This window comes from Nilaparvata lugens, chromosome 11 (assembly GCF_014356525.2).
Source record: "Nilaparvata lugens isolate BPH chromosome 11, ASM1435652v1, whole genome shotgun sequence".
NCBI classification, from domain to species: Eukaryota; Metazoa; Arthropoda; class Insecta; order Hemiptera; family Delphacidae; genus Nilaparvata; species Nilaparvata lugens.
Window position 1 is genome coordinate 45,552,489 of NC_052514.1, and position 50,698 is coordinate 45,603,186.

Genomic DNA, 50,698 nt, shown 5'->3' on the forward strand with positions numbered 1-50,698 from the left:
TGAAAGATGATGACAAGATATGAGTGAATCTACAGCCTTAGGTGGGACCCGAACCACTGTGAAGCAATTTTTAAACTCATAAATTATATTAAGAGGAGTCGGATCTACAAGATTAGTGATCACCCTTACTTTGGGATTAGCTGGTGCATGAATCCTAACATATCGATAGCTTATCAGTACGACCACGGAGCCAACCGCTTCCGTTTTTAAATCATTGCTAAAAGAATAAGAAATTGCAAATAGATTATCTGAAAACTTTTGCACACAGCAATAGCATCCATTCATATTTCCTACAGCTATTTCCTCTTGCCAATGTTTGCTGTGTGCAAAAGTCTTCAGAGAGTTTAATAGCATTTATTTGGAATTTCGTTCAATTAATAATAATTGTACTTTGATGCTGAATTTTATCTATTGAAAATGAAACACAAAAAGTAATTTATCATGATTTGAAATTCAATATTTTTCATAATGAAAACAAATTGTAAGATCTGTTTACAGTAGCTGCTTTGGCTAGATTTCGATGAAAGATTTATAAACAGGAAAAATAAGAGGGTAAAGAAAGGAAGTTTGGCACTTACGTGTTTCTCCAGCTAGGGGTTGAGTCGAGTATAGGACCGTGAAGGTGTAAAAGGCGGTAGAAATGAAAATAGTTAGAAGAGAGGAGTTCATTGTTGGAAGCTTGAACACAAACAATTATAAGTTTATGCTTGCGTAATGGAGAAGACTCGAGTCCTAATCATGCCTTATCTCCGCCTAATAATGAATTTGAATATCATCCATATGATATCCTTTTTTTCTATATAGGGCTATTACTATAATTATTGAAATATATACAAATAAAAGCTATTTGAATATGGCTCTCATGAGTAAATAAAATACAATCACGTAATACATCAAAGGGAACTGGATCATATTTTTATTTATTTCATTCATATGATGTATCTAACAAAGTGTATCATATGTATCTTCCTTCTTATCAATTAATGTATTTATTATGTCCTAATTGTGGTGTGGTGTTGATTTGTGCCAGGAATTGTACGAGGAATTCGACGCAGTGACTCTGTGCACAGGGGCGACGTGGCCACGTGACCTGCCGATCGCAGGGCGGGAGCTGCAGGGCATCCACTACGCCATGAGCTTCCTGGAGTCGTGGCAGAAGCGACAGATGGGTCCCACCAATGTGCCGCCCCTCCTCGCCAAGGACAAGAATGTTATCATTATTGGGGGCGGTGACACCGGATGCGACTGTATTGCCACTTCTCTCAGACAGGTAATCGCTTATAATAGTGACTTTGACGTTATAAAGTCAACTCCTGATTGGTGTTGCTATTTCTGGCTGTCATTTGACTAATCAGATAGGTCCATCCTTTTCCACCTCCGTAATATTGTCAAATTGTTTTTTTGACTGTGAAGAATGAATCACCATAATGATCAAAAATTAATCATTAAATCATGACAAATAATTTTTTGAGGCGAATAAAATTTATTTGAGATAGAGTTGATCATCATTTGAGTTGATAATCAGCAATTAATATTCCAATATCGGGGCACCGAGCTTCGCTCGTTACTTTTACTTATTTATAAACAGAACACAATTCTCTAAAATGATCGTATTTATATTTCACAGCTGGCTATACGTCATCTTATGAATTTCGGGGATGCGATATTTTTCACATACTCACTTTTTTTCTATCCACAGCTGTTTTAGCCAAGGATTATCCTTTTAATGTCGTTCAGCGAGTTTTCTCAAGGATGAGACCTAGAGCAATCGAATCATAAACCTACTATGTTCTAAATTTCGTGAAAATCATTAGAGCCGTTTTCAAGATCCGTTAAACATAAATAACCAGATATAAAAATAGCCAGATATATAAATACAGAAATTGCTCGCTTAATATAATAGGATGATATATTCCGGAATCAGCTATCTACTATAGAAGGCAGTGGTAACGCAGAGAATCGGCCACTCTGTAGTCCTATCTTTTCCACTCTCCACTGACTGTATAACATAAATTTCACTATTAATAGACTTCATTAGCAATACAGGGTTGTGCTGGGAGGTATGGTTGATTTACTTGATTTGGAATAATAGTTACATAGTATTTCCAAATGAAGCTCAAATTTTTCCAGAGTGAAGGCTATTGTTACTTTGAATGGCGTCATTTCTAAGAAAAATGAAAATAAAAAATCTAATAATGACATGTGAGAAATGGCGTTGAACTTTGTCCATAAAAACGTCCTAGAGACATTTTGAGAAATGAAAATGATTTGCAGGGCGCAAAGAGCATTACGACGTTCGAAATCCTGCCTGAGCCGCCTGAGAAGAGGAGCCGCGACAACCCTTGGCCGCAGTACCCGCGTGTCTTCAAGGTCGACTACGGCCACGAGGAAGTCAAGCTCAAGTTCGGAAACGACCCCAGGCAGTTCAACACTCTCAGCAAGGTAACTAAAATAATTTCCATTTTTATTTGTTTTGACTGATTACATTTCTTTTTACTGATGATAGTGTACAAAACGAGTTGTATGTCTGTGTAAGGAGGAGGTATGGTTATTGGAAAATGAATGAACTTCATTAGTACTTTGTCTACCCTGGGGTGTCTATCCCAACATGCCTCGACGCTACAAAATATCTCTATGCAGCAGAAACTGAAACATTTTTCAATAAATAATTTGTGATTTTTTGAAGTAGATTTTTTTGTTTTTAATGTAATTATTCATTTTGAAGGTTTACAGTTGGTTTCACATCGACTCTTGAAAATTAACTTGTTTCCATATATTTCTCAAAGTAAGACAAAGTTCCCCCAACCCCTGGTTGATATTGTCTCTTATTTTCAAAAAATATATCTTTGTTAAAGAAAAGAAAATGTCAACTTTTTATTATCTGCAACTCTTCGAACATTGCAGAATACAATAAAAATATTGCAAGAGATTTGTTTCAACGTAAGTATTGATTGCAAGCTGTTTGAAATCTCAACTCTCCAAAATTGGGACAAAGTCCCGGTTTACCGGTATTATCTCATAATATTGCACATTCAAATTTATAGTTACGACAAAACAACACAACTCTTTGTTCTAGATTACCTGTATGTGAAGTTCATAATATTGTCAGTTGATAGAACCAATCTGGCTTTTTAATTGATAAGATATTTTGTTGTCTACTTCAATTATTCTCATTTAATTTGTTCTCTGATTCGTTTTCAAACTTCTCCTTTTACCCTATATTTACAAGTTTCCAATTACACTTCCCTTAATCCATATATATTTCAATATTATTAAATATCCTAATTTCTTAATTCCACATTTTTTATATCTCAATTCCTTATTCAATATTATATATTTTTTAATAACATTACTGTATTACTGTAATGATTTATAATGAAAATTTTGCAGGAATTCCTGAGCGATGGTAATGGAAATGTTGCTGGAATCAGAACAGCTCTGGTGAAGTGGACAAAAGACGACACCGGAAGGTGGAAGATGGATGAGGTTCCTGACTCTGAAAAGGTTTGCATCCTTTTTTCCATCCGAAAAAATTACTAGAACAGACGTAGAATGAGGTAGGATACATTAACAGGGAATATACTATAACGTGGTGTACTTCATCGAGGTTCCACTATACTAGACAAAGAGATCTGTAATTTCTCTATTATAAGATGAAATTTATAAGATTCCACATATTTGACCGTGGAACTGACAGAATCTTATCAATTCCACTGTAAGTATTGGGAATAAATTTGATAACTTGACAAACATATGATGTGATAATGTGTTTTGTGATAAGGTACCATTATTCGTCCAAAAATCGATCTGTTTTAACTGGCTTTATTGTTTTGTATTTAATAGTATTGAAAATTCACTCCTAATAAATCTTTTCAATTACTGTTTGCTTTGTTAATCTAAGATGTTGTGTGATTGGTGTTGGCAGGTGTACAAATGTGACCTGGTGCTGCTGGCGATGGGCTTCCTCGGCCCGGAGAGAGACATTGCCTCCGAGTTGGACCTGAACTTGGACCCCAGATCCAACTACCAGACGCCCACTGGCAAATACGCCACGTCTGTGCCAAAAGTATTCGCTGCCGGAGGTGAGATTCAAAGAGATAACGTTTTCTTAAAATCACTCAATTTTATTGTCGTTAATCCAAAGAAATCTAATCCAACTCAAATCTCCATAAAAAATATTTCAACGTTATTACCTTATTTGATTATTATTGGCGGTTGAATTTTATCGACCTCTATCCAACTTATTTATTTATTTGTAGAGAATAGATAGAATCAAAGAGAAAACAAGTTCAAGGGCATTCGCCCTGAACTGTTTAATCTATCTAATTAATTTACTTCCAAACACGAAACCAAACTAGAAACATCTATCACAGTTCTAAAAATATTTGAAATTTCACTTCAAATCGAGATAAAAAAATCTTACATCTCCAAAGCGGGCCATTCACTATTCGTGACTGGTAATTCAACAATCTTAGACCAGTAGTAAGACCACTAGTCGGATCTTCCACCTCTCACGCTCCGACTGGTTGTCCAACTAGTCGAATCTACCATCATTCACTCTGTTGTTTAATGGCTGTGTGGTAGAGAGGACCTAGAGTCCTAACTCCGGCCTTAATAAAGGCAATTATTCCATTTTATTTTTGTATTCTGCTCCGATTGGTTGGTCTACCTAGTCGGATCTTTCACCACTCGACTCTGACTAGACGACTGACCTTGGGATGTAGGGTGTGTTTGGCCTCAAGTTGGACAAAAAATGGCCTGCTTAAACAAACCAAAGAATATTTTATAGAATTTTAAATTCCAACCCCCTTCTGTGCTCTTATAGTTCTGTACCACTATCATATAAATGAATAAATGTTATTCATTTATTCATTGGATAGACCAAACAATGCAATATTCAGAAAAGAAAGAACTGGCTATTGTCCAAAACTTCTATTTCTTAATTTTTTTATCAAATCGCCCAACTATTATGTAGGTTGTGTCCATATTACACAACCAAATCATTAATATTAAAATTACAAATCAAAACAACCAATTTCAAATTTAGATAGCTTGATAATAGAACTTAAACAGAAAACCAACTTCAAATTCACAGAATATTGAATAAAATCACATGAATTTTGAGCCCGAAAATATCACGTTCACCATAGCTACTAAAAATATAAATGAATAAATAATTGATTGTAGATAATTAATGAATAATACAGTTCACAGAACTCATTCCCCACACCCAGACTTGTTGTCTTTGTGGGGAATATTCACTATACATTTATTGTCTCTGCTGCTGTATTTTTTTGTGAATAAAGATTATTTGAATTTAATTGAATAAAAGATCCTTACAATGCTGTATTTTGGTTGTTGTAGATTGTCGCCGAGGCCAGAGCCTGGTGGTGTGGGCGATCTCGGAGGGCAGACAGGCGGCGCGGGAGGTGGATGCCTTCCTGATGGGGGAGACGACGCTGCCCGGGCCGGGAGGGGTCATCACCACGCTCACCCAGAAGGGCTGAAGGCTCAACGCAGGGACACGCTCTGTTATGGCTCTAGTCCTAGTCCAATAGGTCAGTCAAGTATTGTTACCCATCAAAAATACTTTCTTCTTTTAAAATCTGGAACTCATCAACATTACCTGTAAATCTAAAACGAAAATATCGATATCGCTGTTATCATTCAATATGGCGGATCCAAGATGGTGGACCAGATTTTTAAAGTCATAGTAAAGTAGTATTTTCAATTTGAGTAGGATCCCCGATCACACCCACCATCAAATTACCTTTGTGTATGAGATATGAATCCGTTCTCGGACTTTTTTCTCTCCTTTCTGCTTTGAATAGTATTGATTAATAATGTGAATATCCTCTAAACGGTTTGAGATATCGATATGCGGTTTTCGCCATTCTTTTTTTCTTAAAATTTCGTATCGAAATCATGTATCGCATGACAGCCTTACAATTTAAAAAATTAAGTTGCATTCAATATGACGGATCCAAGATGGCGGACCAGATTTTTGAAGTTATAGTAGAGTAGTATTTTCAATTTGAGTAGGATCCCCAATCACACCCACCGTCAAATAACCTTTGTGTATGAGATATTAAGCCGTTCTCGGACTTTTCACCCACTCTGTATACTAGCAGGTAACCCATGCTTGCACTGTGTTGCAATGCTCTCAAGTCCAGGAAACATAAAAAATACCATTATTTTTAATTATTTTGTCAAAATTACGTGCATAGTCTTCAGAGTTGAAAATTCCCAGCAAAAAAATGATTTTCACTGGTTTCGGAACCTGAGTCATGAGTTACGCGTGCTCTAACACATGGAGTAAGCTCTGTTTGGTTGGGCTATTATAGTTACGTAAACTTTGAATTACAAATTGAATATTTTTGTTTCAATTATTTAATTAGAATTAATTGATTAATAACAAAGAAAATGTAAATGAAATTGAAATCAATGAAAATCTGTATGGTAAAAATTGCAAGGTAATCAATTTATTAGTTCGTAAATGATGATGATGTGTCATTCGTGTATCTCCTATATCGCACATGTATGTATAAACCGATTCTTTCCTTAAATAGATTGCATCTGATATTATTTATATTTTTCAGGCATTTCTCACTTCGCAAGATGGTTGTTGTCTCGCTTCCTTTACTACTATAAGAATAGATATACATATTTTACTTATGAATAGCATAAAATAGCGCACAATAATATCGAAATTTGATTGCCTTCAAAACTAAAAGCTGTAAGCTTAATCATAAGAACTAGTACTGTGTTGCATATTCATACTTTTTCACTATTAATTTAAAACTTGAATTTGAAAACACTTATGGAGTGAAAATACAGTGACCATCGTTTCGACCTGGTCGTCCTACATTTTTCACTTCATAAGTGTTTTCAAATTCAAGTTTTAAAGGAACTATGTTGTGAAATCTAAATAGTATGATAAATACCAGTAAGATTGAGAGTATTGTTACTTTATCTAGGCTTCTACTGAAGCTAGATTTAAGAATTGCCATAATATGCGTACAATGTTCCATAGATTGGAAGTAAATAGCTTCGTTAATATTGTCCTCATTACTAATAAAAATCAAAATCTGTTGAAACATTTTTAGGTTTTCAATTTTATATTTTTTTAATATATCGACTTGCTTAACACTATTGTGTAGCGAAATATACAGTCATTGAATGTTTTGTTCTATGATCAATAAATAAACAAAATTAGAGAAGAGTTACAAACTACAGTATATCATAATACTTGATATTCTGATTCACGTCTTCCTATAAAAGCAAAATTTTATTAGACTTTGAAATGAAGAATGGTTATAATATTTTAATTGGTTTGCTATGGTTCAAATAGAATAGATCGGTTGTTTGTAAACATAATGGCACTTTTATGTGTAGATACTCATTGCATGTACGATTCATTGCTTTTATAGTCAGACTTATTTCAAGAATTATTATTGGAATTATTTCCAATTTATTAATTTTATCCATGCATTACACAGCCATGGAATAATGTCTTATTATTATATCATTATTGTGAGTAATGTTTGATATATTGTGATTGAAATTATTGTAAAATTATTCATGAATAAATGTTATTTGTTATAGCCAATTTTCTGAATTATTTTATTTCAAGAACATCTCGCCTGATTAGTTACAATTTTGTACATTATGATAATGAAGAATATTGCTAAAATTGGAAATATTGCTCATTCAAATCATCTAAGTTAGTCGCAGAAGATTAATAAAGACATAAGTAAGATAATTCAGATTGAAGTTCGAACCAATAAAAAAATATAATAATGAGAACATGGAAATCAAAAATGAAATAATTTCATTCAAATGTCCAGTGACCATACAAGGGATTTTTACAAACAGGCAAAATCACTTGTTCGTAACAAGCAAATCACTTGTAAACAAGTGGAAATTCATTGTAAGAACAATTCTCCAAAACCATGATTGGCAACAAGACTTGTAACCTACTTGTAGCTTTGTGAAACAGGCCCCTGATTGGGTTGGCGTTCGGGAATCAGCTGATAATCAGCCAATCCTGCCCTGCTGACTCGTCCGCCGTCAGTGCAAAAACTATGCAAAAACCGCTACGTATTGTCTGGCCCTATCTACCTTGGCATCCAAAAAGTTATGCTACTTCGAGATAACAGATTTAAATTCTCAGACATTATTCTTTGCACAAAGTTACGATAGGAACATATGATGATAATGCAAATGCACCGTTATAGAGCAAAAATCGCCAAAGTTGCGAAAAATAACTTTTTAATTTTTTCTGAATCTGAGTGTTTCAAGATTGAAACAAGTGTTTCAATCAGTCTTATAGGGCCAAGCCACAAGAGGCGTTATTCAGGCGAGTCGACAGATCAGGAAGCTCTCCGATTGGCTGATTATCAGCTGATTCCAGAACACCAACCAAATCAGCCAATCGGAAAGCTTCGTGCCCTGCCGAATCGTCCGAAAAATGCCTCGTGTGGCTTGGCCCTAATTCTGCTAGGTGGATTGATATGAAGAATAGTTTGTGACAGGTTACAATAGGTTGTAACTATAATACCGTAGTTTATCATACCATATGGTCAAAACCCAAAATAACGTTAATAAGGAAGCACAATTTTCCGCTAATTTCAACTTAGTACAGAAAAAAACTGCAGATATTTTATCATTCAAACCAGTCTTATTAGATTCCTCAGTCCATGTCCTAGATTTGATCATAACTTTTACATCATTAATCACTTTACTTGCTCTAGAAAGAATAAAATTCTGATAAAAATGTTTTCATCAGTTATGGAAAAATTATTTTTTAATTTTCCTTGACTCTGTAAGGGAAAGGAAGATCACACAGAAGGTTTTCATTACATGGGAAATTGGTCAAGGAATCGAATGGAGCTAGTTCTCAGAACAAATCTTTCAAAATCATTCAATATATTATTCTTCATTGAATTCTATGATAAACCCCTTACCCGGAAATAATTCGTTACTGACTTACAAGCTGCCAAAGCTGTAAAAAAACAATTATTATTTTATTTTTTGTGGGGTTGTTACTAGAACTTAAGCTAAAAACAATTCCACATACAATGTAGAATTGTGCGAAGAGTCGTTCAAAGCTTGTCTGAAAAACAGAATTGTGATACTTTCTAAGTAATCGCCAAAAACCTCAAATTACATTATTTTTGACACTCAATTGGTTTTTACTTGGAAGTAGGTGTTTGAAACATGTCTCATTCGATTTATCATATTGCTTTGAATAAGAATTGAATTTTACCCAAACTTAAAACGTGATGGAAAGTCGAGAAAAGTCTAAATTATGAAAGGAAACTGCCGGACGTTCGAAATTGCCTATAATGTAGTGTAAAGCATTTTTGATTCCATAGCTATGCCGTATCATGCTATCACCTTCATAGAGCTGATAAGAAGTTTCTATTCTTGCCATCTACGGTAGTCCATCCAAAATAATAAACAAATGATTTCATATTCTAATTGATGAATAAACAATATTTCACATTCCAACAGCAAACAGGACACACACTTTGCAGACCAATCTACAGATGGTTCTCTGAACATTTTTATCTAGAATAAGCTTCCAATAATTAGTTATTTAAATAGGAATAGACATCAACAATGTCAGACCTTCCTTCAAGGCTGCTTAAACGTGATAAGAGATGATTTTTGTATTTTATTTATGAGTTTTCTTCATTATAAGAAAATTATAAATTTTTAAACTCATACGTTTTTTAACTGACTAGCGGTACATCTAGGTAACAGGGAAGCTTTTGTGGATCACATTTCACATGTATGAACCATTAAATATCCCAAAAAAGTGTCCATAATATGGGAAATCTACAAAAATTCCATGGAACTGGTATTAATTATATGAATGAAATAATCGTTTTCAAACTTCCTTGAAAGTTCTTCTTGGATAGTACCTAAGAGTATTCACATGAATTTGTTCCAACTAAACACGAGTGAACGAAGAATTACTCTGAGATTTCGGCATGTAGTAACTTCCTAGCAGATGATTAATGAGAAAATCAAACCGGGAACATCTTCTTATTGCAGGCAGACGTCTGGAAAATGTATGACGGCCTGTTAGATTCTCATTAGAATCTTAACTTCGTGAGAACGCGGCTCTTGTTACGTTATTGCTAGCCAGACTACCTACTATCTACCATTCAGCGAACAATTTGCTTTCTAATGCATGTCTTGTTATTCCACTGTGATATGGGAAATTCAGCGCTTGTTATACACCGAGGTGAGAGGTAAAAATAGTTCCGATAAATCGACGTTGATCTCAGCTAAATTACCAATTTATGTTCACATATTTCAGTCTGGAATGTAATGAGGAAATAATAAAAATGGGCAATCGTGAACATAGGAAGAAAAGCTATCGACTAACAATAAATCTTGATAGCCGATCACTTGGGCTACTTACCTAATCAACAAGTAGTAGGGCTAAACCTGAATCGGGACGGACGGAGACTGATGGTGATGGTACAGACACAGAAGCGGCAACAACTATACCTAGCGAAAGCACATATTGGAGCTCCACATCCGGAATGACCTACTCAAAAGTTGGACTTGGTTGTTAACTTCATTCTTGAAACATAATAATGAATTTAATGCAATAGATACGGAAATGATATTATAGATTGCTGTTGTAGCACCAAACTAGCATTTAGCTTACTGTATTAATTTAAAATATTTAAGAAATGTTAAGTAAATCAGAAAGTAAACTATGATGTTTGTGATTAGTTAAAAAAGAGCAATTCTTGGGATTTGAGATGGCTATGACAATATTGTTTTTCAATAAGACATTTCATTTTTATTCTTAGCCACCGTAAAATCGCTGCACTTAATTGCTGTATGATGAGTATAAGTGAGAAATAAAGTTTAAAAACAATGAATCCATATCTTTTTCACATATTCGGAAAATACTTTCACGTTGTACATGTGATATCTGGTTATGTATTGTTATATATGATCACGGAGTGATCCGTGGTCTAGTGGATAGAATGCTTGCGTAGCAGCATAGAGATCCCGGGTTCAAACTCTATCATTACCAAAAGTTTTTTAACCAGATCACTCCCGTGTTATCGGATGGTCCCGGCTGAAGTATGACAGTCGTAAGGCCCATTGACGGTTTAAATTATATATTCAGGTGGTGGGACCTTCCCGCAAGGGATAAATTCCAAAAAATCCAAAATTATAACTATTTGAAACGAACGAAGAACAACGAAACAATTATATGCATATTCTCGTCTCTCTGTTAATTATCATTTTTGAATAGATTATTTTGAAACAGTAAATCTATTTTGCATGAATTTTAATATATCTTTATTGTTTATCTTTTCAAATTTTGAGAAACGCTGTGTTTCAATTTTGTGAGAGGTCCTTTCAACCCAGATTATTGAGACCAATTTGTGCAAGGATGCAACCTTCGACCAATATCTAAAAACGTGAATAAGAATGATTTCAAGAGTTTTATGTAAGTTATGCATAAGCAATAGAATTTAAATATTTCAAATTGTCTCTTATCAGATAAAAATACATCCTATATCAGTCAGCTCTCTTTGGACAATAGTGTTGAAAAGATGTAATAGTAGTTAGGCTGTAGCAGTTATGATGATTGTTTCATGAATGTAATAATCTATCTTCAGCTAAGAACAATAGATTATGATTTCTATAACATGTGGCTGGTACAGAAAATTATGGTAGGCCTGCTGCTGTACGAAGTTATATGGGAAATGAAATGGAAAGTATAGTCACCGCATGGAATGCATATGGTTGACCATGCACCATACGGAAAGTATAAAATAATAATCTAAAAGGTTGAATAATAGGGTATATAAGGTACGGTATATAGATTGAGCATAAGATTATAATTTTTTTCCAAAATCATGAAATTGTTCAATCTCCTATATAGGATCACAAGAATATTGCAAGTATGAAGGTGCGTACAGATATACGCGCCGCGAACATGAGCAATTCACTTTTAATCAGCTGATTATATCTGTATTTTTACAGAAACGGTAAGATACAGATATAAAAAAGCTTGGCATCAGCTGATTAAAAGTGAATTACTCATGTTCGCGGCGCGTAAATCTGTACGCACCTTTACAGTTTACAGACTTATCTTCGCGATCCATTGAATTTTTAAACACTCTACATACATACATACACCATACATATTTCAATACATAGTAATAAATTGCATACCGGAAATTTTAATGTAACAATGAACTCGACAGATACAACAAGAATAAAATTTTAAAATAATAAAAGAAAATGGAGAGATGGAGGGATGCAAGATGATTAATAGTATTGCTCTTTTATTCTACTAGTTAACTATTCCTCAAATTTTTGTGGCCAGGGTAGAATTCCGAAATAAAACTGTGATAAAAGCTATAAAAAAAGGAGATGGATTATCATAATATGGGTTCCAATCATCATATTATTTGGCTTTATCCATTATTATTACTCTATTATCAATAGTATAACTATATTTCTCTCTGTCTAATTCCACAGCACCAATAAGAAATACTCCTTTTTTATTAACATGGCAATGAAAAAACACAATAAAAAATAATTTTCAAGGAAAGATAGAAATCCAACAAGTAGGCCAAAGGGAAAAGGAAAATGGGTGTTCTATCTTTCTATCAGAATAATATATGAGTTCTTCATCAGTTTCTTATTCTTTTTCGATAGAATAGGTAATAATTGTTGAAAATTAGAGATGGTATTGAATAAGGAAAAATGAGATAGTTCTCTAGCACAATCAATTATTTTGAATATTTGCGGATAACGAGACAAGAAAGTTCTATATAGACAACACTCATGAGTTGTACGCAAGGCTGCAACTTTTAAGTAATATAATTTTGTGCTCGAAGAAGCATGAATGTACACAAACACACAGATCTCCCAACATCATAGGACAGACAAGAACAGAATGATTTAAAATGAAAGAGTATAATACGTATATCCAGGAGAAAAAGTCATGAGCAAGTTTAATCTTACCCAGTCGCAGTACCTATATGCAGATGGATTCATTGGTTTGTCTATATAGGTATCTTAACTATACAACTATACTGTATACTTTAATTCCAACATACAAGTAAATAATTACTTCTGGAGTTGTAGATTCTGTTGTTCATGAACAGTAGGCTACAACTTCTCATTCGGTTTTAATTGGTAATTTATTCATTCCAATTCCCATCATCCATTTCACTTTCTAGACATCACCAGCCGTCTAGTTAGTGCTTCTGTTAACAATGTCATTATTTACACTCTTGATGATCTGATCCAGTCGAGATAGCTTGTGTAACTGACGAACTAACAATGTGGAAATATAATTACTGAAGACTATCCTAATCCATCCAGTGCTAAGCTACCGCAGGATTTAAGGGGATTAATCTCCTCTACTCAGAATAATTAAGTGATTCTTGGATTTGGAAAAAAAGAAGTTTCCAAATTATCATTTGATCACTTTAGCTATCACATCACACTTTTAGTTGTGGTGCATGCTTGAGTTCTACCTTATTCAACTAAAATAATATTTATTTTTCTAGTTGGCTATTTCAACTTTCCCCAATACCAGTCAAGTTTGTAGACATTTTTTGCTGATGGTGATGCCCACATGAGCTCTAGGCTTTTGAATGGGTAATGAGACGGTTGATAATGAGAGATGAATGGACCTACAGCTTTAGGTGGGATCCGAACCACTGGGAAGCGATTTTACAATTCATGAATCATATTCAGAGGAGTTGGCTCAAGCAGTCACCCTTCCAAACTACTTCTTCCAAAGGGAGTAGCAGTCGCATGCTGTTGGGGAGGATTGGAGAATATCTCAATATATATATATATATATATATATATATATATATATATATATATATATATATATATATATATATCTTGGAATGAATGGACATAATACATAGTAGTATTCTGTCTGTTCACGCTTCACTCAATTACTATGATGATGTTTTCATGATATGTTATTAATTATGTTTACTAATAACTACTATTGTGTTTAACAATAACTACTACTGTTTAACAATTGTTGTTAAATATTATATTATATTAATATTAAATCATTATTATGTTTATCAATTAATGTTTAACAATTTTTTAATGTCTAACTACTATTATGTTCAACAATAACTACTATTGGTTCTGATGCAGCAAGGTAGCGGCCCCCCCACCACTCAACCTGCGCAGCGCTCGTGATGCGGCCAGGGGAAGAACAACCAACTTACTACTGACAAACCTCAAATAGCTCCGGAAAGGACCGGTAAAATGAAGATCGCGGACTTTCCAGGAAGAGACGCGTTGATTTTAGAGGCACACAGGTTCGGAAACAGGCAGTAATGCATTACCCGTGAAAGAAATAGTAATAAACTACAGCGCTCGAAATAATGGATAGTTTTGAATAATAATGAAAAAAATATTGTTAAGCTGGAGACTGTCTAAATAAGCTAATCCAATAAAAAATTCCCTAATTTGGATGTAAGTGATAAGTGTATCACGGGGAACAAAGAGAGTAGAATGATGGAGAATTTGTTGCATATGGTTCTATTTCTAATATATTTCAAATGATACACAAATTCGGTCGTCAAGCTGAAATTCGAGTGTTTTCCATATAAAAATGATAATTTAGTTCGCAAACATATCATTTGCCGTTTGAATACCGTAGCCCAAACCGGATACTTCAGAATCTATATAATTATGTTATACATCACAATGTATCCTCAGTAAAACTTGATCATTAAATGCAGATTCATAGATCCAATCCATATAATCAAGAACCAGTAGCAAAACCATAACAGACCAATTAAGCTACTTCCACGAACTAATAAATTATGGGAATTGTAACTACAAAGACTACCTTCTTATGATTATATCAGAAACATGAATTCTGTAAACTGGAACATATCCATACTCATTCGGATCGTGAATGAGAACAATCTCATCAAAGAGTTTTGTCATTTATGTAATAAGTGGACCACATTCGATAGCTTCACATAATATTCTGTAATACATGCATCTAATTAAGTCGTCTGATTTTATGTAATCCTACATAGCTTTATACGGAACTATAAACAGCATGAGATGTAGCCTAGGTATACATGAGAGATGTGGTCTGATGGAAATCTTATTAGTTAGTACTACAGAGGAATCCCTCAGATATGTTGCCTCTTGTAAGAAACGCTAATTGAAATGGGTCTACACATTACACTGCGAGTGATGCGATCGCTTTCACCGTCATTAACTTTACATATTCCACACGGCTCTGAACTTGAAGAATCGCTTCGTCGAGCATTTATAACTTTCTAAGTTATTGAGTTATAGTATGAATACACATAACATACGGTACCGTACTTGCAGCAGTTAACAAAGTGCCTGATTCCTGATGTATTGCATGGAGTTCGAAATATTCAAGATTAATTTCATGAGTGATAATGGCATTGGAACAATCCAACAGAAAAATTCTGAATTTTCAACTTCACGTAAAGCTTTTATTATTATGGGGAATATTAGATAATACATTTTCATATATTATAATATTTATTATTGAACGAAAATTAAAATTTAATGCTGTAAATGACCCTGCATTTTACAACATTTAATTTGGATTTTCGTTCAATAATAATAATCAATTCATTGGCATTTGAATATTGCAATATCTCAGTAAATTTCCATCTGTATTATAATATTCGCTGATAAGTGTCAAATAGTTATTTGTGCAACTAGTGCGCAAAGTGACAGTTTGCTGCACCGAAAGGAACGTTTACGCACAAGCTGTAGGCGAGGGAGGAATGGTTTCTTGAGTGCAACAGAGGAACTTTGCGCACGTATTTCACATAAAATTTTTCCTACAGTTACCATTGAATATGAAAAGTGGTTGATTATGTGTAAAATGATGGCTGAAATCCATCAAATGTTTGTAATGATAATTTAGTTCGCAAACATATCATTTGCCGTTTGAATACCGTAGCCCAAACCGGATACTTCAGAATCTATATAATTATGTTATACATCACAATGTATCCTCAGTAAAACTTGATCATTAAATGCAGATTCATAGATCCAATCCATATAATCAAGAACCAGTAGCAAAACCATAACAGACCAATTAAGCTACTTCCACGAACTAATAAATTATGGGAATTGTAACTACAAAGACTACCTTCTTATGATTATATCAGAAACATGAATTCTGTAAACTGGAACATATCCATACTCATTCGGATCGTGAATGAGAACAATCTCATCAAAGAGTTTTGTCATTTATGTAATAAGTGGACCACATTCGATAGCTTCACATAATATTCTGTAATACATGCATCTAATTAAGTCGTCTGATTTTATGTAATCCTACATAGCTTTATACGGAACTATAAACAGCATGAGATGTAGCCTAGGTATACATGAGAGATGTGGTCTGATGGAAATCTTATTAGTTAGTACTACAGAGGAATCCCTCAGATATGTTGCCTCTTGTAAGAAACGCTAATTGAAATGGGTCTACACATTACACTGCGAGTGATGCGATCGCTTTCACCGTCATTAACTTTACATATTCCACACGGCTCTGAACTTGAAGAATCGCTTCGTCGAGCATTTATAACTTTCTAAGTTATTGAGTTATAGTATGAATACACATAACATACGGTACCGTACTTGCAGCAGTTAACAAAGTGCCTGATTCCTGATGTATTGCATGGAGTTCGAAATATTCAAGATTAATTTCATGAGTGATAATGGCATTGGAACAATCCAACAGAAAAATTCTGAATTTTCAACTTCACGTAAAGCTTTTATTATTATGGGGAATATAAGATTATACGTTTTCATATATTATAATATTTATTATTGAACGAAAATTAAAATTTAATGCTGCATCTTACAGCATTTAATTTGGATTTTCGCTCAATAATAATAATAAATTCATTGGCATTTGAATATTGCAATATCTCAGTAAATTTCCATCTGTATTATAATAATATTCACTGATAGGTGTCAAATAGTTATTTGTGCAACTAGTGCGCAAAGTGACAGTTTGCTGCACCGAAAGAAACGTTTTCGCACGAGCTGTAGGCGAGGGCGGAATGGTTTCTTGAGTGCAACAGAGGAACTTTGCGCACGTATTTCACATAGAATTTTTCCTACAGTTACCATTAAATTAATATGAAAAGTGGTTGATTATGGGTAAAATGATGGCTGAAATCCATCAAATGTTTGTCTGTATAATTTTGTTATTAATAACAACTTTAATTTATTTTAAACTTGATAATACAATTGAAAATTAATAATCGATAATTTATTCAAATTAGAAATTAAATTAATTTGAAAATTGAATAATTTTGAGTAAATCTTAATTTCCAAATAGTTTTTCAACCAATCAATTTATGAATGAAAAAATATTATTTTAAATAATGAATAATTATTAATAACATTCAAAATGTATAATTTAATGAGTTCTCATTTTTATTTATTTAAAAATCAGAAAAAATATAGATAGAACAAATTCGCATTCAAAATACACACCAACAATGTCAACAGCTGATTGGGATGGCTGCAAGATAATACGAAGTATTAAGAGTACGCAAAGTAATACTTTGCGCACTAGGGCGGAAAAGCGATTTTTTGCGTTCTGTAATCAGTGCAGGAATGGTCACTTTAGATATTACATTTTAAAAGAATATTACAATATTATTTTGACCTATATATTTTAATTTTAGGATATAGAATAGACTGGGTGTGATTAACTTTTTTTGATGAGGATGAAAAGACTTCAGTAGATATAAATTGATTAATCTCTTCTAACAAGAAGATACCAATTAAAAATGCATAATACTGAATACAAAATTGGATGGTTGTTTAAATAAGCTGACCTACTGATAAGAAGTCCTCTGACAACCATCAGGTAGTGGTTTTTATACGAAGGAACCGAAAATCAACAGAATTGAAATGAATAGATTATAAATGACTATAAGGTAATTCATAACTTGAAACTTGTAATTTTATATTCTTATAACAAGGAGATTTGTTTATTGACCTCTTACAAACAACATTTGTTCATTCATTATAGTAAAGTTCTTAAAATGAGAAACTCGTAAGAAATCGCGTTGCTGTATCCTTCTCAAAAGAAAATAAGAAAGTTCAATTGATGATGTTCAATAAAAGTGTGGGAGCTTTTATTGAAAGCTCTTCATTAAACATACACAGCAGTACTGTATCAAAAGAAAAAACCTGTAGGATGAACAAATGTCATTTCCCTAACATGTAGTCTGCTTTAACAGTCTCAGTTGGATGAGCAGGGACGGCTCTATAAGATAAGTTTCAACTAAAATCGATCAAACAACTCAGTTGATTATACTTATTTCAGATTTAAGTCTAAAGCTGCGTTTACAACAAAGTTGTCAACAAAATGTTAATCAATCCTTATAGATTCTATTAGATTGAACGGAACTTGACAAACACATATTATGTTCATCATGTGCATGATAAGTTATGTTCAATCTAATAGAATCTACAAGGATTAAGGTTTTGTTAATAACTTTTGGTGTAAACGCAGCTTAATAAGCATATTTTTATTTATTTGTGAAAAAATGTTAATAGTCCGGGTAGACCCAGGCCCGGGTAGACCCTCTGGAGCCGCCTCTGAGGAAAAGATTACAAAATTCGAGGATAAGATGTAATTACCAAATTTGATAAAATAATAATGCTGACGGTCAATTGACAACAAAATGAGAGTGGAGATTAGCAACTATACATCAGTCACCAACACCACTTAGAAGTCAAAGAATTCCATAATTATTATGATACATCACAAGTACGGGAGCTAATAAACTTGAATATCGGTACCATATATAATTTTTACGTCTTCTTAGATAACACAGTGTAATAATAATGTTACAGAGTATATGAATACATATAGGGCAATTCTCCAATAAAACTAATATTAATTAAGATTCATCCAATTAAAGTGAAAATAAATTATTAGCTCATTCAATCATTAATCAGTGAACTAATTATTATTATGGAACACCATTTCTTTATAGTAGCCTACAGTATAGTAGCCCGATTTACTAATGTAGTAAAGTTATCATCCAATAACCGCTGAAGAGTTCAAAAATGAGTTTTCATCTAGGAGATTCACATGAAACTGTCAGAATTACTTACAAATAACAGTTCAAATTAAATCCCATTATAGAACTGCAATCAATCGCAGCACAGATTAGACTAAGCACATTACATTACAACATAATGATATTGCCGATAATTTAATGTCACAGATTATTGGAGCGAATTTATCAAAGAACCGCAATTATGAACCGTGATGAGGCACTTCACAAAATATGTTCCCCCTTTTCTACAACAGTATTCAATTTCCTTTTCTTCATTTATTGATCCAATTATATAATATAGGGCTACACAATTCACTTTGGAGCAATAGGTAAGTGATTAAGATCTATGTCATAGATTAAAATCAACACTTGCGATGAAAACTGACGACTAATCAATTACGCATCACATAATATACAGTATCAAAGTTTTGATACGATTTTCGAAGGTACCGATTGATAATCGGATTCCGACTGGACACCTAATAGAATTTGCGTATGTGAAAAATTAGAGTTTAGAGACGTGCTACAGAGCAATCACTTCCCTGTAATCTTTTGTGTCGGGCTGATCATTTCAATGAAGATCGCATTCACGTTCACCCGCCATCATTAAATCATATTTTTCACCTTAATCGCATCGAAAATTGAGTCGTAGTGTCGTAATGCGCGCGCATTGTGTGGGATGCTGATAATACGTGCGAAATAATAGTGCCAACATGCATTGTGATCGATGCCGTAGGCCTACAAACCTTTCTAACATCTTAATGGGAAAGCTTCTGTATAGCAGTGAGATTCACTTTGGATCAGCATTTCTTATAAATAACATCAATGCTTTCCATTCGATAAATGCTGCCATTTTAAGGTGGATCTCAATAATATAGTCTAGCGTTATGCAGGTGGCTCTGTGTGGTGGAATATGCAGCCACTCTTCACCATAGTGGGGAAGTGGAAGTCAGACACTTTTCACCTTCCGTTTCATGGAAGGGACGAACGTCTATATAAACTTGGTTAACACCTCACATCACCACCAATCAGTGATTACTCTTCTGTGAACAACCACCGCCATATATAATCTAACAGTTTTCGGAAAGTGAAGTGTTGTTTAATATAATCTAAATCTACCTCCTGGTAAAAAGTGTATTGTGTTTTGTTTGTTGATCAAGTTTTTCAGTCCAAGTTATCATGATTTATAAGGTGAGGCTGATTTTTAATTGGATATAAATAATCAATGATTTTCATATACCGGTAATTAATTTTATCAATTTCAAGTAAAACACTGCATAGTCTGAATTTAAGTTATGATTTTTTCAACGTTTAGCAAATGTGGAGCTTGCAAGTTGCTCCTGTATTTCAAGTTTTAGTTTGTGCATTAAAACAATAGCTTCAATAGAAACCAATAAATTTTTATTCAACAGCTTAAATTTTTCTTGATTTGACGGCATTTGTAAGTTTAACAGTTTTTTTAGAAATTGGAAATGTGTATTAAAGATTCTTCAAGAGAATTACTATATGAACATTATATTCATAATTGATATTTAATTTCAATTTTATTTAGATAGTTCATCCAAACATAGGATGAGACTATATTATATAATAATTCTACTACAGTCAAATTTAAAACCTTTAACGTTTTTAGTTATTGTTTTACAATGTACTTCACTTCAGATTCTCATTATTATCAATGTATCTTCAATAAATACATAACCGGTTCTATAACTGATAACACTAACTATAACTGATAAATATAAATGTTTGTGAAAGGAATGGATTTATGTTGAGGAATCTCTCACATTGTAATAGAAAATGATCGATCAATCTATTCGCTTCATCAATAAATTACTTCATAACAATAAATAGCAATATATGAAAGGCTAATTCTTATGGAAAACACATTGGAATACAGTTTGCTCATTCACCCTTGCCTTTATTCGAGTAACACAACTCAGTCTAGTCACCAGGTACTGGAAAAGGGCCCTTTGGGGAATTAATTCGGAACAAGCTTAATTTTTCGTGCAGTTATTCTGGAGTATTGGACAACTAAAGTGCAAAAGGTTGACCTCCTAGCTCTGAAGCATTCTACAGACGGGTGCTCCAAAAGTCTCGGATGTCTTGTTCCTTTTCCAGTTTTTTGCGATTTTGACAAAATCGAGCCATCAGACAGAAAAAATTACTCTTGCCTCTGTTTTAGCTAATAAAATTTCAAATAATATGAAATCATAATTGGAGCTCTCTATCTTGAATGAGTACTGAGTTAGAATTTTTCAAATACGAGCCTCATTTTTGTAAATATCTAAGGAATTTTAGTTTTTAATCGACTATATTACCTACCGATTGCCACTATTTGAATGTATAATACAAAATCGCCCAGAGCGTAATGTTGTGCTCTATAACCTGAGACCAGGTACCCTTTCTAACTCAGATAGATACATAGTTAGAAAGGTACACTTGATAAAAATGTTTCTTGTAGCCTATTTCGAAAAGAGAGATATAAAATAGAATATTCACTGACAAAAATTGAGCAATTCCAATCGCTCTTTCACTTGAAAACATGTAGCAAACCTTTTGTGGGCATTATCCTCACCCAAAAGAGACGCACCTCCAAATACAACAGCATTATAGCATACAGCTTCAAGAATAGGTAACGCAAAGCGTAGCAATGTAAATATGGTCTCCAAATCTAATTTACTTCATTATTCTGGATCACTTTAAATATTCATATTTTTCCTTGATCTAATTAGCCAAGCACAAATCCAAACCTCTTGTGGGAATCATCCTCGTACACAGAAGCGCACATACACAATTAACAAATTTCACATTCCACAAATTCATGACTCAGTAATGTAAATACTCAAAATCGGTAGTTTCTCCACCACGATTTTCTTCATTGTCAATAACTATTCCTTCACATTGCTCCATATGTTTTCCTAGGCTACCTCACTGGCTCTAGTCCTGCAGATATGTCTGGTGTACTGTGATCCGTTGACACAGTACACGCATGGCTTGGGGGGTGGCTCAGAGTCATCAGCTGAGACATCGCAGGAGGAGAGTGACGACTACGGCGGTGGAGCAGGGGCGGGGGGAGAGGAGAGCAGCTACAACTACAACGACGAGGCTCAGTCACACCACTACGCACACGCACCCACACCCGCCTACCACCAGCCTCAGCAGTATCACTACCAGTATCAGCCCAAGTACCACTACAAACAACAGGAGGAGTCCTCCTACGATGGAGACCTCTACCATCTTCAGCACAACAAGGGCTACTCCAAGCACAACGAGCATCATGAGACTGATTATCACGTGAGTAGTAGCCTATTACAGGACCAAGTACCAGTATTTTCACTTCAGGGATTAGGTTTATTAATCAATAATTCCGGTACCCATCTCTTTCTTGGCCTCCCTACATCTCTTTTTCCTGTAGGTCTATAGTTTTGGACTTCAAGGGGAATTCTTCCAGGTGGCATTCTATCCAAATGACTGCACCAGTTGCGTCATTTAGTTCATATTCGAGAAATGTAATACCAGTACGAACATGAGGAAACAACATCTAATGATAGTGACCTGTATCATGCTTAACACTAGGGCTACTCAAAGCATCTCAGAATTTTATACGGTACACATTGTACAATATTCAATACAAGAGAGAGAAATTCTATTTTCTATGATCAAGGACTATTCAAAGAATCAGTAATATTATGAGACTGATTTTCATGTAAGATTTTCAAATGCAGTAGGTCTACTGTGAATTATAGTACATAATATAAAAAAAAACTAAGAAACGAACTATTCAATAGCAAATATTAATCCTATACTGATGATAAGTAACATTCAGCACAAAAAGAGCTATACTGAAAGCATTATAGGACTCATTTTTAAGTACATATTATAATAGATGGAAATGATTACAAAAAATGGGAATTTTGAATCTTCATAGAGGATTTTCAAACGAACAATATCTTAGAAACAAAATAATAATAAGAGAAATACGATTAGTAAGAAAACTTGAGAAAATTAAAAAATAGTTTGTTTAAAAGTAATCTTTATTCGCCTGGAAACTATGAGAAAATATAAAATATGATTGATTTGAAAAGTATGAATATTTTCAACTATAGGCATAAATAGGAATTTATGGAAAAATTTCAATAAATTTTAATATTGATGATGTATTTATTAGAAAAGAGAGACAAAAACTTGAATGTATTTGAATTAATTGATAGAAAGCAGAAAAAGTGACTATAATTTATTGGAAAAGCAATGAAAGACGATATAAGGAAGATTAATAAAATATTTCGGAGTTCTTGAAACATAAATCAATCATGGCAAATTGTAACGATTTTCTCATTTGAAAGGAAATATGGTAGGAATCCAGCTTTCTTGAAAGCTTCAAATATATTGATAGTAACAGATAAAATACATAGCAATGCAATAAATACGATACAAGAATGGCGTTAAGCCAATAGTGTTCCGTAGGACCGTGGCCAATTTAGCAGTATAGAAACTTGCACAGATAATTTGTTCATTGAACTGCTAAATCGAAAGTTGAAAGTTGATATTCAGGAAGCAACAGAACAGTGCTGACTGCTGACTGCTGACTGCTGAGTGCTCTGCTCCGATCACTTTACGACCCCGCTTAGCTTAAATCACAAATTCCACACTCGATTCCATCCATGCTGCAGTTAAATGAGTTGCTTTTATTGCCCAAGTCCTTTTTGAAAGTTTCACTTCATCCCATACAAACAAATAATTTATAATCAAGCCTCATTTTATTGCCGACAAACTAAGTTGGGATGATGTCCATTAAAATGATATTTGTTTTTGATGAGTAGAATCATAGCTGGAACTGAAGTTTCATGACGCTACACAAATTGAAGGCCGAATCCAATACACTGAAGGCATAACATGCATCAGTGGAATGTTTTATTTAAAAAAAATCAAGTAGATTTTTCTAACAATTTAATAACGGATTCAAGAAACTTCTCAAAAAAACAATTCTATCCAAGAAACAATAAAAAAAGATAAGTAGCCTAATGACTAATCCAAAAACGTACTAATCAAATTATCGAACAGCGGAACAGTACTTCTTAAGGTAATTGAAATATAATATTCAAGGTACGGTAGGATATTCTAATATTAACTTGGGTCTTCTCAATTGAAATTTCACAACAATGGCCTTTTGCTACTAAAAATAATACCTAATAGGTAGGCTAAATTACAATATTGAAGAACCTATATATGTGGAACCTCTGTTGACATTTTTCAACTACACAATGAGAAAAGAACTGCTAAATATTGTCAATTATTCTACCTTTTACTTGGGTACTTTTTCTATAACCTTTTTTGTAATTTAACGGTCTTATAAAATTTGTGTAGTGTCATGAACACTTTATAAAGTCTATCAAATTCGTACTTTATAGTTTACTTTCTTGTGAAATACAAGTCATCCAGTTACTTTGCCTATACAGTTACTTTCTTGCCATTAGCAATTTGTAATAGAACGTTCCAATAAGGTTTGTAATTTGAGCAATTTAGCAATTTGACAGACATGTCAGGAGTCGTTCAGTAGCCTAAGTATTTTAACTGTTCCATCATTGTACATTTTCAAATCAATATTACATGTGAAGGATAGGTTGAATTCATTCCAAGTTAACTCAGATATTCATGGCTATAACACAAGAGGAAGGAATAACATTTCAGTTGAGAGACATAGGCTGAGTGTATTTGAGAAAACACCTACTTATAGGGTACAAAAGTTTTTTGCGAAACTTCCGGCTGATTTGAGAAGTATTGTTGAAGAAAAACAATTCAAAACAAAACTATATTCTTTTCTCAGTGAGAAGGCTTTCTATGAGGTTGACGAATTCTTGTTAGAGTGAAAAAAAATTATTATCTAAATTTTGCAAATTTAATGAAATGTTAAATGTTATTAGAGTTTTATTTTAAGATTGATATTTTATGTTATTATGTTATTTATCTGTGACGTTTTTCAACTGTATTACATTGTTTTTGTTATACTTTTGTTGAGAATAAAATATTATTATTATTATTGTTATTGACATGAGAACTTTACCAACCCATACCTTGGAGTTTACTTTCTAATGGAATACAGGTCATATAGTAGTGTTTTTTGTGCAAAATAAAAATCAAAGTACCCCTTTTCAACTCAGATATGTTTGAAATTAATAAAGTTGCCATTTAAAGTTAAAAAAAAGTGTACGGTACTTTGATTTTTCTATTTTTACATGTATACGAGTAGCCCTTACCAAAACAGTGATTACTTTCTTGTTACAGTTTGTAATAAAACGTTCAATAAATCTGATTTAGTAACGCATTTGTGGGTTTGTGATTGCAGACACACCCGAAATACTCGTTCAAGTACGGCGTGCACGACCAGCACACGGGAGACGTGAAGAGTGCACAGGAGACGAGGGACGGCGACGTGGTGAAGGGAGAGTACAGCCTGGTGGAGCCAGATGGCAGTGTGCGCACTGTGCGATACACGGCAGACAAGCACAACGGATTCAATGCTGTTGTGCACAAGTCGGGCCACAACAAGCACGACTACCATCATGCACCTTCGCACCCGCACCATCTGCATCACTATGCGGCCGCCACTGCTGAGCATGACTCCTACTGAGCTCATTATAAAATGAGTCCTACGAGAAACAGGTTGGTGTAGTACAAGCATAGTATCGCCAAGAAAAGAATACTTCAAATTCAAGCTCTAATATTAGGGTTGGGGAAAATCATAGAAACAGTTTAATATTCTGCAAAATTACTTGTTTAATATGTGAATATTTCCTATTTTAGAGATAATAATGTGAAATATTTCTTCTATTTTGGTTTTGGAGCATCTAAATTTAAAAATCTACTTTGCAAAAATAATTAAGGACTTAAACTTTTGTGAAGTGAACAACTACAAGACTACCTATTTCGGACTATGTGTAACCTTATCTAATTTTGAGAGAGGAATAGCACAAGGTTACCTTATTTTTCTCTCCCTGTCATTTTAATGATGTACTTATTTTATGAATCAATAAAGAATTTCATACACAAGGATAATTTTCAGTAGGTTTCACTGGGGATCCTATTTGAATTAAAAATATATACTTTTCTGTCGCTTCAAAATTTTGGTCCACTGTTTTGAATTCAACTTCATTTATTTAAATGTGAATGTGGTCATATGATAGAAATTTTGACATAAGATTTCAAGAGAAAATGAATGGCGCACCCCATACATTGATATATAAAACTGTTTCAAAGTTATTCACATTCAAAGATACCAATAAATCATATAGACATTTAATAAATTAGTAGCCAGACAGATAAAACTTTTCTGTTCAAAATATGAATTATGTGAGTGGATGATACTGTAAGTGTTCATTAACACTCAATAAAGTAAAATTTGATATTCTGGATGTTCTTAGATTTTCACTGCATAGTCTGTCTATTGCAGTGTACGTTTGCGTTATGTCTCCGCTTTCTTCTATCTTCTACTACAGAGATGAAATAGCATAAGAGAAAGATAGCTTTTACTATCCACCTTACCTTAGTCTCTCCAATATGTTCTGATATATTTGAATACATGCATTATCTTTCTACACTCTCAGCTACCTTCTCTGCTACCCTCTACCTTTGCCACGAGTTCAAGCTCGAGCTTCAATCCCCGTTTCAATTCGCTTTTTCATGTTTTCACCCATGAAAAATCGTAGAAGAATATCTCACTTCAAAGTGGGCTACCCAATGGATCGGAAATGCTCATTAATTACTGAAATAACTACATCTTTTTAAAATTCACTCTCGATTAAAAATTAGAAAACAATCGTTTCAAAGAATAAAATAGTACTAATTGTACTATAGTCAGCTTGAAAATGTGACGTGTGTGGTCACGAAACCATGGTCCTGTACCAAATAAAACGGTAGAATTTGACAAAATATGTGTGTTTTTATTTCAGTATAGTGAACCTTTCTAGTTTACTATACAGGTAAAATAATATTTGCTTCAATCTACCTTCGCCGCTTTACTATGTATCAAACTGCGCCATATTTAGTATGTGTTCAATTTCACAGGTGCAAAGCTCAATTTCAACTTGAAGAATAACAAAAATTCAATGTAGACCATGAAATTGAATGAATTTTATTCTTTTATCAATAATCATTATCAAGATGAAGTTGTCAACAAGACCAATGAAAGCATCAACTTCCAGTTCTAGACTTCTCAGTTCATCAACAATAAACACCTCACAATTTACTATTTTATAATAATTTATTCATTTGATTTTTCAGGGAACATCAAAGCGAATGCTGCTACAGTGTGACGTGTGATAGAGATAGATGATTGTATGTGTGTGTGTACACAAGAAGGATATCATACCATGAAGTCATCACTTCTACAGCGTCTAACTTTGTAATATGAGTTTCAGTTACAGAAAAATATTTTCATGTTTTTTTTATTGCTTTAAAATTTGTTGTTGCAATAATCATTACTCACAAAGATAGTATCGGCTCAATAATATGTTGAGCAAGTTTCACATATATTATATTGAATCCAAAACAACTCATTCACATGAGTAAACTCGTTGTTGGATTAATGTAATATATATTATATATACTGTGAAGCCGATTTAGCATGCTGTTTGTCAGCATGCGAGCAAAATCTTTGACTATTTCAAGTCTCAATGAGTATAATCGTATCCCTAAATATTATGTAGCATTTTTCTCAGCCATAAAACGTTTTCTGAGCCTGTTTTCCTTCTTAGAATAAGTTACTTTAGCCATGATCTAGATTGTTAGCAATGAAACCAAAGTTTGAAGTATACCAACTAAGTTCGAAATGTCTAGACCGATCATTAAAATATAAAATATAGGTTTAAACAATAACCAATCAGCATATACAATTTTCGATGAGATTTTAGCAGAGAATATTTTGAACTTTGAAATTGCACCAATAATTCAAAGCTACCAATTAAATCCAATAGATTTTTTTATTGTTGAAGAAACTCTTTTCAGGATTGTTCGAATTATTTTTCACTGCCTAAATTGAAGATGAGTTGACAAAATCCTGACTGATTGAACAGACAAACGTCACTTTTTGTCACATAACTGAGAAATTTTATGTTACACCTAGCCATTTTTGAGCATGCTTCAAGAGTTACAACTATGCTGTTGATAGTTTTGTTATACAAAACGGGTTTTATTATATTTACAATTTAATTATATTAGTTATAAGGATTTTTATAAGGTGGAAATACGAAAATCAGAAATTATTTATAACGAAATAAACGTTTTTCAAAACAAGATAGCTTGCTCAATCATTTATCATACATTCTGATGTATTCAATGAACCCATGCACGTATGAAATATGTGATAATATAGTAGCTATAATAATACATACGATTGTAATATTACTGGCAGGAAACCCGTGCTTTGCACTGAGGAAAATTTTGTGTTGTAAATACAATCTCCTTATGTCCAAGAAACATAAAAAACATAAGAAACATAGGATAAATATTTATTGCAAATCACGTGGATAATTTTCATCATAGTTGAAAATTCTCAGCAAAAGAAAAAATCTGGTGTGGCGCACTCACACAACTTTCCTTGCCGCTATGAAAATTGATCACCTGACGCTAGTGTTCACGCGTATCTAAAGTCTACTTAAAAAAAAGATCTGAGCCAGCTGGTGACAGGACAATAACGCTGGAGACATACGAGGTCTGCTATCTCTTCATAGTGAATCATTTAATAGAATCAACAGTTGCCAACAGTTTGCAATTGGATAATCACATTTTCTCGAATTTCGAGCTTATTTTCAATTTTAGGTGAAAATGTTACTGAACATTAATTGTAGAGATTTTCATGCTGAATCTTCCACTCAAAAGTTTTTGTTTAAATTGTATCTGAAGCCTGATAATTGGGAATCTAATATCAAACTTCGCATAGATGGGGCGGAGCTCCTGAAATTTTTACAGATATAGGACTTGTGGCAGTTGATAGAGCTTATCAATGACTATTTTAGGTATGAATTTAATCAAAATCGTTGGAGCCGTATTCGAGAAAATCGCGTAAAACCCTGCTTTTCACAATATTTTCTCCATTTTAGCCACCATCTTGAATTGTATTTGATGGAAATTGTTCGTGTCGGATCCTTATATTGTAAGGACCTTGAATTCCGAATTTCAAGTCATTCCGTTAATTGGGAGATGAGATATCGTGTACACATACACTCATACACAAACACACACACACATACAGACCAATACCCAAAAACCACTTTTTTGGACTCATGGGACCTTGAAAAGTATAGAAATTTAGAAATTGGGATACCTTAATTTTTTCGGAAAGCAATACTTTCCTTACCTATGGTAATAGGGCAAGGAAAGTAAAAAGAGTTTGATTGGTCTCGAACCCGAAGCCTTTCATTTATGAATCGCGCGGGCTACCAATTACGCTACGGATCCACTTGAAGAGAGCTCTGTTCGGTTGGGATTTTATCTTTGCGCGAACTTCGAATCACAATATGAGTAAATTTGTTTTAATTATTAAAATTAATTGAAATGAAAATGGACCAACATCCATCCTCGATAAATTAATATTTTTTATGCAAAATTTTAAGTTGACCAGTTCAGTAGTTCAGACGTGACGGTGCGTCAAACATGTTTCGTATCCCGTAAATGCGTAAGCCAGTTCCTTCCTTTACTACATTATGTAGTATAGATTATCATCAAGTAACGAATAACTCAAATTGGTTATACCCAATAATTGGGTATACAGAAATTAACAATTATTGTTAACCAAGTTTTGATATTCGATATTACTCATTCAATATTACAATAATTGAATGGTTTTTATTTTTTCAATATTCTTGTTCTAAAAGGAAGTATTTATTCCGCATTTAAGTATTCATCCCAAGTATTCTATTCTGAATACTTGAAGATGTCAAAACCAAAATAAGTGGTTATGACAACATCGTCAGTATTTTTTTAGCAATACGGGCAACAACGACAATATCACCTTCAAAAATACACAAGTACTTTACTAATTCATAACGGTTGTTCAATAACAACTAATAGAGTTAACAAATACTAATTTTATTTGCTAAATACATACAATTGAACAACAAATGCAAGCCACTGAGACAATACCAACTAATTAAAAACATACTCCAAACAATCATCACACCTTTCCTTCAGTTGGATATCCAGTTTTTGGTAATTGGGCAGGCAAATATTAAAATATTCAATTTATCTTGTTGAAACAACGAACTAAGAACCTATTTCAAATAATCATCGAACCTCTCCTCCAATTGAGTGTTAGTTTTAGGTGAATAGATGTCGCAGCCGGTCTGCCTGGCTTTGATGCGCGCCTCCTCAGCGGTGAGCCTCTCCTCGGCACTGGGCTCAACTGGACTGCCGTCTGCGTTCAGCTTGCCTGTGTTGAAGTCGTTCTCGATTTTCGACCTGTAGACGGCATTGAACAGGTCTCGCGGCGTCCACTCCGGCTGCTCAATGGCCGACACCCGGTAGGACACGTACGGCTTCAACTGCAACAAGAGGCTCTCCTGTTTACGAGGCTTGTTCCGAAAGTGAGGTGCAATGCGGCAAGGAAAACTGGAGTTAGGGAGGCGATGGCGAAATAATAGTACCTTGAATGTGTGTTTTTAAAAGCTTCCCAGAGAATTTAGTCAGAGTATAGGAATTGCAAAAATTGGCATTCGATTATTTGTTAAGTGATGTCATTGAATAAAACTTAATTTGATTTTGATCTGGATACTCAACTTCCTATTTTATTCATAAATTCACATACTATACTTTCTTATACGTTTTCTTATTCACTTACTATATTATATCAAACCGCTAATTACCCGTTTTAACTAAATGCAATAATGAGTGACTAATTAATTTGGAAACTAATTAACTGTAGATTAATTTGGAATTTGAAAATCAAAACTCGAGTTGCGAAGGAGATTGTGAAAGAATCGAAACTTAAATATCCACCGTAATTACCCTTCATTATATTACTATTTACAAAAGTAAAGAAACGATTAAAACTTAGCTATAAGTTCCAGCTATTGTAAAATTGTGACATCTTGTGCAATTCTATGTGACTGAATACAACATTTGATGAATTAACTAATGCAAGCTGTGATATTTCAGTCACATGGACTTGCACAAGAAGTCGCATTAAACATAATCTGGCAATGCCGATATATATTTTCTTTATTCCGGACTAGCAGGTAACCCGTGCACCGAGAGGGTCTAATTAAAAACTTGACAAACTGAACAATTTAACCATCCTTGGAAATAAAGAATCTATATGCAAAATTTCAAGCTCATCAGTTGAGTAGTTCAGACGTGATGATGCGTCATTCGTTTCCGTCATTCCTATCCTGTACGTGTATAAGCGAATTCTTTCCTTATAGATGAATTGTTTCCTTATTATTCTTGTATTATATATGATGGCTACATGAGTATTTTGCTTATGCGTGGGTGATGGAAAGTGCGATAGACGAGTGAGATTTGATGAGATGATCAAACGTCCATGCCTACCGGCGGGATTCGAACCCACGACCAGGTAGCGCTGGCAGACCGCAGAATGCAACGCCTTAGTCGATTCAGCTCCTCGGGAGCTCTTTTCAGAGCTACTTTGGAGTTAGTTCCTCGCCCCGTCTCAGGAAGTACTGGATCCCCTAGCCGCAGATTGCTGGTTCTCATGCTAAAGGGAAAACTGCCAATCAGGGGTAACCAAGCACACGAGATTACCGTGTGACTCTGTCTCTGGAAGTAACCTGGCTTATGGTGTACGGCTGGGTGAAGGCCCCAGACTATGGGAGGTCTATGGTTCTACCGTTGTAACCTGGAATCTCCGTCACTGGGACGAGAGACTCTCGTCTCTCGCACAAGACTTCACTGTCTCCTGCACAGTGAAGTCTCTCTGGCGGAGTTTCGGGGTAATCCAGTGAGAGATTATGGTATTTAGGGTACCCCCGTCTCTGGAGGTAGCAAGCATGTGAAATTGCCGCTTGCTTTTCAGCACCGTGGAGTATCCAGACTGTGGGACTGTGGGTAGCGCCTCCGTCTCTGGAAGTAGCAAGCATGTGAAATTGCAGCTTGCTTTTCAGCACCGTGGTGTATCCAGACTGGGGACTGTGGGTAGCGCCTCCGTCTCTGGAAGTAGCAAGCATGTGAAATTGCCACGTGCTTTTCAGCACCGTGGTGTATCCAGACTGTGGGACTGTGGGTAGCACCTCCGTCTCTGGAAGTAGCAAGCTTGTGAAATTGCCACGTGCTTTTCAGCACCGTGGTGTATCCAGACTGTGGGACTGTGGGTAGCACCTCCGTCTCTGAAAGTAGCAAGCTTGTGAAATTGCCACGTGCTTTTCAGCACCGTGGTATCCAGACTGTGGACTGTGGTAGCGCCTCCGTCTCTGGAAGTAGCAAGCTTGTGAAATTGCCACGTGCTTTTCAGCACCGTGGTGTATCCAGACTGTGGGACTGTGGGTAGTGCCTCCGTCTCTGGAAGTAGCAAGCTTGTGAAATTGCCATGTGCTTTTCAGCACCGTGGAGTATCCAGACTGTGGGACTGAGGGTAGCGCCTCCGTCTCTGGAAGTAGCAAGCTTGTGAAATTGCCACGTGCTTTTCAGCACCGTGGTGTATCAGACTGTGGGACTGTGGGTAGCCCTCCGTCTCTGGAAGTAGCAAGCTTGTGAAATTGGCACGTGCTTTTCAGCACCGTGGTGTATCCAGACTGTGGGACTGAGGGTAGCGCCTCCGTCTCTGAAGTAGCAAGCTTGTGAATTGCCACGTGCTTTTCAGCACCGTGGTGTATCCAGACTGTGGGACTGTGGGTAGTGCCTCCGTCTCTGGAAGTAGCAAGCTTGTGAAATTGCCACGTGCTTTTCAGCACCGTGGTGTATCCAGACTGTGGGACTGTGGTAGCACCTCCGTCTCTGAAGTAGCAAGCTTGTGAAATTGCCACGTGCTTTTCAGCACCGTGGTGTATCCAGACTGTGGGACTGTGGGTAGCACCTCCGTCTCTGAAGTAGCAAGCTTGTGAAATTGCCACGTGCTTTTCAGCACCGTGGTGTATCCAGACTGTGGGACTGTGGGTAGCGCCTCCGTCTCTGGAAGTAGCAAGCTTGTGAAATTGCCACGTGCTTTTCAGCACCGTGGTGTATCCAGACTGTGGGACTGAGGGTAGCGCCTCCGTCACTGAAATGCAGGCTAAACTACTCTGTGATTCCGGCTTGGTAGTGCTGATGGGTGGTGGCATCACGTGTCACACCTCATGGGATATGCATACAGCAGGTGCCCACTTGCAAGTGTGACGTTAACGTGTGGTGTCGTGGCCGAAACCCTGATATCAAGAATCATATTATTTATTCCTATTCAGACTAATGATTGTAATGATAGGGGATTAAAAAAAAAAAAAACATCTGAATAGTAGTGGAGATTTTGTCGAAGAAATCCCTGCTGAATAATTTACTTGGAATTGTCACTACTATTTATGCATTTTGATTAAAAGATTGATTAAAAACTAGTTTCTGTTGTTGAACCAGCATGGATAGTAAATGTTGCACCATCATTGATGATGGCTGTTACATCATCATTTTGTTTAACAAAGAAATAATACAACACCAGCACTGTACAATATCGATAGGCCACTTAAAATTTTCGTTTACACGTGTTGTAACGGTCCCGGCTGAAGTATTTATAATAGAAGTGTATTAACGGCTTAATATATAACAGATGTGACCGAGGTGGAAATTTCTACAGGGACTCCCCACCAATAAAAGCCATACGAATATAGTGTTATTATTCAGGAATAATTCTGTCTGTGCTACGCTTAATTGAGAAGATTGTACCTCTCTAGATTGTTATTGACAACCATTCAATTTGAATACTATTAACGTACCATAGAGAAACCATACGCTATTGTTTCTCTATGCTATTACTTGAAATTTCAAACATGAAAAATTGGTTTTGTTTAGTAACTTACTTCGCAATCAGTCAGATCTGGCACAATTATGTCAGGAATCATCTCAGGGACTTCAACGAATTTATCTCCTTCCATGTAGCCTGGCTTCTTAACGCCATAATCTGTGAAAAAAGCCAACATATCAATATCATAGACAAACAATCATAGTTGATAATTACTATCTTGTTCATTTACTATTTTATATCTCTTATAGGCCTATTATGTTATTAACTCCGATTTTGCGTTCGCATAGCAACTACCTCATTCAAGTCCTGCCACAGAATGTCCGCAACCTCCAGTTGAGTCATTTGAAAAAAATTTACATGAAAAATTTATTAGTGTGCCCTTGTATAGTATTTGTCATAGTATTTAGTTTATAGTTTCATAAATACTATGGTGGTATTTTACTATTCGTGATGGTAAGATGACCAATTTTTTTGAGTTGTTTTGATCATCAAATCTTCTAGTGCCATATTGATGAACTTTGTTTTCATGTGTCTATTATTGTAATTTTACTATTGACGAAATCCATCCGGCATAAGGCTGGTCAACGATTGATTGAATTCCTTATTGACACATTTGAATTGAAATAACCATTTATATCTGAAGTTATGATCAGTTTTAGTTCTTGAAATTTGATATTAAATGATAATATTTTACATATTCATACGAATCATTCTTGATAACTCATAATGAATTATTGGAAGAGGAAAAACAGGCTAGAACTGTTTGTTTTCCAAATTTTGATAGAAATATAGTCAAAATGGGTTAGGTTTAGCACTTAATAATTTCTAACGCTATGCTATCATATCCGTTTGCTATGGTTTTATGATGTCATTCAGTCCTCCTTCTTATAGAAATTAAACTCAAAAATCTGATGTGGTACACTCACACAACTTTCCTTGCTCATTGAACTGTAGAAAGGGACACATCACAAACACAGCCATAGCCTATCTGTTAAAAGCTGTTGATGATACATGGGAGGAAGGCAATATAGCTGCAGGAGTATTCCTGGACTTGCAGAAAGCTTTTGATAACCTTGACCAGCATATACTGATAAAAACTGAAACAGCTGCAAATTCAAGGCAAAGCTCTAAAATGGATTGAAAACTACTTCACTGACAGATATCAATATGTGGAAATAGGCTACCAACAGCGAACAGTGATAACTATTGCAAAATCAACCTTACAAGAAATTAAGAAAGGTGTGCCTAAAGGGTCAATCCTGGGTCCATTGTTTTTCCTCGTTTACATAAACAACTTTCCAGACTATCTAGAAAAAAGTAACAAACCTGTCCTATTTGCAGATGACACAACTATAATTTTGTACCTATAGATAAGAAAAAAGGTGACTTTAGCAGCATCAACTCAACTCTTCAAACAGCGTCTACAATTTGTAAAAAACTTGAAACTAACAATAAATGAAGGCAAAATAGTCAAGATTTCATTCACACCTGGAAATCGAGGATCGTATTTATGCAATGAAATTGTCAGCCAATTAGACACAGTTGATAACACCAAATTCCTAGGCATAATCATTGACAAGAACCTGAACTGGATTGAACACACTAGGCAATTATGTAAAAGATTAGCCTCAGCATTATATGTCATCCGAAGAATCAGGAATACAACAAACTAAAAAACTGCTTTCACAACTTACCATTCGCTGTTTGCCTCACTCCTGCGCTATGGTATTGTTGCATGGGGCGCAGCACCAATCAACTGCATGAATGGGATACTCAGATACAAGAAGAAGGCCATGAGAATAATACTTAGGCGTGACAACATGGAACACTGGAAGCCGCTATTCCGGGAGTATAAGGTCCTCACTGTGATTTCAATCTACCTGCTGGAAGCTATATTACTAGCCACAGGTCAAAACCCTTCTTTGAGGTGCAGTCATCATGAGGAATCGTCATAATTTAGATCTCCCACAGCACAAGCTAAACAAATTCAAGTCCACACCAAAGTACGCGGTGTCATATTTTTCAACATGTTGCCGGAGCAAATAAAAATACTCAAGCACACTGAGCCGACACAATTTGTGAAAGAATTGAAAAGGTACTTTATAGAACGACCCTTCTGCTCAGTGGAAGAATACACTAATGAGAACTGATACCGCCACCTAAGGACTCGATAACTAAAGTGCGAGAGGAATTTCTTTTAACACGGCTCTTTCTCGAAGACAGAGAGGTCCGATGCTCTATCCTCCACTAATAACTCCCACTACCTAGCAGCATTCTCCTCCTTTTGTGTCTGTGGTCAGCAGGTATATTGGTTTGTGTATGTTACGGAGATGTGCTCATCACAAGAACATGAAGCAAAATGACACGGCGCATCCAATTGTGCGCAGGATGTCTGTCTGTGTCTATGCTACAAACTGTGGAGGGAGAAATGGGTTTCTCCTCTTCATGTTAAAAGTAATATATCTCAGACTTTACATTGCAGGACGCCTAGATGCCTGCTAGACAACCCTGAGGGGATAAACCGATAACAACTCTCCGTTCCTAGGATCGTGATAAGGATACCAGAAGTAAGAAGTAAATAAGTAAGCCTCATACTTAAACGAGAATAATTAAGTGGAATAACATAATGACGATTGGCGGCAACATGTTGAAACTACGATCAGACTACTGTATATGTGTATATATAATTGTTTTGTGTATATATAATTCGATGATTTTTTAAATAAAGTCGTCAAAACAGCTGTTCTACAGATGAAATATCTCGACTATGTGTTCTTTTTATAGACTGCTCTACCTACCTACCTCATGCACGAGAAGAGGTTACAAAGTCCATTTCTCAGGATGGCGTGGATCACCCATCAGTTTCCCAGGAAAAAGACTCATGTCTTAATATGAGTAATAAATAACTATACATGGGAGGAAGGCAATATAGCTGCAGGAGTATTCCTGGACTTGCAGAAAGCTTTTGATAACCTTGACCAACATATACTGATAAAAAACTGAAACAGCTGCAAATTCAAGGCAAAGCTCTAAAATGGATTGAAAACTACTTCACTGACAGATATCAATATGTGGAAATAGGCTACCACAGCGAACAGTGATAACTATTGCAAAATCAACCTTACAAGAAATTAAGAAAGGTGTGCCTAAAGGGTCAATCCTGGGTCCATTGTTTTTCCTTGTTTACATAAACAACTTTCCAGACTATCTAGAAAAAAGTAACAAACCTGTCCTATTTGCAGATGACACAACTATAATATTGTAAGCAATGCGGTGTTTCACTTGATCTGCCAGACCAGTAGCAAATTCTAATATCTAACTGATAGCTTAACCTTTTGGTCACCAATTATAATTGCTCTTTGGCGTACCAATGGTGGCTGAATATATAATGAGCCTTACAGCATCCGGCAAAAAGCAAAACTCTACTTCACTCTAAATAATTACTACTTCAATTAATTATTAAAATACAATAAAATCCAAGAAGATACTCACGATAAGGTAACATATCAGGAAGAGGATTTGTTTTTGTCTTTCTTTATGACTTTGAGGTCCTCTATTATGAAGAAGAAATTTCCTAAAGTTTCTCTTTCCATAATCTACAGAACACGTGCTAAACTTCCTGAATGAAGCGATCTTTGTTGAAAACATTATTTATGATGAGTGTAACAATCTTTTGACCTATTTACTGTTTTTAAATTCAAATATTGTTTGAAACAACTAAATTCTACATAACCTCTAAAGTATGCGACATTAGATTTTAAAACAATAATCGAGGAATGACTATCGATATTTCCACTATCGAGTGAAAAGATTCAAGTCGATACCGAAGATATCGATGTCTTAATCCCGCGCAATTTAATTTAAAAAATAATCAGATGATATAATTAACTTATTACTTTTAAATTTCTTTATCTTCTCCCAACAAAAATCAAAGGTTCCCATTCTGTATTTGAGAGGCTGTTCGGAATGGTTTGATTATGTATTTTTGTACAGACCGCAAAATTACCAGGTTTTATTAATTTTTTTAAGAGAGGAAAAGCGATCAGTTCGGAGTAGAAAAAATTATTAGTTTCTAAAAATGGGTGAGTCTTTAGCTATTTTTTATTACATTTCCTCTCTATATCAGGTAGGCTATCTTGCATTTTTGGTTTATGAATAGACTGGAATATTCTTATTTATGTGTCACTATCAAAATACAGTACATCAGTAGACACATATAGGATTCATTTTAAAACCTTAAGGACCATGTAACAAGAGTAGACTATGAATGATAAAAAAACGTATTAGCCTACATAATTCCTATTCATAATTCATATCCAGTTTTTTATTTACTAGTAAAATGAGTATAATAATAATTATTTTATTAGTTGGTCATATTGTAAACCACTTTCCAAAAATGAAAAATCTGACTACCTATTCCTGTTGGGGCATTTAAAGCATATGTGTGTCTTCTGTAATCCTATGTAAAGGAAAACTTGACAATTATTATTTCTCTGAATAATTTTGTTCATATCCTAGTCACTTTACAGGAAATGCTTCCAGCTCATTACTTTGGATTAATGCAAATATTCATTTTACCATAAAGAACAGTTAATACTCTTTTATTTTTTAGAGATCACACCATTATTTTGACACTTAATATTGGTTTATTAATACGTTTAATGTTTGATGTTTAATACGCTTGATGTTAAATGATACACATACGCCATTATTAAGAGTCAAAATGTTTACACTCTATAATGGCGTGATTAGCCAAATCCGGTCGCTGAAACAGAGAGAAGGATACTAATCAGTAATCCTTCATAACGAAATTATCAAGTAGCCTTGTAAAAAAACAGATAACAAGATTATTTATAAACGTTTAATGGATTTATTGAGTAGGCCCTACATGCCATCAGGCTCTAAAATAATTTACCACATAACTTTAAATACTGATATACCTGTATCTATAAGTTCCCGTATTTTGACTTTTTTATGATTGTATTTTGTAAATTAATGCAACAATAAAAATGAATTTGAAGTAAATTTATGCCAAGCAGGCAAGCTACTGCATTAAACATTTATGTAGAGGCACTGTCAGAAACTCTTATTGATTTTTTATACTATCAATGTTTTATTACTATAAGCTGATTAGGAACAGTTCTAATGGAACAAAGAGGAATGATAAAAATCAATGGTAGAGAGTCGTACGGTATTATAATTACTTTGATATCTGTAAAATGAGAAATATTCAGACTGGAATAGTAATACAGTTCATAAGACAGTTTTTTTAGAGACTGTATCATTATCCATTGCAAATAGAATAATAGATGAAAACATGAATTAGCATCATAATTATTTATTGTGTGTTATAAAGTTAAATACATTATTGCAGTAGAAATAAAGATTATCAATGTTATTCAAAAGTAGCCTACCTAAATAATTTCTATTTTTAATTCCAGGTTCCAAAAACATAACAATGCTTCTCAATATGATTGGCTCCGGTTATAAATTTGGACGGTGCATACCTCCAACTCATTCTAGAAAATTGAAAAGATGTGTGAACGCAAACTACTATCACATTTCAGCCCAAAAGTTAAAAGAAATACAAAAGCAAATGAGCGAAGGGGACAAAAAGGAATCGCAGAAAAGGCTGTTCCCTAGTTCTTTGAATGACACCTCATTAGAGGGCGAGAAGAGTGTTTCCAAAGGAGTTGAGAGGCCTGATGATCTGAAAATCAGCGAAGTTGGAGATTTTATTGCAGACTCCTCCAATCAGAAAGATGTTGGGAAAAATGAGATGCCTTTAAAACTTGAAAAAGCATCGGAAAGCTCTGCTCAAGTTGATCTAAACACTGGAAAACTGAAAGCTGATCAAAAATATGAGGAGAAACAAACAAATAAGGTAAACGAGTTGGAAAAAGAAGCTAGTGTTAATATGATGGATTCAATTAAGAAAGAGATAAAGGGAAGCTATTCAAGCTTAAGACAAAAAAAGTTGGATAAAAACCCATCGGATTACATATTGTTTGGGTCTAGGAACCTGCATGGGGACAAAGAGAAATTGAACTCAACTAAGGAGATAAACTCCAAGCCGTTCAATAAATTTGATTCAACATTCAACATTAAAGTGGAATCAAATAAATCTAGTGAAAATTATGTGGAGCCGAAGGAAAATAACACGAAAGAATTAAAACTTGATGAAAAAGGTTCAATTAATGACGAGAAAATAAATGTAAGAACAGTGAATGAGACAAAAGATATCAATTCACAAGAGGGAAAACTAGCTTATAAGAAGCAAATTGACATTGCTGAACGAAGCATTTCAGAAAAGAAAGTAATTGCAATGAAAGGAATGGCGATGCTAGGAAAAGAATCGACCTCTGGTGAAAATTTAAATACTTTGGAGAAGAAACATTTGAGAACATCTCCAAGTATTCAGGAGAATCCAAAAACAGCAGATGATGTGGAGGCGAAAAACGTCGCATCTGCAAGTAATTCAACGAATTCTATTGATAAAATTAATATGGATATGATAAAAAAATCCAAAAATACAGGAAGTGATAGCAGTGTCAAAGAAGACAAGCCTAGAACACTTGAAGTGGATCGCCCTACTACTAAAAAATATATGTTGAATACATTACTGGATCCAATTGCCAAGTCATCGCAGAAAAAGGTCCAAATGAAAGAGAGTTCTCCTCAAGGTGGAAGAGGTGAATCAAAAGAGGCAGCCAGTAGCAAAAACCCAATAACTAATGAAAAAATGACCGATGGGAAACAAATAGTTGATAGATCGAATAAACCAAAAATGAGTGGCGATAGCAAAGCAGCATCAAACGATTTATTAGTAAAAGTAAATGCAGTGAGAACTTCAAATGAAAACACAGCTCAGAGTCCAGATATTGCACCCAATCAACAAGTTGATCAGAAAAGTCAAGATAAGTCAAACATTGAAAATAAATTGAATATTTCTAAAGCAGAAAAACATAAAATGGCAGAATCAAGTGATTTATTGAAAGAGAATATTGTTGACATTCCAATCAGTATCTCAATTGATACATCAACCAAAGAAGGTCTCAATCGACAAGTTGACAAGACAATTGGACATAAGTCAAAAATTGATAATAAATTGAAGGCTTTCAGATTGGAAAAGCATGAATCACCAATTGATTTATTGAATGAAAGTATAAAAGATTCAAACAAAACAATTTTTCAAGCATCTAATAAAAAAGATGATCATAAAATAACTGCGAAATCAAACGTTTCAAATAAATTGGACAATTCGAAGATGAGGCAGGTAAAATCAGCTTCAAAAGCAAAGTTGGTAAAAGGCAAAGCTAAACCGAAGCCTAAACCTACACTTAAAGTTAAATATCGATTGAAGGAAACTCTGAAAGACAAAATGGAAAAGCTAAATAAACAAGAAAAGATGAAGATACTGACAAGTGACAGTAAGAGTAGAACAGCTAATGAAAAAGTTGATCTCCAATCAAAACCTGAGAAAAAAGAAATTCAACTCCATACAGAATCAAATAGGCTCACAGCTTTGACAAAACAAGATGAATTTCCTAAAGTTGGTAGCCAAATTGCGGCAGTACAGCAGAATCCACAAAGAATTGACAAACAATTACAACAAAGTAATAATACAGCAATCAAGAAAGATTTGAACGAGCGGGGAATTATGCCTTTTGACAGCAGTTACATCATGAAACAATTAGCGAAGTCGAGGCAATCTGAATCAATCGAGGACATTCCTGGGCCAAAAATAATGAGAGCTTGCTCCAATATTGTCAATGCCCTTCCAGTAATCGGTACGCTGTCCATCTCAAGTCTCATGCGGTCCTACAACCGATTGTGCCTTAGTTACGGTAAACACAATTCAATTGAACGAGTTGTGTATTTAATTACTGTACATTAAGCATTAAATATTATTGAATAAAATTTCTTTTCAATCAGATGTATAGGAAATTAGAAATTATAGAGTCTATATAAGTTGAATAAGATCTTGCACTCAGTTAAAGGCCTCTCCACTAATTCATAGCTTCTCATATACTGTAGCTATAAATATCACTTTTCAACTTAGTTTAAATTTTATAAACATTCAGAAGCCCTTAGATATAGGAGAAATTGGACCATACAACTATACATCAAACGACTGGACGGTCATAAATACATGCTAAGTAATAATTTAGTGTTCAGTGTTTTTTGTAACAAAACTCATTAAATTTGATGGATCCAACGTCTTCACAGGCCCCAAGAATTTATGATCTATTAATAAGAGTAATAAACAAATTATTGATTCATCTTCTTTTGACTACATAATGTCAATCATAAAACTATATTATAGAAAAAGCATAATTAATGTATTTTTGCTACATTTGAAATTCATGGATGTTAAGAATGTTTAATCAGTTCTTCATCCTACAAAACATTTCTTCAATCACCAAGTTAATGAAGAGTTGTCAAATAACAAGTTTCCTTAAATTTGTGCTGGACTACTCACATTCATTCAAGTTATTCTACTTTATTGAAGTAAAGTTATCATATAATTATATCATGTAAACAAAAATATATAAATAAATCTTTTTTACAGGAGACAAAAAAATTGTAAGCAACAGAATGAAGCCTTTGGAGAGCCTATTTAATACCCATGGAGATATTGTTTGCCTGAACATACCGCTTTGTGGAAATGTTATACTAGTGGACAAACCTGAGCTTATCCATGAAGTATATCGCCAGAGGGACATGAGCCAAATTATGAATTCAACTTTCGATAGTTTAAACGAAGTTTACAATGTACTCGGCAAGAAGAGGATGAGAATGTACGTTTTTGAGAATCCTACGACTCGTATAACACTAAAAAATATAAAGAAAATAAAAATCTCAGTACCCTTTTTTTTAAATATTTTATCACAACATGTTTCGGTCATTTATGCCATTTTCAAGTGATCATAAATGACCGAAACATGTTGTGATAAAATATTTTAAAAAAAGGGTACTGAGATTTTTATTTTCTTTATATTTATATTACAAGTAGCCCTATACAGGAAAGAGATAAACACTAAAAAAGAATAATTTTGATTGCTTTGACATGGCATTATCATGTAGAGTAGAATGGTGATAATATTCTAGTTGGTAGAAATTGGAAAGCGGTACATTAAAAGGAGACTGAATGTTGTAGTATTGTTGTCACAGTCTCTTTTCTTTATGGATTCCTTGATTACATTGGTCTATATTACCAGAGAGAAAATACTTGAAATGCAATAATTAAAAATACATGCATTTTCTCTCTGTTATTACCAAAGAAAATAGAAATATTCGTATCCTCTTTGATATTACTATACACTATTCATTTTTTGCAATCTCTTTGCACTACTCTACATTGTTTTGGGAAATGATATTTATTCATTTATTCTTCAATTCCACTCCTACCCAATTAGTTAGCCTCTTTTGATTTATAACTCAGCCACTCGAATCAATATACAACTCTACATATTTACTATCTATCTTTCATGACTTATTATGCGCATTAAATCATAAAAAAATTAGGTCTATACGTACTTTTTATAAAACAATTTCATTCTTTTTCATAAATTAATAAAGTATTGTATAATTATTTTTACATTTTACTCATTTTGATGCTACTTCTTCTCAAAATAGGGATGCAATGAGTAGTGTGGACGACCAGATGACATGTGTTATTGAGCATTTCGACCTCAAAAATCTATTCTGGTCTGCGAGTAGATATCACAATTCTCTGGAAAAAATAAGTGATCAATTGGTTGAGAGGTAAGAGTGAAACTTGTTATATAATAATAATATTGATACAAAATTCATTCAAATCCAATTGATGCTATTCTCACATCAAAAGTTTCATTTGCATAAGCATAAATTCACTATAATTATGAACTGATTTAGTTTGGAAAAATTGAAAGTGGAGGTGAACGGTGAATAAACAAAATTATAATCATTAATATTAGTTCTCAGAAGTAGTATCTGAAGACTCAATAAACTAGATATTGAAATGTTTTATTATAGTATATCATATAATATAATCTTCGAATGAGAAGATAAAATTTTATCTTTTTGAAAACTGTATCATTTTTTATAATAGCGGTACAGAATAATTTCAAATTAATGATTTTTAGTCGTGGAGAAATTTGTAGTAATGTTGGTAAAGTTGGAGATCTGTAGTAGGATTAAGGAGGTTGGTAATAGGTGGATTATATTTCTGAAATCAAATTAGAACTCTAAATATTTTGAAACTAAATCAGGGAGAATATAACTGTACATTCAGTCAATTCTTAGAACTATGGAAATATTTTGTTTTAAACTCCAATCTACGATTTTAAGAGGTGGAAATTTGTAGAATTTATTCATAACGTAGGTAGTTGATAAATAATTATATGAGTCTGCAATTGAATGTAAAATCAATTTGTTTCATTACAGAATCACCTTCACTCGAGATATGCACAATGAGGTCCCTAAAGACTTCATTAAAGAACTGAACAAATGGTCTCTCGAATGTAAGTCTTGTGATTAAGTTCTATTGATCAACTCCAAATTCACTATAGCTCGAGAATAGTTTAGCCCAATATACTAACGAGAACTTATAGGTTATCAATGATAATGAAGCTAAGGTTGAGAGATGTCAATCAGCGTGCTTTGAAAATCTTTATTCAAATGACAATGATTCATTCCTAAATACATAATAATTTCATCTTTCAAAATGAAGGATGTTTGACTAAAATTCAAGCTTTAATTAACAAAGAAGTGCAGAACATAAAACATGCTAAAACCTTTCTGAGCATATCCTGATTTTATTTTCATGCATTGAAAAATAGTCACTTGAGTCTGGATTTATTAAAAGATTTATAAATAAAAAAATTCTATCCTCATGATGATAAAAAGCTGTATGTCTTTGAAAGTAATACTACCGTACGGTAGGATGGTATCGATGATATATCGAACATAATTTATTTTATATTATGCATATTACATTCATATACTACCAGTACCAACTATAACTCTGCCACAATAAAGATTACAATGAAAACATACCCAATTAATTTCCATAGTACAGACGAACAATATGCTCCACTTGGAACAGAGGATGAAGATCAGAGCATGTTGAATATTTGAAATTAAAATAATGAAATGAGCAGTTCAATACGGTACGACAAAGGTTTATGAATATCTATGTCATATTTTTATCGGTTCATCTTATTTTCCACGAAGGACTTTTTCTTTTCTCTATTATCTAGTATTGTTTGTATATTTTGTTGTTGAATATTTGAAATTAGAATACTGAGATGCGGTTCAATACGGTACGACAGAGGTTTATGAATATGTGTGTCATATTTTTATCTGTTCATCTTATTTTCCATGTAGGACTTTTCTCTTCCCTATTACCAAGTATTGTTTACACCTATTATCACACGACTTGACAATGACACCAGTAATTATGACCAAATTTGGCTTATTGCAGGCATGATGCAAGTATTGTTTGCCACTGAGATTGGCTCTCTGAAAAGTACCAGCTACTTGGGGCATCAAGAAACCGATATCATTTTGAAATCCTTAACCGATGCCACCGATGCTTTGAGAAACTGTGAGTCAGGAATACAGCTATGGAGAGTGTATGAAACATCCAGCTTCACAAAACTGACACAATCAATAAAACATCTTGAAAGGTGAGCAGTATTGTCCTTGTTCCCAATATAATCGGAATAAATCTATGCTCCCATGTAGGTTCTATTTATTAGACTATTATTGAACGTAGCTTTTCTAAATAATTCGACTCATTTGTAGATATAATTTGTAGAAGATTGTTGTTGATTGAATGTTTTTGTAAAGTTATTGACTTATCAGGATGCTAATGGATGATTCTTGAAAATTGAACCTCAATTTTTCATTATTTCGGTGATTTACTTATACACAAACGTGATGCATCCATATCTCAAATCTTCAGCAATGAATTAACCTGATAGAGCATGATGTTATGTTACATACTCCTTCGCACCTTTGATGAAGTTGATGAAATATTTTGTTTAGCGGTTGGAATTTCCTTTGTTAAATGTAATAGAGTATGGTAAATTTGTGTTACAGATTCCTTTGCAAGCATATACCTTTGTTAAGGCATGAGGCAAAGCTTGAACAGAGGCTGGAAATGCTGCAATCCAATCTAGAATCCAAACAGAATGCCTCTTCGCTAATAAGTGGTCTGATATTATCAGGTTACGTTGACGTTGATAAACTGTTGAAGATCTGTATGGAGACAATGCTGATAGCTGTTAATACGGTATTTAATACTTTATATTTATCACTCATTTCAGGTAAGTAACAGTAGGATACCTCTAAGTATGTATATTACAGTTTCTTGCTTAAAAAAAGTTTTGCTTGTTGACATATATTGATATGATGAGAAATGAGAGACAGTTATGAATAACAAATAGTATATACAATAAATAAACTCGTTCAAGTTTATTTTGAAAATTTAATGATTTGCATTTTAAAAATGAAATAATTTATAATATCTTTTGATGACAGACTTCAACATCACTGGGATTCGTTCTCTACCATATGGCAAGAAATCAGGAAAAACAGAAAATACTTCACAAGGAACTAATGTCGGTGCTGCCTGATAAATCATCCAAGTTAAATCCAGAGGTTTTGCAAGAGTTGCCCTATTTGAACGCCGTTGTACAAGAAACTCTAAGGTGAGCCTATTTGTTAAAATTGAATCAAAATTCTATTCTCAATGTTCACAGAGAATTCACATAGATAATAGACAACTGGGTCAACAACAAATCAAAACAAAATATAAAAGCGTAATGAATAATAATGACTGATAGACTGATACAATTGATACTAATAGAACAAATTATTTCGTGAAAAATTATTCGAATACTTTCAGTATTCGTTCGACGAGTAGTCAATTTCGTTCGACGATAATTGGATAATGGTTGGCTACCGGTAAACCGGGGTCGCTTTGTACCAATTTTCGGGAGTAGGAAAATCGAGAAAAATCCTAGCCTTTGTCTGATCAGAATTTGTATCACGATTGATATCTATTAATTGTATACATAAACAATTAATTGAATTCATATTTGTTTTTGAAAATTTGGGAATAATTTTGATCCAATTGTTTCTAGGCTGAAACATCCCATTCCATATTCGGTCATGAGACTTCAGAGGAGTATAGTGCTGCATAAATATTACATTCCAGCTGGAGTAAGTGTACTTTGTAAATTCATGCACATCATTTAATATAGAATAGATTTGAGAGAGTAAAACTATTACGAGAAATGATAAAATGAATAACTTAAATTTCATATGAGTGACAATAAATATGTACCTATGAAGATAAAATATAATACATGAGTTAATGGTTGATGGTATAGCCTCTAAGATTACTATACAGCACAGTATAACACATTATTCTGTAGTATGCAGTACAATGTACACTGTACTATACAGTACTATACAGAAATGTATAGTACAGCGCTGTACTAGCGTTGTACTAGCGCTTTGCAATTACGTACAAGTATATTGCTTGAAAAATCTTTAATGCAAATATTAATATGATATGATATTTATTGTATGTGACATTTACTTATTGAATGCCTAAGAATAGTATTCAATACAAAATGAAATACATTTTTAATATATAATTTCACGATAATAATTAGATGAACTGACATGACTGATATTCTTTATTGTCACACTATCAAACTCCAAACTTGAAGATTATTTGATTATTTATAAGTATAAACTGATGAGAGTTCAGTACTCACTTGAGTGTACATGCACCAACCATGAGAGGCATTCATAACATAAATCTTATCTATCCTAAGATCAATCGAATTTTATAATCAACTGTGGGATTCAATTCACTTCAATAATGGAGAAATTTCATAAATCAATTCACTCACAATGTTGTACATAATTTATACGACACTTGTGGTGGATGATGATTTTTTATGTTTACACTTTCTAAGGGACTATTTAAATTTTTTATAAATCTTTTTTGAAGTCCAATATATTTGCAATAAATTTGAATTTTGATTTGCTTGAATGACAGACTTGGGTGATGACAGCGAATGAAGTGGCATGCTTGAGGGAGGAGAACTTCGAGGATGCTCAACTTTTCAAACCAGAGAGATGGCTTGAGTCTTCACCTGAATTGTATCAGGACACAATCTCACCTCTACTAGAGGCACAATTCGAACCGTTCCTTGGACGAGATTGGTTGCAGAAACAGCTACTTATTGGCACAGCTAAGGTAATATTATAATGTTATCCTATTGTATTTTAATTTAATGTTCTCTTATTGAATTGTAATATGGAACAAGATATAAGATAACATTATTATATTTTGTCATTATTTATAAAGAGTGTGGCTTTCTGCAAAACATCACAATATCTTGTCATATCATTAACCTAATTGCCAGATTTATTTTATTAAAATTTTGAGGCAAAATAAACGCCTAAGCTCCCTCAGTGGATTAATAAAATCTCTTACATCTCCTGGATAAGTTCTTCTCGCCGACAGTGCGATTATGTTAATTAGCACTATGTTAATGCTTAATTATGTTAAGAAGCATTCAATTTGAACCATCTTATTCAAGACAATCAGAATTATATTTATAATTCCCTTCTCAATTTGTGTGATGAGTAATTCTTTAAGAGTTCATCAAAAATTATAAATGGATGGGAGAATATCCAATCATTTAGGAATATGAATAATTTGAATGATCATATTTCAATCATAAAGAATACAAATAGGGAGAAAATTTAAATGCTCAATAAATTAGATCAGTAAAGATTCGAACTCAAAACTTGAAATGAGAGTTCATTAAAGGTTTCCCACCTCCATCCCCATAAAGTATTTTAGTACTGTATTGCATGAATAATGAATAAAAGCATCTTACATTTCCAGGTTATAAGAAACTTCAATGTAAATTACCGGTATGGTGAAATCGGCAAAGAAGGAGAATTCCTATCAAAACCTACAAAGCCTTTCCAGTTTGAATTTTTGGAGCAACATCTTTAGAATTCAATCTTTTGTATAGTGATCATTGTGAATGTCATGTCAATTAAATTTCTTCGTTTCACCATTGTTGATTTTCTTTAACAGGAGGCCACCTTTTTTAGAGTTATAGGGACGTGGAAAAGTAAAACATATATCCGGTTTTATAGTACACCTAATGAACAGAGAAAATGTACGATCTAATTGGAAAAAAACTACGTAAAAATAATATGAGAATAATAATAGTATTATATGATTTTATGGATGGTATAATATACATCGTAATCCGTGAAGGAATATTCTTTGTTATGGACCTAGTATATCATTCAAAGTAGTACCGGTACAGTATATTCTATATCTGTATATCAAAGCAACAGATTTTTTAAATTGAAAAATAAATCTCTGGATACGGTAATCTATTTTTGTGGTTTGAATACGCGCAGAACCAAACAGAAATCTTGCAAAAACTTAAAATTAATACTTCCATCCAAAGACATAACATTTTTCACAATTATTCAATGGTAAGATGAGGGGTTCTATATTATTCAGATCTGAAACATATTATAAGAGACATTAAAAACATATATCAGCGTACAAAATTTACAAAATAAATCAGCTAAAAGAGCAGAAATAGCATCCTTTCCTTTATAACGGAATTTGTGACTGTCATCAACAAAAAAAGTAAAATGTCATGAGAGACATCTACCAGAAATCATTTTGCTCTTTCTGTGATTCTGGGTGGGATTCCTATCCCAAACAAGAGTAAATCAAAAGAATGTCTGAAATGAATGCATTATTCTTTTGAAATGAGATCAGTAATTGAGCGGGCCACCAACATTCACCAAAATTATGCAAAGTAGTTGACGAATCATGCAACATTGATGAATTATTGAATGACTGAAAAGTTCAATTGGTGTCCTTCCTTGAATTAGATCACAATAATTATCATTCCATTCAACAGCAACACTCGAATAAATTCTATATGATTTAGTGACAGTTGTTTTCTACGAAAGAGATAAAAGGAAAAATGACCTCCCATGCATATTCATGAAGATGGAATTGCCCAGTTTCATAGAGGATATTACATCACATGTAATTAAAATTACCTCGAAAACGGAATATGCCAAGCTTCGTGTAGATTCGAGACACAACGTCCAGAAATTGAGAAATGTTAAAAATTCAGATTTTTTCTGAAAACAGAATAAAAAAACTTCACTTAATCAGAAAATGGATTTAAACTGTCCAAATGAACAAAAGAAGTAGACTGACGTCATACGAATTCAAGAGAAAGCAGTCCCTTTACGAAAAAATACTGTAAAGGAAATGAATGGACTTATAATTATTAAACGGAAATCTAAATTAAATACTGTAAATCACCCCGAAGACTTCTGCTACTGCAAATATTAACAACACGGTTGAACAGCTAAATGGAAATTCGATGAGAGCTACTATTCAAAAATTATTTGCCAGCCTGGGAATCGAACCCCGTACCTCCTAATTGCCAGTCAGGTATGCTCACCCTTAGACCAAAATGAGAATCTCTGGATAGCAGCGCTCATTTTATGCAAGGCCAGCCAGTCTACAGATGGAAATTAATTAGAAATTTCGATTATTCAA

General features: G+C 33.9%; 4 protein-coding genes across 5 annotated transcripts; 3 read left to right on the forward strand and 1 right to left on the reverse strand.

The window, feature by feature from the left end:
* The first annotated feature begins 1,003 nt into the window (after positions 1 to 1,003).
* LOC111063093 (putative glutamate synthase [NADPH]) lies at positions 1,004 to 5,574 on the forward strand. The gene is made up of 5 exons (XM_039438542.1): positions 1,004 to 1,270; positions 2,275 to 2,442; positions 3,391 to 3,504; positions 3,926 to 4,082; positions 5,365 to 5,574. Exons 1-5 carry the CDS (start codon positions 1,133 to 1,135, stop codon positions 5,505 to 5,507), a joined length of 720 nt encoding a protein of 239 aa, XP_039294476.1. The 5' UTR covers positions 1,004 to 1,132; the 3' UTR covers positions 5,508 to 5,574.
* Positions 5,575 to 20,104: 14,530 nt separating this feature from the next.
* On the forward strand, positions 20,105 to 28,424 carry LOC120353720 (histidine-rich glycoprotein-like). The gene is made up of 4 exons (XM_039438544.1): positions 20,105 to 20,324; positions 22,059 to 22,430; positions 25,480 to 25,796; positions 27,414 to 28,424. Exons 1-3 carry the CDS (start codon positions 20,313 to 20,315, stop codon positions 25,762 to 25,764), a joined length of 669 nt encoding a protein of 222 aa, XP_039294478.1. The 5' UTR covers positions 20,105 to 20,312; the 3' UTR covers positions 25,765 to 25,796; positions 27,414 to 28,424.
* Positions 28,425 to 30,202: 1,778 nt separating this feature from the next.
* On the reverse strand, positions 30,203 to 37,863 carry LOC111056336 (39S ribosomal protein L41, mitochondrial-like). Its single transcript, XM_022343695.2, has 3 exons — positions 37,564 to 37,863; positions 34,127 to 34,227; positions 30,203 to 30,670 (listed from the first exon to the last, which is right to left on the reverse strand). The coding sequence occupies exons 1-3, from the start codon at positions 37,574 to 37,576 to the stop codon at positions 30,401 to 30,403; spliced, it is 384 nt and encodes a 127-aa protein (XP_022199387.2). The 5' UTR covers positions 37,577 to 37,863; the 3' UTR covers positions 30,203 to 30,400.
* A 118-nt stretch (positions 37,864 to 37,981) lies between these two features.
* On the forward strand, positions 37,982 to 49,171 carry LOC111062391. 2 transcript variants are annotated; one of them, XM_039438546.1, is made up of 11 exons: positions 37,982 to 38,153; positions 39,513 to 41,861; positions 42,644 to 42,872; positions 43,711 to 43,839; positions 44,500 to 44,576; positions 45,539 to 45,743; positions 46,159 to 46,351; positions 46,600 to 46,769; positions 47,205 to 47,283; positions 48,134 to 48,334; positions 48,992 to 49,171. In XM_039438546.1, exons 1-11 carry the CDS (start codon positions 38,150 to 38,152, stop codon positions 49,103 to 49,105), a joined length of 3,750 nt encoding a protein of 1,249 aa, XP_039294480.1. In that variant the 5' UTR covers positions 37,982 to 38,149; the 3' UTR covers positions 49,106 to 49,171. The 2 variants fall into 2 exon arrangements, with proteins under 2 accessions (XP_039294480.1, XP_039294479.1); XM_039438545.1 differs by having other exon boundaries at positions 39,513 to 41,918; positions 48,992 to 49,166.
* Positions 49,172 to 50,698: the final 1,527 nt, after the last annotated feature.

Excerpts from the sequence above, each read along its gene's own strand:
- LOC111063093 (XM_039438542.1), top strand. The coding sequence starts at position 1,133 with ATGAGCTTCCTGGAGTCGTGGCAGAAGCGACAGATGGGTCCCACCAAT. Across the intron at positions 2,443-3,390 it reads AGTTCAACACTCTCAGCAAG|GAATTCCTGAGCGATGGTAA; the intron begins GTAACTAAAATA and ends AAAATTTTGCAG. Across the intron at positions 4,083-5,364 it reads AAAAGTATTCGCTGCCGGAG|ATTGTCGCCGAGGCCAGAGC; the intron begins GTGAGATTCAAA and ends TGGTTGTTGTAG.
- LOC120353720 (XM_039438544.1), top strand. Across the intron at positions 22,431-25,479 it reads ATCATGAGACTGATTATCAC|ACACACCCGAAATACTCGTT; the intron begins GTGAGTAGTAGC and ends TTGTGATTGCAG.
- LOC111056336 (XM_022343695.2), bottom strand. Across the intron at positions 30,671-34,126 it reads CAGATCTGACTGATTGCGAA|TTGAAGCCGTACGTGTCCTA; the intron begins GTAAGTTACTAA and ends CTCTTGTTGCAG.
- LOC111062391 (XM_039438545.1), top strand. Across the intron at positions 41,919-42,643 it reads CCGATTGTGCCTTAGTTACG|GAGACAAAAAAATTGTAAGC; the intron begins GTAAACACAATT and ends TCTTTTTTACAG. Across the intron at positions 43,840-44,499 it reads AGTGATCAATTGGTTGAGAG|AATCACCTTCACTCGAGATA; the intron begins GTAAGAGTGAAA and ends GTTTCATTACAG.